General features: G+C 41.6%; 7 protein-coding genes and 1 long non-coding RNA gene across 9 annotated transcripts; 5 read left to right on the plus strand and 3 right to left on the minus strand.

The window, feature by feature from the left end:
* The first annotated feature begins 606 nt into the window (after nt 1-606).
* On the plus strand, nt 607-1,302 carry LOC134223148 (uncharacterized). Its single transcript, XM_062702288.1, has one exon. It carries the CDS (start codon nt 607-609, stop codon nt 1,300-1,302), a length of 696 nt encoding a protein of 231 aa, XP_062558272.1.
* Nucleotides 1,303-3,973: 2,671 nt separating this feature from the next.
* On the plus strand, nt 3,974-6,530 carry LOC134227486 (uncharacterized). Its single transcript, XR_009983686.1, has 4 exons — nt 3,974-4,183; nt 5,303-5,334; nt 6,207-6,366; nt 6,436-6,530. It is a non-coding gene; the product is annotated as an uncharacterized LOC134227486 (long non-coding RNA).
* A 7,149-nt stretch (nt 6,531-13,679) lies between these two features.
* Nucleotides 13,680-15,692, plus strand: LOC134227487 (histone acetyltransferase KAT8). The gene is made up of 2 exons (XM_062709018.1): nt 13,680-13,963; nt 14,230-15,692. The coding sequence occupies exons 1-2, from the start codon at nt 13,820-13,822 to the stop codon at nt 15,568-15,570; spliced, it is 1,485 nt and encodes a 494-aa protein (XP_062565002.1). The 5' UTR covers nt 13,680-13,819; the 3' UTR covers nt 15,571-15,692.
* LOC134227488 (haloacid dehalogenase-like hydrolase domain-containing protein 2) lies at nt 15,600-16,888 on the minus strand. The gene is made up of 3 exons (XM_062709019.1): nt 16,683-16,888; nt 16,099-16,618; nt 15,600-15,904 (listed from the first exon to the last, which is right to left on the minus strand). Exons 1-3 carry the CDS (start codon nt 16,841-16,843, stop codon nt 15,734-15,736), a joined length of 852 nt encoding a protein of 283 aa, XP_062565003.1. The 5' UTR covers nt 16,844-16,888; the 3' UTR covers nt 15,600-15,733.
* Nucleotides 16,889-19,240: 2,352 nt separating this feature from the next.
* Nucleotides 19,241-20,185, minus strand: LOC134223150 (uncharacterized). The gene has a single exon (XM_062702289.1). The coding sequence runs from the start codon at nt 20,183-20,185 to the stop codon at nt 19,241-19,243; it is 945 nt and encodes a 314-aa protein (XP_062558273.1).
* A 4,920-nt stretch (nt 20,186-25,105) lies between these two features.
* LOC134227490 (uncharacterized) lies at nt 25,106-29,319 on the plus strand. 2 transcript variants are annotated; one of them, XM_062709021.1, is made up of 5 exons: nt 25,106-25,744; nt 25,834-26,073; nt 26,136-26,307; nt 28,210-28,964; nt 29,034-29,319. In XM_062709021.1, the coding sequence occupies exons 1-5, from the start codon at nt 25,366-25,368 to the stop codon at nt 29,201-29,203; spliced, it is 1,716 nt and encodes a 571-aa protein (XP_062565005.1). In that variant the 5' UTR covers nt 25,106-25,365; the 3' UTR covers nt 29,204-29,319. The 2 variants fall into 2 exon arrangements, with proteins under 2 accessions (XP_062565005.1, XP_062565006.1); XM_062709022.1 differs by having other exon boundaries at nt 28,210-28,969; nt 29,034-29,163.
* LOC134227489 (N-acetylglucosamine-1-phosphotransferase subunits alpha/beta) lies at nt 29,243-32,147 on the minus strand. Its single transcript, XM_062709020.1, has 4 exons — nt 31,793-32,147; nt 30,201-31,345; nt 29,934-30,135; nt 29,243-29,873 (listed from the first exon to the last, which is right to left on the minus strand). Exons 1-4 carry the CDS (start codon nt 31,907-31,909, stop codon nt 29,358-29,360), a joined length of 1,980 nt encoding a protein of 659 aa, XP_062565004.1. The 5' UTR covers nt 31,910-32,147; the 3' UTR covers nt 29,243-29,357.
* Nucleotides 32,148-39,229: 7,082 nt separating this feature from the next.
* Nucleotides 39,230-45,907, plus strand: LOC134227492 (mediator of RNA polymerase II transcription subunit 1). Its single transcript, XM_062709025.1, has 6 exons — nt 39,230-39,420; nt 39,955-40,253; nt 40,318-40,451; nt 40,753-41,611; nt 41,672-44,075; nt 44,225-45,907. Exons 2-6 carry the CDS (start codon nt 39,978-39,980, stop codon nt 45,799-45,801), a joined length of 5,250 nt encoding a protein of 1,749 aa, XP_062565009.1. The 5' UTR covers nt 39,230-39,420; nt 39,955-39,977; the 3' UTR covers nt 45,802-45,907.
* Nucleotides 45,908-66,240: the final 20,333 nt, after the last annotated feature.

A 66,240-nucleotide genomic window follows, 5' to 3' on the forward strand; every position in this document is an offset into this window, starting at 1 on the left:
TGAGACGTATTATCAAGATATTCTAGTATTCGGTAACTGGTGGCTATGGCAGCTTAGCTAGGCTTGCGGATCCATCATATGGATGTAGTCACCGCCTTTTTGCAGGGAATTTTTTATGGAACAACCTGAGGGGTTTGTACAGAGTGATCCGGAGAAAGTTTGTCGACTGAGAAAGGCGCTGTATGGCTTAAAGCAAGCCAGTCGTGTATGGAACGTCAAATTGGACACGCAACTGAAACGGATCGGGATGAAGCGATCTAGTTATGATCCTTGTGTTTATTTCAAAACGGACGGGAAACGAATCATCATAATTGCAGTTTACGTGGACGACATGCTGTTGTTCTCAAACGATCTGGATTGCCTCGAAAATGTGAAATATGAACTTTCAACGAAGTTCCGTATGAAGGATTTGGGTGAAGCTCGGCAAGTTCTTGGAATGAGGATCACTAGAAAGGGTGGCGCTATCGGATTGGATCAACAGCGGTATACTGAGGAGCTACTTCAGAGGTTCAATATGGTGGACTGCAACCCAACATCGACGCCTGCCGAAGTGAACCTACGGCTTACGAAAGCAATGAGTCCAAAACAGAACAGGAGAAGGAAAGGATGCAAAATGTTCCTTACCGAGAGCTAGTAGGGGGATTGCAGTTCTTAGCTCAGTGTACTCGTCCGGACATCGCATACTCAGTGAACGCAGTGAGCAGTTTGTGCAGTAATCCGGGTGAAACGCACTGGACAGCAGCCAAGCGTATTCTAAGATATCTTCAAGGTACTAAATCAAAAGGATTGGTGTTTCGGAAGAAGGACAATGCATCGTTCGAAGGATTCAGTGATGCGGACTGGGGGAATGATCAAGATTCGAGACGCTCGGTCACAGGATATCTATTTCAGTTCGGGGATGGATCGGTTTCGTGGAGTAGCCGAAAGCAGCCGACTGTTGCGCTCTCTACTATGGAGGCCGAGTACATGGCTTTGTCAGCAGCATCACAGGAGGCACTATGGTGGCGCGGTTTTCGTTCGGAGTTGCTTGGCAGAAAGGAACCGATAACTATCCACTGTGATAACCGTAGTGCGATATGTCTTGCAGAAAAGGAGATTGGTTATTCACCGAGAAGTAAACACATTGATGTGCGTCATCATTTCGTCAGAGAACAGTTGGAGAACCGCACCATAGAGGTGAAGTACATTATGTCGGGTGACCAGAAGGCAGATGCGCTAACCAAGCCGGTCGCTGGACAACTAATGCCAGTTTTGGGATTTCTTAAATTCTCAGTTAAGGGGAGTGTTGTTCAGTGTAACTGATGAATTCAAATTAACTTGTAGTTGCCTAAATATAAATAAACGTGTATTTTCATTCGTATCAAACAAACCACAACAAACGGACGCGTTTTATTTCTGCTCTGCGAATTCCTATAGTGTGGATATAAGAAACATGTTTACCATATCATAGTTGAGAATTATTAACTCTCACATATAACTCTCAGGTTTGTGCCAGGTTTGAGCAAGTGCATGCAGAGAAGCAAAATGGCGTCTACACAAGAATTTTCATCGCAGATTGATCTTCCAGCTGAACTGCTCCAAATCTTTGAAGGTAAGATTAACAAAGTTTTTTTTATAATTCATATTTGTATATATATTTATATGGATTTCAGCAAACAATATCACTGTGGAAACGTTAGTGCACATTTCCCGAGACGAGCTCATTGGAGCACTTCAATCAAACGAAGCTGAATGGAATGTTGACGAAATCTTCCGCCGGATAACGGAGTGGCGAAGAACAAACGTGAGTATAACTTTGGAGATTGGTTCTTTTTTTTATCATTTCATCATATCTTGATATGTCTAAGTATTTCATAAATATAGGTACGGGGAATTTGTAACGACCTCAGTACAACGCTTTTCTGATAAGTCCTGCACGCAATGGAACGGATCGGCCGAATTTGGCAGTCACCATTCCGTTTTGTTGCGTTCGAGACTTTACTATGCAAAAAATTGGCTTAAAGCCTTTCAAATACATTTCACTGAAAAGCTTCTTTATTAGCTTATTTATTAATAATTTTGTTTTTTTGCTTCATTATACATATCATACAGGGATACGATCTTCTTACGTTCTCTGAAGTATACATAGAGGAATGGAACGGCTCATTGGAAGGCGAGGAAATATATACTGAACCATCAACTGAAACTGTAAAAAACATTGCGACTACGCCATATCCAGGCAGTGAAATTATCACAGAAGAATGCACTACAACTGATAGTTTTGCAGCTGGCCATATCAAAGCTGAGCGTGAATCAATTCTTCAAGATGGTAGTTTGGGACATGAAACCGTCGGTATCGAAAATCAGCCTGCACTCTGTAACACACCAGCACCTATAGCAGCATTGAGCTGTCCGGTAGCATCCGAAATAATCGACATCAAAGCGAATTTTCACAATCACCCCGAATACAAAGCAACCGATATTAGTAGCGAAGCGAATTTCATTCATCGGAATACATCCGTGCTTGTAGGAGATCTCAGCCACTCACAGTCATCCGAAAATCACAAGGCTCAATACGTTCCACGACAAATACTAGCGCCGGTAGGAAAACCCAGCTGTTCGCGATCAACCGATAAAATCCCACTAGTAGATCCCAACAATACTGGTTTCCAAAATCAATCCGTTTTACGCATCATACCAGTACCTGTAACACAATCAAGCTGTTCCACTGGAGCGGTAGACACCAATTTGCAAAATTACCAGGAAACCGAATCCATCGATATCGTTAACGTACTGCAATCGGTACCACCCAACACTTTAGCGCCTGAAGAAGAACCGAGCTGTTCACGACAAACCACAAAACTACAGAACAGGCCTGACTTTCAAAATCAATTAAACCTGAAAACATGTGGTAACGATATCCAAGCGCAAATCGTACCACGCAGCAAACCAGCACTTGTAGGAAGTTTGAGTAGCGTACGACCAACGGTATTAACTGAAATCGGTACTAATATCCAGGCGCATCCGAGACTCAGGACCGTCGAAATTGTTAGCGAAGTTCGATCCGCACCACGCAGCACAGTAGCATCTGTAGAAGAAATTGATCATCCACGATCAACCGAAACAATTGAAAACACACCTGGTTTCCAAAGTAAGCTGATAGTTGAAGACAGCGGTATCGCAAATTCAAATCGAATCACAGGAGGCCTTGTCCCATCACGAAGCACACCAGAGCCTACGGAAGAACCGAACGCTTTTAAATCAACCGAACAAGTATGTCAAACAAATAAGATCAAAGCTGTCCAACGATTCAGTGTGGATATACTGGTTCAAATACTAAACAAAACGGTCACGGGAAAGGATATTTTAAAACGAGGTGACCGAGGCCCTCTGTCTAACGAAAGTCAACGTGAGCTCGTTGCGATCATTGCCGATTACCATAACACCTTGGGCATTGCGATAAAGGAGGAAATTCTTCGTGACTATGGTGAAGCCATTGTAGCTAGATTCAGACAAGAAACATTGGTTTGTAATATTTATTGTTTCATCTATAGACTATTCCGACTAAGTGCTTCAGTACTTGATAAAGTATATACAGTATATATTGATGTTGAATTTTATTGATTCAAGTTTCATTTTATCAAGATACAGAATTCATAAAGCTGGTAGTCTGAAAAGGTTATTACTAGCATGGTCAACTAATGAAATTGGATTTTCCCTGTAATCCGTATGCTTACCTAAATTCTAATAAACCTACTACAGGGAACTAATTGTGAGATAAACCAATTTCACTAGTTAACCAATACGCTGTTCTACTGAATTGTGTATACGTATTCTAAAACCAACAAAACTTTATTTGTTTCAGGACACTTATTTTATACCACGAAGTGGAAGGCGTAAAAACCACGGTGGTAAACTCTACAGGAGAATAACGTACCTAAAACAAAGAATAAGTACGCGAGCCACCAGAGAAGAAGAACATTTACAAGGGAAAAAGCCGAAAGTTGACGAAACTGTTGTCAGAAACGCGGCTGTTGAAGCAGCAAAACTGTGGTTGGAAAGGAATTCTCGTCCATGGAGTACAGTATTGGACAAGTGGATTGAGTCTTTCGAAGACAGAAAACCCAGACTCTTGAATTCTAACAACGTTGATGAAATTCTCGCGAAACAGCGTCATTACTCAGACGAGCATGGATATCAGATCGTAAGTAAATATTTTTGTTCCGTATCAATATTTTCTTTATAATATCTAGGTACCTAAACACAATCAATTCGAATGATCAGCTCAGTTCAACTCATTTTTTGGTATACCCTTTATTTGAAATTTGAAAACAATGGATGAATAAATTATTTGTCTTATTTAAGCAAACCGCTTGATTTAAACAAGTACTGAATATTAGGGTGGTTCAAAAAAATGATTTTGCTCCACAGTGCTCATCTGATTCTTTATCATGTTCTGAGTGTCCTCTGAAAATTTGAGCTCATTTGTATTAAAACTGATTTAGCACAAGCGATTTCAAGTTTGCATGCAAATTAGTATAGGGAAATTTATTTTTTCAGTATACTGTAAATGACGCACAAGTTAAAAGAAAACCTACATAGCTTAAAGGAATAATCAACAGCATTCACCCAACGAAAACCGCATGTTGATTAATCACCCCAATAATTAGTAATCGATTTTAATACTGGTTGCGAATCTTTAGTCATGATCGTTAAACTTCTTTGAGGGCATCACTGAAATGTGCAGTGCAACATAGTAGCCTGAATTTGTGTGTGCTATCTTTCGCGCCACGAGCAGCAATGTTGCCTGTTGAGGAGTTATGCAATTAGCTCCAGAAAACCACGGTATAGATTAAATTCGATTACTAATTATTGGAACGACTAATTAAGATGCGGTTTTCACTGAGTGAAAGCTGTTGAGTATTTCTTTTAGCTATGTAGGTTTTCTTTTAACCTGCGCTTAATGGGAAAGTTTCATTAGCAGTATACTAGCATTCCTCTTTATAATATGCACCTCTTTTCGCCGAGCAGTCGAATCCATAATAAATATAACTCTGGGGCCACTGTGTCATCTTGATAAATAGCTGCAGTCTCATTGTTCCTGAAATGATAATCCAAAATTTAAACACTAAAAATTAGTTTATATATCTATTATTAAAGTTTAATATTTATATATCGTATTCCTCAATTTGATTTAAAACTTAAAACCCGCACAATCTGTATGCCATGGAGGAAAACATATTTTTCGTCAGCTGTGGTTGTATGATACAAATTCAGTCAGTATATTTTCAATTGTAAAATCGGATTTACTTACCTTTTCCAGCGACTCGGAAGTACACCTTGGTTTCCAATAAAGTAAGTTTTTAATTAGGATTAGGGTCTACGTTTTGGATATGATTGAGTTATTCACTAGTTTCGTTGAATTTGTCCTGATGTTTTATGTTTTGTTATGTTTTTATGTTCTGTGGTTGACTGGGACATGGAATGGACACAGAAAGTATACACTCAAAAAGAAATGCACGTGATTTCCAAGTAAACCAAACGTGAAAACCCGTCATGTAAAATAGAGTAAATATAAATTTATACTCTAAAATATAATATTTTATACTTTATACATTTGCGTAGCGTTTAACAGTTTTTATATAGAAGCATATTTAGTCTACCAGCTTTATCACTTGATAAAGTATCTTAGCAATAAAGTTTATGTCCTTCCATATCAAGTTACTCTCTTTCAAGTGATTAAACTCGTAGACTGAATTGGCGCTTTGATGTTGCATGAAAAAGAAGAAGCCGAAAGATGATAATCGAAAAAATCTCCACGGGAAAGCATACGAAGAAGTTTTTAGTACTCCTCTAAAAAAATCGAAATTCAATTTAATTAAAAACGATAAGCAGTTCGGGAGATTTTGGTCAATTTAATATTTTGTAGGTGGTCAATCGGCCATCGATGGCGCTTCCATCGATTTTGCTTGTGTTCGACATTTTTGGTTGCCGCACACCGTGATTTTAGCATTGGGTGACAATGTCTTCGTGGCGATGTTTTGATTGTATTTTGTTCTAAATGAGACGTCTGTTTCTTTGTGGTGTGAGTATCGTAACAGCGTCTTAAAGCTCTAAACAGTTAACAACTCGTTATCGAAGGTTTTAAAAAAAAAATAATGGAAGCATGAATAATTGGTTAAGAACAAACATTTGAAACATAATTAAATATTTTATTTTTGAAATAGGTTGAAATTGATTTCAAATTGCTGAAATTAGGCGAAGACAATTGTATTAACAAATGGAACCACTTGTTGCCAAAGATTATCCGGTATCTCGACCAACCCTTCAAAGACGACGTATCAGTGACGCTACTGAATTTAATAAAATCGCCAGATACGAACAAAGGTATATAATAAGTGATATTCTGCAACTTTATAAGATATTTACGAAACTTTTTTTTAATACATTTTTCAGATTCTACAATATCGGCTGTGCTCATCCTACTGAATAACGTTTTAAAACCAACTAAAGTAACTAAAACCTACAAGCCGTCGATATTATCAGCGCAGGAAGACATCATCTTTTTGCGGAAAGTGATCATCAAGTGGTGCAGAAAATCAACGATTTCAATGCAACGTATGAGTCACTAGGATTTCAATCGGTCCCAAAGTTGGTGTTCAGAGGCAAAGACGTTACATCGTTGAGTGGCAGATATGAGGTGCATTACAAATCTATTGTATACACACTTGACACTGCAGAAAGAGCAATCGATGTTTTGGTGAAACTAAGCTCAGTTTTTGGCCTAGAATATTCAAGAATTTGTCGACTAGTATGGTATTTTATTTGTTCGTTCATATATAATATTGCCGTACCAGAACAATATGAATGCATCAACAAGCTCAAACGGTTCTTATCGCAGCAGTAATATGTTCTCCTGCATGATAGAAAATTGCTCAGTCAATTGTATGCCAGTTTACACTTACTTAGATCATCTTACCTTAGTCCATAAGGTCCCAAGGAATTATAGATATGTATGTACATTTCCAAGATGTGTCCAAATACTGTCAAATTGGTACGTGTTCAAAAGACATGTATTGGGACACGTCGGTGACAATTTAGGTTTGCATCAAATGCTGAGTTTTCTGTCATTTAATGCCAACTATTACTGCCGCTTTTGTCGAAGGTCACGCGAAGAATGCCAGGTTGATGTCGAAGAGCATTGTATGTTTCTTAGAACTGTACAAAATTATGACAAAGATTTGAATCTGCAAAGACCATCGGAAACAGGCATCAGGAGTGACACAGCGTTCAACGAACTTCCTTCTTTTCATGCAGTAACAAATATCAGCGTTGACCCTATGCACGACTTTTTTTGTAATGGGGTTTGTAGTTTTGGCTTAACTGCTGTGATGAATTATTGTATTTACCAAAAAGGATTCATTTCGTTGAGCAAGTTTAATGCACAGAGAACAGTGTTTAGCAAAAATGCATTAGATTCATCACTTAGAAGAATGGGTGACATAACGGAAACATATTTATCCAGTCAGAAGTGTAAGAGTGTAGTTATTAGAGCTACTGCTAGTGAAATGAAGGCATTTGTTCACTATTTTCCATTGATAATGGGACCGTTTGTTCCTAAGAACGATGCAGTTTGGGAATTTTGCAAAATTCTTATAAAGTTGTCTGAGAAAATTCTCTCTCCAAGTTTCAGCGAAAAGGACATAATTGAACTAAACGAGCTTTGTAAAATGCACCACACACAATATCAAAATTTGTTCAATGAGTCACTCAAGCCAAAACAGCATTTTATTTGTCACTATGGATCGGTCATTAAAAGTAGTGGTAGTGTGAGTAAAATGATGAATTTTCGTTACGAGGCAAAGCACAAGGGTTTTAAGGATTATGCGCGACTAGTAACATCTCGTCAAAATATTTGTTTTACACTATGTATTAAAGCAGCGCTTCAATTTAGTAATGATTTATACAAGGAAACATTTTTCGATAATTCGTCTGAAACAAAAATATTACCATTCAATTTTGAAACCAAAGAATATTTTAGTTATGTTTCGCCACCATATCCAATTAAAATTAATGAAATTCAATGTACTGACGCTATAAAGTTCAAAGGAACTGAATTCAAAGTTGGCTCGTATGTTACTGTTACAGAGATACAAAGAGTTTCATTATTTGAAATTATTGATATTCTGGTAACTAAGGAAAATAATCCTTACATAGTAGGGCGGTTATGGCAGATAGGTGAATTCGATGATCATTTTCTAGCATACGAAGTAATTGACAAAACGAAACAATGTAATATTTTTAGTATTGTTGACGCTGATGGGCCACCATTAAATGTTCATAATGTTATAGATAAAATGCTGTTCCGTAAGAAGAAAGATTTTCTTTCGATGAATTTGTAATAAGAATAACTGTAATAAAATATTGTAAAATTTAGAGATTTCTTGTAAATTGTAAAATAAATACTAACAACGAATAAAGATTCAAAATAAACTAAACATTACAACAGAGAACTGCTTTTATAAGCAAGATTTTTACGTCGATGTGAAGCTTGTCGCTCCTTATTTATTTGGATAGTGTTGGCGAACCGTACAAGCGTTGCAGCGACGTAAGGAATTTTGTTTTAAAATTCTCACATTTTTTCAAAATTGAGCCTAGAAACGAAAAAAAACATATGAATATTAATTAGAAAAGCATTTAAATAGTATAGGCCTTCGGGTAATGATTGTTATAAATCCTAGACATAAAGTTTATTTGCGTCATCATAAATAGTTATAAGTTTATGCACATAGATTTGATTTGTTGTGGGTGTATTGTTGTTTATGTGGAGAGGTGCAATGCACACCTTGTCACTAGCAACATTGGTCGCCGCACCCATATGTGACCTTTGTCTGTATGTTGCCAATCCCCAGTAGCGCAACTGACAGACACCGACTCGACGCCATCGTCATTCTCGAAGAGCGAACCGTAGAGCAACAAAGTGTTTATTAATTACCTCTGTAATTCTTCTATAAATAAAAGTTCACGTTAAAGTAATCGCGAGTGCTTTCTTATTACTTTTACTCCCGAATCCCTTCGCTGGTTTTTCCACTGTGCTACCGTGATTGTCCGTCAGGTTTTGGTCCCAGTTGGACCGGGAGAAAAGTTGTGAATAACATTCGGCTGTGTAGAGCCATTTTGTTTGGTGTTCCACCTAAAGGGTGAAGAAAAAGAAGTGCACAATCGCGATCGGCCGCGTGCGAGAACGTAAACAAAAGTTTGTTCGGGCGAAAAGTGAAAATGGTTGACCCGCGTTTCTCGATTACCAAGCTTAATGGTACAAACTGGCAGACGTGGAAAGTCCGCCTTGAGAATCTGCTTTCCCGCGAAGATGTGTGGTACACAATCGAAGAAGCTGTTCCGGCAGTGAAAAGTGAGAAGTGGAAGACGGCCGACCGTCGCGCAAAGGCCACGCTGATGTTAATGATTGAAGATAATCAGCTTCCACTTGTTAAGAAATGTGCTCATGCTCGCGATGCGTTTGAAGCTTTGAGTGATTATCATGAGAAGAAAACACGATCGGTTCGTGTGTCTCTCTTGAAGAAACTGTGCGCGATGAATATGGCAGAACGCGGTGATCTTGAGCAGCATCTGCTTGAAGTTGACGAACTTTTCGAGCGGCTTGACGCAGCCGGCACCGAACTGGACAGTGATACGAAGATTTGTCTGCTTCTTAGAAGCCTTCCTCCTTCTTTCGATAATCTGGTTACGGCTCTCGACAGCCGTTCAGATGATGACATTTCGATGGATGTTGTCAAGTCCCGGCTGATGGATGAGTATCATCGCCGGCTGGAACGGGAAAGTGTGAGTGTCACAAAAACAGAAAAAGCGATGCGATCCGCGGAAAGCGCAAATAGTGAAAAGCGTGTATGCCACTTCTGTAAGAAGGCTGGCCACATCCGACGCAACTGTAGAAAGTTTCTGGCGTCGAAGAGAGACAGTGAAAGTGCGTCGAAATTCCGTAGGGAAGACAGTGTGAAAGCGAAGGCAGCTCAAAGTGATAGCAAAGGTGTCGCATTTGTGGTTGGCTCTGAGACGGCTTGCTGGATCATCGACAGCGGCGCCAGCGCGCATATGACGAACGATCGTTCGTTCTTCTTGGCGCTGAAGGAATTCGCTGGCGGCTGGATAACTCTGGCCGACGGTAAGAAGACACAGATAAAAGGTGAAGGTAGCGGTGTTCTCTATGGTGTTGACGGCGAAGAAGATGTTATGAAAATCGACATTAGTGAGGTGAAGTTTGTTCCTGGTCTGTCGACCAATTTGATCTCTGTTGCAAAGCTTGCACAGAAACAATTTAAAGTGTGTTTTGACGAAGAATTGTGTCGGATTGTCGATCCGAAAGGTGTCGTTGTAGCGACTGGATGTCGTTACGGCGGCTTGTACCGTCTGAAGCTTGCGGAGACTTCACTCAAGGTAACCACCGGACAACACAAGGAAAACTGTCAGCATCAGTGGCATCGGCGCCTGGGCCACCGTGACTGGGCGGGTGCTGAACGCTTAGTGAAGGAGAACCTTGCGACAGGCATGCAGGTAAGCGATTGTGGTTTGCGTATTATATGTGAATGTTGTTTGGAAGGGAAATCGTCTCGACCCCCCTTCCCTGCTGTTACTGAACGGAAATCGACTGGAATTTTGAACATCGTGCACACCGACCTGTGTGGCCCGATGAAGACCGCCACCCCTAGCGGTAACCGTTACGTCATGAATATCATCGATGATTTCAGTCGATTCACGGTTACATACCTCCTTAAGAACAAATCGGAAGCAGCTGAATCCATCAAGGAGTATGTAGAAGGTAATCCGCTCCGACGGTGGAGGGGAATTCGACAATAAGGACCTACGAATTTTCTGCCGAGTGGAAGGTATCAAGCCACAATGTACCACCCCATACACACCACAACAAAACGGTGTGGCTGAGCGTAAAACAGGTCGCTCACTGAGATGGCTACCTGTATGCTTCTCGATTCTGGACTCGAAAAGCGATTTTGGGGTGAAGCGACGCTTACCGCAACATACCTGCAAAACCGATTACCATCAAGATCCGTACAGAAAACACCATATGAACTCTGGTGGGGCAGAAAGCCGGAACTAAGTCACTTGAAAGTGTTCGGCACCGAAGCCTACGTGCACATCCCGGATGTGAAGCGAGGGAAAATGGAAGGCAAGGCGCGCAAGCTTACTTTTGTAGGCTATTCTATGGAGCATAAAGGCTACCGTTTTGTGGACCGGGAAACAGATCAAGTAACTGTGAGTCGAGACGCTAGATTCATAGAACTCGGCAATGGGTCAAACTCAGTGGAGTATCCGGTTTCAACCGAAGAGGACGAAATCAAGCTGCTGCCGTTTATGGAGAAGAAAGAAGACAGTGACAGTGAATCAGTGGTAGAAGATTCTGGAAGCGACGAATACTACCAAGCATCGGATAACGAAGCGCACCCCAAAGGCAACCGTCGATCAGCACGGCTAAACTGTGGTGCTGTCCCGAAGCGTTTCCACGATTTTGTTTTGGATTATGCCGTGGGCATCGCGGCATGTGCCGCCGAAGAACCGTCAAATTTTAGGGAAGCCATCCAGAAACCGGAATGGAGAAGCGCAATGGAGGATGAACTGGCCTCGCATCAACGAAACGGGACCTGGGAGCTCGTTCCACCACCACCCAAAGCACGAAAAATCGTGGGATCGCGGTGGGTGTTCAAGGTCAAACGCAACGAGCAAGACGAAGTCGTGAAATATAAAGCCCGGATTGTAGCTCAGGGCTACAACCAACAACAAGGAGTCGATTACGACCAAGTGTTTGCGCCGGTTACACGTCAAACGACTTTCCGAACATTTCTCGCATTGGCTGCTAAGCACAATATAGTTGTTCGGCACCTCGATGTAAAGACCGCGTATCTAAATGGGACTTTAGATGAGGAAATCCTGATGCGACAGCCTCCTGGCTGCGCAGTACCGTCCAAGGAGGAGTATGTTTGCCGACTCAAGCGAAGTATTTATGGTTTAAAACAATCGGCACGCTGCTGGCACCGACGACTCTTCGAAGTGTTGGCGAAGTTAGAATTCAAGTCATCAGGAGCAGATCCATGCTTGTACGTCAAAAGTGTTGGTACAACTAAAGTGTTTCTACTTGTTTATGTTGACGACATGCTGATAGGGTCCACCGATGAACGGGAAGTGGAACACCTATTTGATTCTCTGAAGGAAGAGTTCGAGCTTACTTGTCTTGGCGAAGTTCGACACTTTCTCGGAATGGAAGTACAGCGAGAAGATGGAGTTTACAGGATCAGGCTACAGAAGTATATAGAGAAGCTCATCTTACTGAATGGGATGGGACAAGCAAAAATTGCTAAATCCCCCATGGACCCTGGGTTCCTGAAATTGGCCGAATCCAGCGAAGCCTTCGAAGATTCAACGAAGTACAGGAGTCTCGTGGGAGGATTGTTATACCTTGCGGTAACTGCTCGGCCCGACATTGCCGCGTCAACTGCAATCCTTGGAAGGAAATTCAACGCTCCCGAAGAAGCTGATTGGACAGCTGCGAAACGCATCCTGCGTTATTTAAAAGCAACGGCAGATTACAGTCTGCAACTCGGAGGAACTCCAGATCAAATGTTACTCGGATATTCAGATTCGGATTGGGCTGGAGATGTTGGCAGTCGAAAGTCAACTTCCGGCTCGGTGTTCATGTTTGCTGGAGGAGTCATATCCTGGATGAGTCGCCGTCAAACATCTGTCACCCTTTCGTCTATGGAGGCGGAATACGTGGCACTCAGCGAGGCCTGTCAAGAAGCTGTATGGCTGAGACAACTCTTACGTGATTTCGGCGAAGAACAGAAATCTCCAACAGTGATGTGTGAGGACAATCAAGGCTGCCTGGCATTTGTCAAAACGGAGCGATCTAGTCGACGGTCAAAGCATATCGACACGAGGGAGAAATACGTAAAGGATTTGTGTGAGAAGCAGGAGATCAAGCTGGTCTACTGCCCAACCGACCAAATGACAGCAGATGTGATGACTAAGCCCTTGGGCCGAAGAAACACCAACTGTTTTGCGAATTATTGGGTCTCGCGAAGCACTAGTGACCCGGTAGTTTATTGAGGAGGAGTGTGGAGAGGTGCAATGCACACCTTGTCACTAGCAACATTGGTCGCCGCACCCATATGTGACCTTTGTCTGTATGTTGCCAATCCCCCGAGTAGCGCAACTGACAGACACCGACTCGACGCCATCGTCATTCTCGAAGAGCGAACCGTAGAGCAACAAAGTGTTTATTAATTACCTCTGTAATTCTTCTATAAATAAAAGTTCACGTTAAAGTAATCGCGAGTGCTTTCTTATTACTTTTACTCCCGAATCCCTTCGCTGGTTTTTCCACTGTGCTACCGTGATTGTCCGTCAGTTTATGCTCCTCAAACATAATATGTATTAGCCAAAGTTAATTGCAAAAATATGTAGTTTCACACATAACAGGTATGCGGAAAATTTCCTCGGTTTGACAGATAAAACTTCGGAAGAAAGTTCGGTTCGGAAGTCCTGACTTCCGAATTGTAAGTTGGTGCTACGCCGACAATACCAGGGATTCTTTTACTCGGGGTGCTATCACGCATCCGACTTCTGTCATAATATTTATATGTAATATTTGATGGCAGCACTGCTGTCATCGCTGGAAAAAGAAAAAGAACACTAACCTCACAAACAAACGCGAATGCAAATCGTCCATTTTCCATTATATTTTTTCGATACCATAAAAAGCTAGTGAAAATTGTGTTTGGCCGTACCAGTCTGGTTAAATCTGTTGGAAATGGTTACAACTAAAACGAATAAACTAAGCGAACCACAGGAAAAGGACGGAGAAATCGATCAGGTGAAGCAAAATCTAAAAGCCGGATCAGCGTCTTCCTCTTTTACAAACACCACGAAGGAGGCGTCTTCGGGTTCTTTTGAGGTAAATGGATTTATGTTTTGATAACAAAATTAAGACGGAGAAAAATAAAATTTGAATATAGTACCTATTAAAATCGGTATCTCCAACTCAGACTTAAATATCAATAGAAACGAAACAACATTTAGCTACCGCCTAAGTTAATATTCAGAAGTTTAGGAGCCTTCTGGAATTATTCTGCCGTTTCGTTTATAAAAATACTTCCTTTTCTTCAAGCTGATAATTACCAACAAGATGATTGCATGTGATTTCGATTTGTATCTTTACAGAGTATCAAAGGCGAAGATGGCGAGGACAAATTGGTCATTGGAGTGGAATATTTGGTGCAGCGCCAAGACGGATCATGGCATCCGGCCCAGTTGATTCAAAGCCGACAGAATCCATGTGATCCAAAGCAGCTAGAGTACTACATTCATTATGAGGGACTGAACCGTCGATTGGACCAGTGGGTCAGCAGGGAGCGGATTTCTAGTGCTGTAGCCGGAGGCGACAAAAAATCTGTAGGACTTTGTGCTCCTGTGGCTCAGGATTATAATGGAAAGAGTCCTCTGGTCAGTAGCGCGGGAAATGTAAAAGATTCTCCGAAAGTGGGAAAGCCCGCTGGAGATATTGATATTGTGGATGGTGATCCGGACAGAAAGATTACTCGTAATCAGAAAAGACGTCATGATGAGATTAATCATGTGCAGAAAACCTATGCCGATATGGATCCTACGACAGCAGCGTTGGAAAAGGAACACGAAGCCATTACCAAAGTAAAATACATTGACAAATTGCGATTTGGGAAGTTTGAAATTGATACATGGTACTTTTCTCCCTATCCGGAGGAGTACGGAAAAGTGGGCACACTTTACGTTTGCGAGTACTGCTTGAGATATATGCGGTTGGCTAAAACTCTGATGCATCATAAGGCATCATGCAACAGACGACAACCGCCAGGTAACGAGATTTATCGCAAAGGAACGGTATCAATTTTTGAGATCGATGGCAAAGATCATCGGTTCTATTGCCAGACTCTGTGTCTGATGGCAAAACTGTTTTTGGATCACAAAACACTGTATTACGATGTTGATCCCTTTTTCTTCTATGTACTGTGCGAGATCGATAAGGATGGTCAACATATTGTAGGATACTTCTCTAAGGAAAAAGAATCTCCAGAAGGAAACAACGTCGCTTGCATTTTGATTCTACCTCCCTACCAGCGTAAAGGATATGGGAAGCTTCTAATTGCTTTCAGTTACGAACTGTCACGTCGCGAAGGTATCGTTGGTAGCCCGGAAAAACCACTCTCCGATTTGGGACGATTGAGTTATCGTAGTTTCTGGGCATATACGTTGTTGGAGCTTATGAAGGATTATCGCACGACGACTATCAAGGAACTCAGTGAATTGTCCGGAATTACACAAGACGACATCATTTACACCCTACAGTCCATGAAAATGGTTAAATACTGGAAAGGGCAACACGTGATTTGCGTCACCGGGAAAGCGGTTCAGGAGCACTTGCAGTTGCCACAGTTTAAAAGGCCGAAGCTGATGATCGATTCCGCCTATCTAAAGTGGACTCCGCAGAAAAGAGCCATTCCTGTAAAGCAAGTAAAAAAGACGTAATTGTTTGGATGAAGAAAGTTTTGCATAAGTAAGTATGTTCCATGTTCTATTTTATCTGTATTTACTGCTCAACTATGTGTAGGTTGAAGTGCTGTAGAATATATCTTTGACCGCGGACAAAAGTCTCGATTTACTTTGAAAGAACAACCTTTTACATATTGCATTAAATTAACGTGTCACTTAAATGATCAACAACGGCACCGAAGTTTTTGAAGATACCACTGACTTTTGGAAGGGTATCCATTCCGTGTAGATCCGGTTGGTATTTTCCCGTTTCAACCAAAAATCCTTTCATTCCTATTGCCATAGCTCCGAGGCAGTCGTCATTTGTGTCCTGTCAAAAAATACAATTATAATGAAAAATTAAATAATAAAATTCGTATGCTATTGGTGGTTTATTGGTCGTCTCTTTTTACCCGGTGCCGAATATGGTTGAAGATTTAATACAAACTTTGCTAATAGAGAAACATCGACCATGAAGATAAGCTTCAATAGCCACAATAGATTTACAGATTATTTACTACTTACATCTCCTATCATAACGCATTCCTCTGGCTTCAAACCATCAGGCATAGCCGACCGGAAGAAGTACTCGTTCGGCTTTCCAATGCAAATACTTTTCAACCCGGTGCTATATTCCAAACCTTTCACGAAGCACCCGGGCCCTAGGGAAATGCCCTGCTTGGTTTTGTAGTATTTCCCCTCGTGAATCGCCACCAACCGGGCTGTTCCCCTGCTATTGTGCAGGATTCTGAATGCCTCGTTAATGTACTCGTATGAAAATCGCTCCGGCGCCAGGCCCACAACAACGGAGTCGTACTCTTTGGCGGGGTCGTTCAATGGGAAGTCTTTGCGGGCGTCGTCCGTCAGGATGTAATACGGATTGAGACCATTGCTCCGGACAAAATTGGATGCCGCTGTTAACGAGCTGTAGATTTCATTTTGCTCCAGCTGGAATCCAATTTTTACTAATCGAGCGTACAGCGATGATACGCTTTCTTTTGTTGTATTCGTAACAAATTTGACTGAAACTCCTCGTTCACGCAATCTTGAATAAAATTGAGGTTTAATTCTAGATTCAATTGATGCTTTAATGTATGTACGGTATGTACCTTTTAAGTGCGTCCACAGCGCCATCCGTAGGTTGATCATCTACGTGGAGTGTTCCACTTAAATCTATTAGGGCAGCCTTTACAGGAACCATGTGAGTTTTTGTAACAAAATTTCGAAGTTTTAGACCGGTTTTAATAGACAAGAAATAAAAGCGACTCATATGTAACTACTGTTTTGATCTTGTGTACAGACCAAATTTTTTTTCTTTGTATTGTAGGTGTTTATACATAAAACACATTTTATATACCATACTTTGATAGGTGAGGTTTGCTTCATACCTATACAAACAAAATTTCATTACGTACGTTTGTTTTGAATACAATGCCGGCTCTATTCGTAAGGGAGAGTGGCTTCAAAATTAGAATAATGTTAGAGTAGTGTTATGTTGGTAAAAAGTAATGTTGATAAAAAAAAACCTAAATAATCCACCTAGTGGTGATGATGCCTTTCACGCTCGTTCAAAAAGGTTGAGAAACATATAAGAAAAGTCTAAATATTAGTGTTCTGGATGGATAGGACTTATTTTTCACATTTGGACTTATTTTTTATATTCGTTTGAGAGTTTTTGAGTGAGTGAGTTTTTTTTATCACGGTATTTGTCTATAAAAATAAATAATTTGGCCATAACTTATGAGCCCACAGTGCGATCGGGACGATTTTTTATAGGAATATATGAGACAGAATTCTTCTTCGAATGTAACTTGTTGCAAGAAAATTGGTTAAAGTTAAATGAATGAGACTTTTTTGCCCACACACATACACACAGACATTACCTTAATCGAGCTGAATCAATTGGTATATATAACACAATAGGTCTGTTTTTGGAGCGAATATATAGCCTTCACGTATACTTTGCGAAGAATGAACCACGAGCTTTCCCAGCTCTGCGGCGAACCTAGTATCCAGAAGGTAGCTAAAGCCGGAAGGGTACGATGGGCAGGGCATGTTGCAAGAATGCCGGACAGCAACCCTGCAAAGATGGTGTTCGCTTCCGATCCGGCAGGTACGAGACGGCGTGGAGCACAGCGAGCGAGGTGGGCAAACCAGGTGCAAAACGACTTGGCGAGCGTGGGACGCATTCGAGGATGGAGAGATGCGGCCTCGAACCGTGTATTGTGGCGTCAAATTTTTGATTCAGTGTTATCTGTTTAGATGCAAACTAAATAAATTAATATTATTATGATTGGTCCTGACAAATTTTCCTCAGGATATCCTTAAAATTTGAAAACGAATATATATATATTTATATATATTAAATTCGACTCTTTTTTTAAATTTATGTTACACAAATAAAATTATGTTCATGAGTTTGATCATCAGTCATTTAGATTGTGCCTTTTTATTCAGATTTTAATAGCATTTATTTGTCTATTTAATTTTGATAGGACTAAAAAAAGGTAACACTCGTCGTATTTTTAGAGCCTCCAGATCCAATTAATACATCAGATGCTCTGACGACAGTAGTCTTGGAAATGAATTCAAATTGTTGCTCCCATATGCGTATCTATGTCATAATTGCGCACAGGTTATATTTTGATACTCGAAGATTATTTTTAGAGACATCGCATCTCACGATATGCTGTACAGGGGAATAAAGAACAAGAAAGGCGAAGCCACGTTTTTTTATTTAATCCTATTATAAAATTAAAATCACAACATTTGATGCTGATTATTTCTACCCTTGATAATCAATGATTTGATTAATTAAAGCCTAATAAGCGGTCATAATCTTTATACTATTTTCTACTACCATGGGTTCCCAAACTGTGGGTCACGACCCCTAATGTTTTCCTCATGTCTGTGAATTGTGAAGACACCTGTCCAACGATAGCTCAAAACGCGTTTGGAATGGAGTTTATTTCTCGGATTGAAAATTAAACGTGACCGTCGTGTACAATGATTATTTATTAATCTCCTCTTTTTCGATACAGTGATGCCAGAACTCCAATATTATTTTAATTACACCGAGAAAGTTTTCAATTTAAAATTTATGTGTCTATTTTGCAGTTAATCCTCGGGTGTGCAAACAAGTCAAACTCGTTCATTCACCCCCCGTTGAGTCGGCAGACTCAACCGAAGGCAACACAGCGATCTTTGTCACCGATCGCTTGAACTCCCCGGATCCAGTCTTGACGGTGACCACTCTAACTGCTCCATCTCGTCCTGGATGAGTCGCAATGATGCGACCGCGACGCCAATGTTGAGGTGGTAGATTTTCGTCTAGAAGCAACACCAAAGCACCGATTCTGTAGTTTTGACGTTCCCGGTGTGCCATTTCTGTCTTGTCTGGAGATGGTGAAGGTACTCGGATGACCATCTTCCCCACAAGTGTTGCATCATCTGCTGAAGGTGTTCGTATCTGCTGAGTCTTCCTTCGTTTTCGTTGGTATAAGAGGGCTGAGGAAGTGCTATCGCTGACCGGCCGATGAGAAAATGGGATGGCGTTAAAATTGCAGTATCATTCGGGTCGTCCGAGAGCGGGCACAATGGACGAGAATTTAATATTGCCTCAGTTTGTGCCAAGAACGTAATCATTTCCTCGAACGTTAGTCGTGTTTCACCGATAACTCGTTTGAAGTGAAACTTCATAGATTTTACACCGGCTTCCCACACTCCCCAAAGGGTGGACTTCGTGGGGAATGAAATGCCAACGTATACCCTTCACTGAGCAAAATTTGGCCAGCTTCCGCTGATGTAATTCGTCTTCGAAAAGTTGTCGTAGAGCTGCTAATTCGTGGTTCGCTCCCACGAACGATGTACCGTTGTCCGAAAACACATCACAGGGCAATCCACGGCGGCTGGAAAAACGATATAGGATTGCGATAAAGTGTTCAGTTGTCACGCTTGATACAAACTCCATGTGAATTGCCTTAACTGCCAAACAGATAAAAATCAGTACGTATGCCTTGTATGTCTTCGGACTTCTTGGGCTTAGTCTCAGCAAAAAGGGTCCCGCATAGTCAACACCCACCTTAGAAAATACAGGCGCCGGATTGACGCGTGATTCGGGTAGATTTCCCATGAGTTGACTGCCCAGGACAGGACGATGTTTGGCGCAAAGTTGACACGATGCTATGATCTTCTTAATTTGCGTTTTGACACGCAGCGGCCAATAACGTTCACGTACGATAGCTAACAATCCGTTAGGGCCAACATGCGAATGCTCTTCGTGGAGTCTTCTTAGCAGAATTACCGTTATATGGTGCTTCTCAGGTAATAGCACCTGATGTTTCCCATCGTATGGTATGGCAGAATACTTGAGCCGGCCTCCGACTCGAATCAGTCCATCCTCTGCCACAAACGGTGCAAGGTTGCTGAGATTGTGGCGTTTGAGAGGCGTGTGTTGAAGGATGCGCAGAAGATCGCCAAATACCTCCTCCTGCAGGATACGTAGAATTGTTCTCTCGGCAACAAACATTTCATCTGCTGTTATCGGTGTGCTCAATAGTTGACTGCGTCTTGGAGTTATAAATCGCCGGACATATACCCAAGCTCTTATCATTTTGCGGTAGTGGCTTACCCTATTAAGTTGCACTTTGGATCGGGCACTAGTAGCTGTTAAAACCCTTACTTGCTTTAGCTCCGGTATAGCTGATTCATCCAGTGGGTCAGGAACGATTGTGTCTACAAGCGGTTGTGACAGCCATGGTGATCCGGTCCACCAAAGACTGTTTTCAACAAACCCTCCGGATACTCCCCTCTGGATATAATATCGGCTGGGTTGCATTCCGACCGCACATAATGCCATTGGTTGACATTCGTCATTTCTAAAATCGCTGCCACACGGTTGGCAACAAATACGTTCAATGCTGTCGGAGGTTTTTTAAGCCAACATAAAACAATCTGGGAATCACACCAATATTTCACCTCATCGAACTGAACATTCATCGATGATACTATTTTGTCTGCCAGTTCCACAAGTAGCCGTGCACCGCAGAGCTCTAATCTCGGGATCGTTAACGATTTCAAGGGCGCTACCCGTGATTTACTTGCGACTAGGCCAACGGTGACCGTTCCATCCTTGGCGATAGTCCTAATATACAGCACCGCTCCATACGCACGCAATGATGCATCTAAGAAGCCGTGTAATTCGACTCTTGCTGAACCTGCTGATACCACTAGACGCCGCTTACGAATCTGGTTGACATACGATAGCTGTTCCTGGAATCTTCTCCAATTCTGCAACAACTCTTCAGGCAGTATTTCATCCCAGTCTAAACCCAGACGCCATATATCTTGCATGAGCAACTTGGCCGCAGTGATGGTGGGACCAATAAACCCAAGTGGGTCGAACAATCGTCCAATGTCCGACAAAACAGCTCGCTTCGTTATCGACATCCTATATTCTGATTGGTTAAAGTGAAATCCGAAATAATCATCCGTTGGATTCAGATGAGCCCCAATGCCTTAATGTTTACACCAGTTTCTTGGAAGTTAACTTGTTTCTCATGTAGGTGTTCCGGTATCGCGTCAAGTACTTCAGCGCTATTAGAACAGAACTTATGGACTCCGAACCCACCCTTCGATAGTAATGCTGAAAACTGATGATAAATCTTGACAACATCTTCGATGGACTCTCCACCTTTAGGAAGTCATCGATATAACTGTTTTTCTCTATAACGTCCGCAGCTATAGGGAATGCTTTTCATGCGTCCTTCGTCAACTGCAGGAGTACTCGCGTGGCATGATGAGGTAAACTTGCGACCCCATACGTCACCGTTTGAAGCTCAAAAGTTATTTTCTCTCCATTGATTCCACCATAAAATCCTTTGAAAGCGACATTCTTCTGGACACATTCGAATCTAGCGGTACATCTTGGGGATGTCCGCCGTCAGAACCACCTTGTGTTTACAGAAACGCAAGATTATCGTCAGCAGGTCACTCTGTACAGTAGGACCCACTGAAACTGCATCGTTGAGCGAAATACCTGATGTGGTTTTCGCTGATGCGTCAAAGACAACGCGGGTTTTCGTAGTCGAACTGGTCGCCTTGTAGACTGCGTGATGTGGAATGTAGTATCCACTCAAATATGCGCCTTGCACTTCCTTCATGTGTCCTAGTTGTTCATATTCGGCCATGAATTGTTCATATTGCTCACTCCTTTCCGGATTCCTATCCAACGCAGCCTTCAATCGATCGAAGCGTTTCTTAGCAACTTTGTAGGATTCACCAAGCTTATCCTTGAGTTCGTTGAAAGGTAGTGGTATTTGATAACGACCCTGCTCATCCCAGTATGGGTTTGGTTGAAATGTTCTTCCACATCAGCCTCCGTTTTAGTGAACAGATCCTTTGTTGGAACGGATTCGACTTCCCAAAACCTTGTTAGTGTTTGGTTAAGTTCATCAAAACGATTGAATTGACAGACACGAAAGAGTTGTTGCAACCTTTGTGTATGAACTGAACCCCCTACAACCCAGCCCAGCTGAGTCTCCACCAATACTGCAGAACTATTTCCAAGTTTTACTCGACCGCCCTTTAAGAGGTCAAAGAATATTTCATTTCCAAGAATCAGGGCGATTTCGCCTGGAGTGTAGAACGAGTGGTCAGCTAGCGGTAAAGTGGATGGCAGAGACAAAGGTGGTAACATTTATTTCAACAGCTGGTATGTTGGACGTGACTCGAGGTACAACCAAAAAGTCTAAATCGTATTGCAGATAGGTACCGAAACGAGGATGGATCGTAGTTGACACCAGATATTTGACGTTGGTTTGAATATCATTTAGACCATTGATCAGGAGATCAATTCGTTCCATTTTAATTTAAGCTGTCTGGCCAACCTTTCCGTAATAATGTGGCTATCAGAGCCGGAATCTAGCAAGGCTCGAGATTTGATGATACTTCCTCCGTTGCCTATCACCAAAACTTCCGCTGTAGATAGCAGCACATGCCTCTTGACTGTTGTGGTGTGACCGCACAACGTACTAGCACTCTGTGGATCTGGAACGTTCGCGTCTTTGAGCTGAGACCGATCCGGTGCAGGCTGCCGCAGAGTGTTCTGATCTGCATCCTTCGTCGTATTCGTAGTACTGGAACCAACCGCGTTGCTACTAGAGTGTAATAAACTATGGTGTTTACGGCGACAACCGTGAGCCTTGTAGACTTGGTGCTAATGAAAATCAATGACACAGTGAGTGCCCTTCGGGCAGTTGTAGCACAGATTGGATTTCACAACTATCGCCTTCCGCTCCGATATGGACTGGTTTTGAAACTTGGAACATCGATAGATTGAATGGTCAGCCTTGCAACAGGGACAACTTTCCCTGGTAGTTTGGACAAAAGACTTTGAGACATTTTGCGAAGTAGGGCGCTGACTAAACGTTTGCCGTTGCTTAGATTGAACCGCTACCTGCTGAGGTCCTTGGTGTTGTGAGTGACTAGTCCGCACCAGAACACGTCCCCGTTCCCGAAGAAATTCAATAAACTTACTAAAAACGGGTAAGTCTCCTGACTCTAACTGCAATTCCCATTGCTTTTGAGATTCTCTATCCAACTTTTTGTACAATTGACAAGGAACAGCTCCGCCAGTCCCTCGACCTTGAATCCATGGCCGCTCAGAGCTTCCGTGTGTTTGGTGGAAATATCAACAAGTTTAGTAATAGACTTACCTCGGTTGTCTTTGGTTACCATAGGGATGTCGAGGATAGCATCAATATGCGTATCCATAATCAAACGCTTATCTTCGTATGCGTTCTCCAGTATGTTCCAGGCAAGGTTATAGTCATTACTGTTGATGACTTCCTGATCAATTTTATCTTTTGCATCTCCATCTAGTGAATTCCTCAGATGCAGAATTTTCATTGCAGGAGTTTCCTGTGGATATTTACTCATTATGCTTTGGAATAGGCTTTTAAAGCTGTACCAATTCACAGGATCTCCATTGAATCGAGGAACGGGCGTGTAGTTGTGGCGCTGGAGCTTGAACATACATCGGTTGCGGTGCGGCTAGTGCCACTGCACTGGGTGGTTTCAATTCTGATTCATTCTTCTTCGCTATTTTCGTCTGCAAGATAACATACAGCTGGTCATGCATTCTTTCAAATTTCATGTACTCCTGTCGATGTTCGTCGCGAGTCTCTTTCGGAACGATCATAGATATTTCGGAATGTATTTTCTCATATTCATCCGAGCATCTTCGCAGTGTATCCAAATGCAGCCGTAGAAGGTGAATGTTGACATCTTCCGGCTTCACACTTTCATTGATACGGATCAGCTTCTCGATCAGCAAATTGCGCCGATCAATTAACGATTCCATTTTGTACTCCATTATTCTTCGCTGCTCGGCAGCTTGCTTTGCAATTTTTTGCTGAGAAACTGACGGAACTTGATTCCAATCGTCATTACCCGGCAAGGCACTCAAAATGTTTCTTCGTGGTATTTGAACCACCACACGCGGCGTTTCAGGGTCCGACATTCAATCACACTTCAATTTATGTTTGCTGCTTACACGGTAAGCTTCTCAATTTCTCACTAATCTGTGTGTCTCTTTTGCTCTTTGTGGCGTGACCACTTTTTTATGCTGCTGGAGCTTAATTACACGCACACTGTTGTGCGAGTCACTCAGTGCGAAGACCGACGATCATAATTCCCACGCAGCTCGTATGGCGAGACTGCATTCCTACACGTGGTTTTCGATTCGCCCACTTTTTTATGCTGCTGGAGCTCAATTCACGCACACTGTTGTACCCCACACCACACTCACTTGGTGAAAACTGGGTGCTCACTCTATCAGCCGCTCGGGCATGTACTTTTCGTAGTTGCTGTAGGCTTCGCACGGCGAAGAACAGCTTTCACAAACACTCTTTGGAACACGGTTCCGAATCTCTTGCCCCGATGACAATCACTAACACATGTGTCTCGGATAGGTTTCTTTTGAACTGTTGTAGTGAATTAGCAGCACAGTGCTGAAATTCAAGATGGCGGCGAACTTGTTGTGCCAAGGACACATCAACAAAATCGTGGCGTAATCCAACTTCCGGTTCGGAACTACACCAGACACTAGCACATCACTTCCCATTCACCAAAATGGCGAATTTTCAGTTTTCCTTCGCACATGCTAACACCTCATGGAAGCGCAATTTTTCCACGAAACGACGCCAAAACGCACAATTTGTCACGGAAACGATCTCGACCGAAACTCTCAATACGGCGCGATTAAACTCCAAACTCCTGAAAATCCGGTCGAAACGGACCAAAATTAATGTCCAACGATAGCTCAAAACGCGTTTGGAATGGAGTTTATTTCTCAGATTGAAAATTAAACGTGACCGTCGTGTACAATGATTATTTATTAATCTCCTCTTTTCCGATACAGTGATGCCAGAACTCCAATATTATTTTAATTACACCGAGAAAGTTTTCAATTTAAAATTTATGTGTCTATTTTGCAGTTAATCCTCGGGTGTGCAAACAAGTCAAACTCGTTCAACACCTTTCAATACTTTCTTCAGACAAGACATAATTAGTAACACTAAATTTAAAAACAAACATTTCAAAAGATTCCTTGAGTTATCTATATTTTGTCCGGCACTGTATCCACCTATCACGCGTGTGTTAACCGAATGCATCAGAACCGCAGTATTTTGAATTGAATCATTCGGTTGTTCGGTCTCGACCGCTCTGCACCAAAGGCGTTTACTATTCTCCATCCAGATTTTAAATTGGCGCGCGCACTTCTTCAAAATCATGCCACGCGTGGGCGTTTCGATTATCTCTTCCTTATTGTGTCTATCATCGCTTGCACTCGTTCGGAGTGCTTCGATTTTTCCCACGAATAGTTTATCTATTTTGGAAGGTGCTGGCTTTCTAGCGTACCTTATCCCGGACCAGGCTGGCGATCCGGTGCAGTGGATGCACTGTTCAGTGAGTGTCGGTGGCAATAGTTACAGTCTAGATAGCGATCAAATCCACGTGGTTGAGGGACAGACCAAGGTGCAACGTTTCAATGTAACTCTTTGCGGTATTCGAGTGCAAAATATACACAAATCGCTCAGTTCATGGACATTGACGGCTTTGGATTCAGAATCAAAAAGTGTAGAAAGCAGACTGAATGTGGATGTGACCAGTAAGTGCACCTGTGTTAGGAATAATTCGAGGATTAGCGTGATGCTTTGATTGCTTTGTGATTTATCGCTTTATCGCGTTTTTCCATAGCTCCCAATCAGATTACTGTGCTGAACGTTACCGTCAGCGACACAGTTCGATGGTACATGGTCACTTGTCCCGAAGGCAGTTCGCGACGATATTGTCGTATATTAGACGAATCTGACCAAATCTACGATGGATGCTCAAAGTCGTTTGAAATTACTTGGACCTCTGCTCAGTTCCGTTGCCGTTTGCTCTATTGGGGCGATATGGATGAAACAGAGACTGTGATCAACGTGAGGGTGGAGAGTATGTAACATAATTCCATTCGACGTTCCTACGAGATAAGAATCCACTTTATTCATTTATAGAAAGCTTGCGCGATGTTATATGGTCAGTAGAAGAGGATGAATCACATGTCGTTATGAGCTGCCACTATCGGTCTTCGGTGAATCCTTGTCGAGCGGTATCGGTGGATAGTCGTAGACAGATGATGTTATTGGATGGTCATTTGGTGGATCGATACTCGTCGTACAACACGAGGTAAATGTACATCTACATTGGGATCGATAACATAAAATTAAGAAATGTTCTGCCTTTTTCGCATACTAGTGGTTGTGTGACAATGCGACCCGCGAATAAGAATAATTGGATAAATGAACTAGATTTTTTAGAGCTGTTCCTGGAACTAATTTGTACTGCATAATCCTTGGTGGGCGCGCGTTTATGTGTGTGTGTGTGTGTGTGTGTGTGTGTGTGTGTGTCTGTGTGTGTGTGTGTGTGTGTGTTTTTTCTTCCTAAGCAATGGAGGGGGAATCTGCTTAACAGACATCCTGGACATAAGACACGCCGGTCACATCGAACCCCCATGGGGTGCTTGCTGTTCACAGCTTTGCTGGAACAAATCAAACAAATGGGAGGTTCGTGCAGCATTGTGCCTTATGTCCCTCCAATCCGCAGCGTCGGCAGAGTTTGCTTCTGTCAAGGCCTTTGCAGTCCCATTGCTTGTGCCCCGGTTCCAGACATTTGAAGCAAACTTCGGGTCCCTCGTATATGCCCACCTTGACGCTCCCCAACTTGACTACCTTGGAGGCGTCCGCTGCAGATAGCCGAATCAATGCTACCTGCATCCCTGCCGGACCTTTCCGTAGCCTAACGGCTGCGGTGGGCGTCTCCACTTCACACTATCGCCGTAGTGATAGCTCTTCGACTTCGGTGATCTCGTCCAGGTCTTTAACCCTTAGATTCACCCCCTCACCTTGACCGTCTCGCCTAGGACTTCCTCCGCCAACTTCTTGTAGGCGGCGCCCTTTTGCGAGACGCCCGCTTCAGCTCGAGGATCATCTCGCCCATCCGGGTACGTCTTATTCGACGTACGTCGGCGCCGAGTTCACCGAGCTTGACGTCACTCCTCATCGCCTTCAAAACGTCCGAGTACTTAGCCTCGTCCGCCGTGATGACTAGGGCATCGCCCCTGGAGCGATTGGCGCCTACCCTAGACTTCTTGCTACCCTCATTCGCCTGGGCCTTCTTTTCGGCCCTTGACGTCTTCGGTTTCCTCTTGTTCTTGACCAGGGTCCAGAAGGCGTCATCCCCCTCTATTTCCCTGGTCTGGTGCAGTTGAGAACTTTCAGTCTGCCGTAACCCCTTACCACCGTCTTGCCTGAGTAGACGGACCTTTCCAGGTCCTTCCTCCCCAGTTTTGGAGGTACCTGGCCGGGGCTCAGCTTCAGCCCCACTATCCTTGTTCGGGTTAGTAACCCTCCGCGTTTTGAAGCGGCCCCCAGAGAGCTCATCCCCTGGAGACTGTCTCCCCCGTTTTTGTGTCTGCTCCGTTGGAGCAGTCACTCCCGACATACCCGCAAATACTTGAGCCTCAGTCTGGGTAGACTTTGGCACCACCGTCTTCGCTGGCACGCCTTCGGTCGATTCGACCTTGCCCGAGTCCGCGAATCCTTGGGCCTCACTCCACCGATTTCGAAGTTTCTGCAAGCTCCTCTTGAGGTCCTTGCTGATATTATGCTTCGATGACGCAAAGTCGATTATGGCGTCCAGCTGTTCCGTCGCCACTTCGAAGGCCGAAAGCCCATCGCGTTTACGGTTCATCGCCTCCACAAGCCATGGGCCGTCAATAACCCCTACCGACGTTTTTCTAGCCGAGAGGAAGGTTGAGTGACCCACGCTGGCGCTGCGCACTGAGCTGCCGACTATTGCCTCTGGCCTCCTAGGCGGAGACCTGAACAACCTCTTGCGAATGGGTTGTCGCCTACACTACTACCACTAATTGAAGAATTGACTTGGTTTTCCATTTTGGTCCCACGAGTTGCTCAGGAAAAAAGGTGTGTGTGTGTGTGTGTGTGTGTGTGTGTGTGTGTGTGTCTGTGTGTGTGTGCTTTGCACGAACAACACATACAATGCAATGGTGTATAACTACAATACTTACAGAATTTCACAAGGAATTTGCGCGCTGGAAATCCGCAAACCATTACTGAAAGAGGACTTCGGCATATGGCGTATCTATCTGGAGATTTCAGTGAGCGACTTCAGTGGCTGCGTGTTCGATCTGAGCGCCAAGCATGCGGATGTTGACGACGAAGAAGCTTCAACCCTGCCGTCGAAGTTGGTAGAAGTATTCCACGATCCACTCTCGTCAACAACGACAACGACCGAACTGAGCTGCGAAGCACCTTATGCGATCGATTATTGTTATCTGACGGGGCCCCAAAGTGGAAACTATGTGCCAGATAGATTCGACCGCTTGAAAACATTAGGGATATGTAACTTCAGGGTGACCAACATTACCAGCGGGATGTGGTCCTGTGGGTTTAATGATGCCGATGGAGCTGAGGATCATTTAAACTATTTCAATGTAAAAGTTTATGCGCAGCCTGGGAAGGCAATAACACCCGAAATAAAAGCCAGCAGAGGAGATGGAGCGAAAAAAATGCTTTGTAAGACAATTTTGGACCTATCAATTGAAGTATGCCGTTTTGTGAGTCCAACAGGAGAAGTGCATGCTCTATCTGACAGCTTTGTACCAAGCGATGAAGCAAGATTCAGATATTATGGAGACGGTCTACGAAAGGGAGAATGTGGTGTAGAAATAGCAAGAGTTGAACGAGAGGATTTTGGTCGATGGCAATGTGCGATAAAAGTAGAAGGAAATGATTACTCCATCAAGATGGATTTGATTGAAGAAGGTGAGGTGAGGGTGCCTTACGTTTCACCGGACTGGATTACAACAGTTTGATATACGTTTTTCGTTACAGTTATGAGCAAGACTGCAGTAGTGGCCATCTCGATCACCGTTTCAATTTTGGCTTGCGCAGTTGGAGGCTTTTTCGCCTATAAAAAGCTTAGCGCTAGACACCGCTTGCAATACCAGGTAAGATTGGGTAGTTCGACGGGAGCGTTGCCTACCACATCCACTGGAGCCTAGAAAGCATGCTTTTTCTCTTCGATGTATAAAAGAAATGTATTCATTTGATTGAAGTTTATTTCAGTGTTACACTTTCTTTTTTCATGTTCTAGTAAATAAATAAAAGCAAATATTATTCTACCTAAAATTATTCCTACAATTAATAGTGCAATCGTCATATGGTGCTGTAATCAGTTCGACTACTAAGGAACACCAAAGTTCGGGCAAATTTACCTTTGTGCCGGAAGCATAATAATTTGACACATAGCAAGAATGCAACCATGCAAATAGCATACACTCCATTGCGAAACAATGTTTTCCGGGCGAACCAAGCCCGATAGTCGTCGTAGTACTGAAATCTGTTACGATAGTTGTTCTCCAACTCAAATTGACTACGGACGGGGAAGAGCGAGAGATAGAAATCCTCCAGAAGTGCTGAGATCAATTGATTTTCATCTGGGTTATTCTCGGACAGGTTGTCATTGATGCAGTTGAATTTTTTGGGATTCTTCCTTAGTTCATCCAGAGCATCGACGACTTGTGTGATGTTCGAAGTCAGCATTTTAAAGTTGCTATAAATGCCTGTCTTTTGATTCACGTGGTATTTATACAGCGGGGTTTGCGCAAAGTTCATCTTCATCATTTCCGTTAGCTCGTGACATGCCAAAACTAGGTTTTTCGTGACTGTGGGCTAAAATTATAGTTTAGATTAAACGCAATCACTTTACATATATCCCTCTGATATACTCACAATGGTAGAATCTTCATATCGTTCATAAACTAAAGTAGAGTAGACTAGTTTCTGTTCAACCTGGTGCTCTAGAGGAATAAAGTTATTCTGTTGTAGTGAGCAGTTTGTCACAACTTCTTCAAAGTACCTCACAGCCGACCAGTCTAGAGGAAGATTGTAAATTTTGGTCAGCAGCGTCCGAATCTCTCTGTCTGACCAAGTGCTAAAAACCATAAAAACTCAAGATATTAGTTTTTAATTTTCTAAATGATTGCGTACAAAACCTACCCGGATCCATCTGTGTCGAAATCATCGAAAATCTCCGAAAGGCTTTTGTTCCGACTCTCGCTCATCAAGAAGTGGTAGTACGTGAATGCATATTGCAAATCGTTCTTCTCTCGAAATCGATGACTTTTGGTAACCGAGAATTCCTTCCGGAACCGTTGCAACATGGCCTCTATTATATTCACATTCAGTAGAAATCCAACGTGAGCAAGTACTTTGCGATTTTTATAACCATATGCGTGATTGAAAACTTTATTCGTATGGATCAACGAATGCGCAAAAATATCCTGCGAGTTTGATAGTTTCTCTTCATTGTTGTCATTTCTATCGTGATCAGAACTGGAGCTTTTCTTTGTGTTTGATTTACTGCTTTTCAGTTTTTCCTTGTTAAACTTTTCAACCAGTAGTTTGGTGGAAGAACCATTGGTTCGTTTGAACATCTCATAAATATCCCTTATATTATCTGCTTTTCTCGCAGTTCTAGGAAACGTTTTCGGTACATCGATGAATGTATCCTCTCCCTCGGTGGACACGTTGTAATCCTCTAATTCATGCATATGATTCTGATAGTCCGGATGATCACAATCGCCTCCGTCAAATTGGCACTCTTCCACATAGCAATGGCTATCGCACGATCCATCACCGACGAACATCCACGGACAATCTGTCGCACAATCTGGCACTTGCCAAGCCGTGAAAACTTTTACGCCTTCCGATAGCGTTATCAGATCATCTGGAAAGAGTGGTGCTCCCAAGAAGATGTCATCATTCAAATATAGAAAGTTCTTCGAAAGGCCCGGTATCTTGTGAATGAACGTCTCTATTGCGGCACTGGAGAATGTGGGCAATGCAGTATCCTCATCTGCTATGTCTGTGTGTTGAACGATTTGCACTCTGGAATTATCCAGATTGAGCCAGAACGGAATTTGTCCGTTGGTTACGATGTAGACTCTTCTGATCCAGGGCGCAAACTTCTCGAGAGACCTCAACGAGTACTTCAGTTCATTCTTGTCGTCATATCTTGCTTTATCTCTAACTAGTGCGTAAAGTTTAAGCCGATCCAGGAATCTTTGGTCGCTACCGTTTACCCACGTGTAAACCACGTCAATGGTTTCGTAGCATTTTGTACATTTGTTTATAGATGTATGCTGTGAAGAAAATCCGTACAATGATAAGTGATTCAACGTAACAGGTGAAACAGCAGGAAGAATAATATGATAGAATTTTCGTCAAGTCACATAGCCGATAAACTGCTTAACAATTAATGACTACTACTATATATTAGCATCTATTAGCCAACAATCTTGAATGCTGTCACAAATCAATGATCATATGAACAATGTATGAAACATCAAATTTGAAGCAATATGGACTTTAACTGGACCAGCACTAGGGCGATTTGGTGAAACTTTGGTTAATGGAGTAAAAATACAGGATGTTCTGTTTATCAGAATCAGTTAATAAGCACTGCATGAACATTTAAAAAAACGGCATTAATTCACTTAGGTACTTAGTAGTAAGCTGATCAGATGAAGAAATTAAAATTATGAGTAACTGTACCATAGAACTATAAAAATAGAAAATGTAATGCTTACCGTTATTAACAAATTAACTATTAGATACAATAAAGTGATTGATGCCAGAATTGTTACTAAGCAGCAACATCGAATCCGGAATTTACCGGTAAGTCGCGGCAGGAAGCAGAGTCTCATAGCAACGAACGCTATCTATCAATCCTAAATTGTAAATTTACTTAATGGTGAAGAAGAGCTCATCGATAGGTTGCACTTTCTTGTAGCCATTATGTCCATAAGTAATCTACGCCACAGGATTTGGTTTTATGTACACATTTTATATGAATATTAGAAAAAAAAATCCTATAGTTCAGTGCGAAAATCCAATTTTTGGCTGAAGTGAAAATTGATATGTAAACAAAGATGGACAAATGTCAAAATGCATGCACTTCAATACTAAATTTTCAAAACGACTTATCTGCTTTTGTAAACAAAGATTCAAACGTCGATTTGTCGAATCTGAGAGCACTCCCACGCAAACCACGTTAGCCGAAGGCTTCACCTATGTGTTGATGGTGTTGGTTTGCGTGGGAGTGTTCTCAGATTCGACAAATCGACGTTTGAATCTTTGTTTAAGCAGATAAGTCGTTTTGAAAAATTTGGTATTGACTTCAAGTGCATTATATATAAAGTAAAATTAACGAAGAGACACGCGTTGAAACACGGAGGAATAGGCCTTTTCGTGTGACACGGATGCCGAGGGCTGCCTTTTCATGTGACACTGCCGAGACTGATGCACTTAATTACAACCGCTGTACAGGCCCACAAACCCAAAGCTGTCACTTTCATAGAAGAATAATTATTGTCAATTGACGATAAAACAAGCTGATTTTAACAATGGGATGACACAAGACAATTCGGCACCAACATTTCAAAAGGGCGAAACTGCTTTTGTAAACAAGAGCTTCTCACGTCGCTGTTGGCCTAATTTGAGCCCACCCACGCAATCCAACACCACTGATGGAAACAGTAGACCCTCTTCTTTCATTGCATGGCGCTGGATTGCGTGGGTGGGGCACAAACAGGAGACTGAAGAGAAGGCTAATACGCCTACCCACCATTCATTCAATATGGCGTACAGTGGTGCAATTTATCAACAATGCCTGCTGAGTTCGATTCTTTTGTTTTGTATTTTTCTCTGCTCCTCTTTGCCTATGACGGTGCCTTTCAGTCAGAACGACAAAGCAGGAGTAGCTTAGCAAACTCGGTTTGCCAACAACGGGCTGAAGCTGATGATCATTCGGCACAAATTTCCTTTCATTGTCTTTCAAGTGATAGTATTCACCCATGCATTTATTGCCTGATTTTCTCAAAATTGCACGCGGCGAACCCTTCGTGAAAGGTACCACCGCGCTTTCTGCACCCCGTTTACTTGATTCTTATGGGTGAATAGCATTGCGGTGTATCGTTCGGCGCGGCCGTACCTTTCGACAGTCATTCGCCGCGTGAAGTTTTGTGCAAGTACCCATTTGGGAACATTACAAACGCCGCGCAGTGTATCACATCCAGAAAATCTGACAATATATAGGGCCGTCGCATTCACACAGCAGCGAGTGAACTGAATAGACTGTCAGTACGGGCTGCGTGTGCAATGAGAAGAGAGGCCTTTGTTTACTTTATCTTTGATTGTTGCTGCTAACCATTTTCAGTTTTCACTACTAGGAAGTGAGTGTGAAGAGGCAATGGTATCAATATCCAACAAATTTCAGTCACTGAGATTGAGAATTCGCACCACTGATGGCGTACAATGTTTTTGTTTTAATTTTGTTTAATTCATGTTAACAAAACTTCGGAAGTATCGACGAGTTATTTTTCGACATAAAGAAGCCATACAAACACAAAAGACTCGATGTACCTCAACTAATTGCAAGTTTTCGCCAGGAGAAATTAATTGCCGATAATTGGCACTAACTGCGTACGAACCAATCACCCAAAATGAGCGCTGCATTCGTGTATCCAGCTTTCCACGCTCGGTAATGTCGGCTTGTCGGTGTGTAAAAATCAATCGGTCACTGTACTTTTTGACACTAGCTGGAGGAAAGCTCACTGGCGTTCCTGGATGAGGGGAAGGGAAAAAAGGCCTTTTCGCCGGTGTGTTTTCCTCCAGCTAGTGTCAAAAAGTACAGTGACCGATTGATTTTTACACACCGACAAGCCGCCATTACCGAGCGTGGAAAGCTGGATACTACCCAGAAACAGGGTACCAAAAACAGAAGTACCAAAAACGATGTTGGGTAGAGTGCCATTGTACCGCGGATGACAGGCGTTTCACCCTCCTGGGCACAAATCAGCCCACCAGCGACGTGAAAAGATCTTGTTTACAAAATCAGTTTCGCCCTTTTGAAATGTTGGTGCCGAATTATCAAAAAAATACCCACGCTTTTAATCAGCCCACGAACCAGTTAATCAGCAGACCACACATACTCGTCTTCCGGATTGCGTCGAGAGATCCCTGAGCTTACCCAAGTAACCACCAAGTTACGAATGCAGCGATGCATTACTTATGTTTTATTTAAACATGTCAAAGTAATGAAGCATTATTTCGGTCGTAAAAAGGCCTTTTTCCACTTTAAGTCAACTTTAATGGCTGTATTATTTGCAATCATATATAGCTCCATGGTTACTTGGGTAGTAGACTGGTTGCTTAGTGGTTGGCCATTCTGTCAACATTTTTCGCTGCATGCCCTCCTCTGCCACCCGATTGCACCCGCCTCGGCTTGAACCTCATTTTTCTCGGTTCTGCATTGTTGGCTTTTCGACCGTAATCATATGTTGCTCTATCCAGCGTTCCACTCTCGGTAATGGCGGCTTATCGGTGGTAAAAACCAATTGGTCACTGTACTGTTTGACACTAGCTGGAGGAAAGCCCACTGGCGTTCCTGGGTGAGAGGAAGGGAAAAAAGGCCTTTTCGACAGCGAGTTTTCCTCCAGCTAGTGTCAAACAGTACAGCGACCGATTGATTTTTACACACCGACAAGCCGCCATTACCGAGCGTGGAAAGCTGGATAGAAATAAAGAATCGATTGAGCGAATAATTTTTTTAACGTGATAGGTCAATTGACCCGAGGCTCCAAAAGATCTGTTGGTCGGCGAATGGTGCGCTGGTGCAAATCTCAGTGAAGATTCACAGAAGGGGTATCCAGCTTTTTACGCTAGCCATAAATTAACAAGGGGTGAATCGAATTTGACATATGCTGTGAACTTAATTTTAAATAATATCTTGGTAGCCATGGATTAGAGTTATAATCTTTCCTGTTACCAACGGAGATATTAAGGTTGTTTATTTTTAAATAACAAGGAAATTCATACATCAATCACGCATATAAATTTTGCTTGGTTGAATCAACAATATCGTTTGTTGAACTCAACCAATTTTGTTTGTAAAAATTACAATGTTGTTTTGTCGTAACAACAATTATATTTTGTCGGTGCCACAAAGATGATTTCTTTTTCAACAAAAAAGTTTGTTGATTTTGGATATATTTTTTTAAACGTGTACATTAGATTTAGTTTGTAAATATTTACAAATTCTTCGTTTTTATTATAATATATGTTACTTGTGGAAGAAATGTTGTTGAGGATTTTTGTTTAATTTTCAATTTAAATTTCAGTTTAATTTCAAGAATTAATCATTCAATGTCGTAAGTAAATACATATACTTTAAGAAAAGAGCATGTTTCTTATAGATTTTTTGTTCTTACAGAAAGCTAAGTGGCATAACGGATACGCTCACGAAGGTCATGTCAACAAGTTTATATTTAAGATGATGTCTGCATGTATTTATAAAAAATGTATATGTACTAAATAAATATGCAATAAATATTCAAAACTTTTTTCAAATCAATAGAAAATGCCATAAGTGAGAAAAAAAATCATCCCACAAACCTAACCTAAAAAATATTCAACAAAACCGATAGTTGATTTGACGAAACTGGTTTGTTAATTCAACTATAATGATTATTGATTGAACAAAACTGTCAAATTACGAGCGCCACAATCATGTTTGTTGGTGCAACACACTTTTTGGGTTGAATTCAACAAAAATGTTTGTAAGCCCTGAGATAACAATTTATTTTGTTGAATTTGACCTAAAATTTTGTCGAATTTACAAAATATTTTTCTGCGTGAATACATATTTTCGTTATTACTAACCATTCTTCCATTTTAGACACTTCAAGGGATGCATAAAAAATGCTTTATAGCCACGCAGAACGTCGCCAATAGCAGTTTTGATACGTTCATTTGTATCAAAATTGAGTTTTTACGAGATCGTCAGATGCAACATTGAACGATTCCGCGCCTGTAATTTTGGATCGTCCTTGGTTCTACGAACAATTCGAGGCTCCGTGGTTTGTCTCTGCGACGTAACCCTTTACAGCTATTTTCCACGATTTAATCCTATAGCAAGTATTATAATACCACACTGCTGAGTGTGTCCTTCATTTTTGAAATAATGCATGAAAGCTCGTTAACCATTAATCCATACGCTAGCCAAGCTCACATTTTCATAGACACCTAAAAGAAGTACAAATGGTCGGGTTTCAGCCAAAACGCACCAAGCGACAACGAAAAATTATCGATTTTTCTGCTCAAACTTTCGTTTAGCAGATTTAATTGACCGTACATCGTATCGGATATCCCTCAACCCCATAACTGAGGATGTCCTATAGGATAGGATAGGACTCTGATTCATCCAAAGTTCATCCATTCCATAAGGTTACCTTATGATTTTCAAACCATTATCTTGTGGCTAAATTTCATAAGGTAAACTAATGAACTTTGAAAAGTTTTTTACGGCAGTGTACTGCAAATGTACGTTTAAACTGATATGAAAATATGTCCGTTGTCCTTTTACGAACAAAATATCACAAGCAGTCGAAAAGCCGCTTGGTGCGGTTTGGCTGAACCCGACCAAATAAATGATATGTTTCAAAGCAGATGGAATATTAAACCAAGCTAAAAAACCATGCTCGAGTTCCAGGTAAAATTATGACAGTTTAATGTTGTAAACAAAAAAATCTTGTATGAATCACCGATTGCTAAGGGTCTGTCTCATTTGGAAAATTAAACTTAAAAGTGACAGTTCGAGAATTAGAAAATCACCCGGCCATAAGAATGGCTGGTGCTACTGGTGAAAAGGCCTATTCACTCAAGCGTAACCAGCTTTCCACGCTCGGTAATGGCGGCTTGCCACTGTGTAAAAATCAATCAGTCACTGTACTGTTTGACACTATCTGGAGGAAAGCTCACTGGCGTTCCTGGGTGGAGGGAAGGGAAAAAAGGCTGTTATGAAAGCAATATTTGCCAGCTGATTATTTACAGCTGATTTTTCTCGTTCGGAGTGATCTAGTACGTTGACCTGTAGAAGGATCAACCCAAAACAAACTTGCGAAACCCGAATAAGACAGCAAGCCATATGGGAAAACCATTGTAAAGATCATTGACCGCAGCCAGGCAATGCTTCTAGTGCTATAGACGAATCCAAGTAAAAATAAGAAGAAGACACACGACGGTGTTAACTTTGACAGATCCTACAGCTCAGCATAGGGAGATCATTTTAAAATGGTTATAATAAATTCTAGACAAAATGTAATTAAAATCTGATTGATGTACGATACGGAAAAAGTTCTGAATTACATATCTGAAAGCTTATCTCAATTTTTTGAATATTTTCCAAAAATGTATCTATCATACAGTTCGGAACTTTTTCCGTATCTTACATCAATCAGATTTTAATAACGTTTGGTCTAGAATTTATTATAACCATTTTAAAATGATCTCCCTATGCTGAGCTGTAGGATCTGTCAAAGTTAACACCGTCGTGTGTCTTCTTCTTATTTTTACTTGGATTCGTCTATCACGAAGGAAAAATACCAAAAAAGATCACCCGAACCAACTACCGAAGGCAAGGCACGCACGGCCCTTTGACAATGGGAAAAGTTGATGATAACTAATAAACAAGAAAAGTCTATTTCCTATCGCTTGCTCAGCCAGATGCGCCTTGTCACCGTGACCCAAGCGCCGATAGCTCAATATTGCACCCGAAAAAAGGAGCCAAAGACATACACCACAGATCACGGTGCGGGATGATCGTCGGCATGAGGAAAAATAAAAAGGAAAAAAAAAGTCGTAAAATCCTCACCAGTACGGGCACCAAGCGTGGGTTCCCCAGGCGGCAATGTCAAGTACCGATAATAGCGCTGTTGGACTGTATCTATAGGAGAGATTCCGGAACGGTCCCGCGCATGGATTATTTTGGTAGAAAATGTAATGCACCAAGGGTATTCGCGAAGTCGAAGCAAAATTCTTCACACAAACAATGACAGTTCTTTATGGGTTTTTACAGTAGAGCAACAGAGAGGAGGAGATGGCGGCCATGTTTCACTCAAACTCTGACAGATAGCAATGGGATTTCCCATAGGAGGGAAGAGCAGAATTTGCTTCGACTTCGCGAATTGATAGCCGCGGGAACCAACGCTTGGAAAAGGTGATAAAACGCGCTTGATAGAATGCATGGCTGAAGCGACAGATAGGGCGTAGGTTTTAGAAGGGAGAAAAGTAGTGAATCAGACCAATGCAAGAAAGTAATAAAATTTGGGCCGTACTTGCTCTTTTTGTCTTTAGGACCAAATGGGAAGCCAGACCCGATCTAGCTCTATAAAAGCGGCATGTCGCCGCTGGAATAAATGTATTTCGATGTGGGACTTGAGATCAGTAAGAGTATTTTTTCTCGACGAAAATCCGTAGTCCGCCCTTATTCCAAACCCCATTGTCTTTCTTGAAATCCTTGACTTTGGGCGTAAGTTCTTTTGCCTCCTCTAACCGAACCAAAGAGGTGTCAGCCCTTGCGCAGTTCTGGAATAAAGAAGAGTCAATTCCCTTTCCTACCCTTTGGACGACTTCAAAGCCCTATTGAGAGGCCAGTTCTGCAAATCAAGCATAAAATTCCTTCGCGTAAAAAATCAAACGGTTTGTCAGGACACGGTCCTCAACAAAGGCCTTTTCGCCAGTGAGTTTTCCTCCAGCTAGTGTCAAAAAGTACAGTGACTGATTGATTTTTACACACCGACAAGCCGCCATTACCGAGCGTGGAAAGCTGGATAGGTTGCTGCGTATCTAATTATGGAAATGTTTCACACTCAATCACAAGGGACATATTCCAAATCGCTTATGAAACATTTCCATAAACAGATACGCAGCAACCTACGCTGGTAAGTGAATACCCCTAGAGATTTGCACCAACGTGCCGAGAGGTCTGAGTAAAGAATATTCACTCAGTTTTATTCATATGGGCAAATGTTTGACAAACAGGCTTGACCGTGTGTAATAGGGGTAAGGTTTAAAGCATTATTTACGATCTAGTACTTCTTTATTACCAACTTAAAAACGTTGAATAGTTTATTTCTCTCCATCAAACGAAGTGATCGGCTGGCAACACTTCACAAAAGAGAGAGAAAGAGAATCATTCAACCATCATGTCATGAATGAACGGTGGATAGGAAAAGTTGCTTCGAGTTTGCTGCCCGATTCGAAAGTGGAAAATTACCTCCAAAGTGCAGAAAATGTGTCTCTAAATATCGGAAATCACTACCTCGGAGGTTTTGGCGTCCAGTTGAGGTATTCGCGGAGTGAGTAGTGCAACTGAAAGGTAAGTTTCGATCGACCTTCTGCAGACAACGAAAAATGCCAACTTCGTCAGAAAGAAAAATTTTCCCCCTCGGTTGCTCTGCCTGGTCCGCGACAGAGTCAAAGACTGGCCTCTCGTTCTCATCAGCCTCGTCGCTTTGACTTGACCTGCTGCTGCTGGTGGTCGTGGGCTCTTCTTGTTTGTTTGCTTGTTCTTTCCGCAACATCTCATGCTCTCGATTTTGATTCCTCTATGCAGCATATAGGAGTAATAGCAAAGAAATATTGGTTTTAACTGAATGGCAGTTCAGAAAAATTATGAGAGTAGTTTTGAAATAATTCAGTTTTTTTACGGAAAGTTTGAAGGAAATCAGCTTGTTATATCATTTGTATCTATTTTTGTACCGTAGTAAATGAGAGATTGTTCTTAATAACTTGATTCATTCTGCGTTGCTGCAAATGCCGGTAGAAAAGATACTCAAAGCGGAATAAAACATTATTTAATACCTACATAGATCGAATCGAATGATTATTCAAGATTTCTGTTTCCGAACAGGTGATAATTTTTAAGGACGCAAGATGTCCTCGACTGGCCCTCCGGGCAGTTTGGGATCATCGTTTCCAGCAAAAATGATAGCCAATGGGGGTGGAAAGCAACCCAAAGTGGAAATGAAACCGACCATTGTGGGTGGAGCGGCAGTTGGGAAAGGCCATGGTGGGCTGTTACCCGGGTCTGGTGACAAACATGAATCATGGCAAATGGAACTGCTCATGGAGCGACTTCGGAACAAAGCAAAATCGTCACAGTACAAATCGTTTCAGGAAATGTCGAAAGCTGTTCGGATGTCCTTACTGGTAAGTGTGTTACCAGATATTCAGAAAAGTCGAAAATATTTTCAATGTATTTGTTTCTTTTAAGGAAAAACGATATGCCTTAGATGCGGTAGAGAAATCTAATCTGCAGAAAACATTAGATAGCATGCAGTATTGTATAAAGGTAACATCCCGACAAGGCCTTGTGGAAAGGCTGGATTGTCTTACTCGACAACTTGGGTAGGTTGTTTACTATTGATTTACTTTCTGTAATCGCGTATCAGTCTCATATTTGCTGAATTCCCTTTTTTGTGGGCAGATATGCGATTATAGGCAATTTTGCACGCACAATGTTTCTTCCTTCTAAATAACCTTTCAAAAATAAATACTTGATTGTTTAAAACACAAAAAATAAGAAAAATATTTGACATTCTTTGAATTCATTCCTAATTTGAGCACAATTTATCATAGAGGGTGTTTGTATTTTTCGCGTATAGTTAACGGTCGGGAAATGAATTATAATTTTTATTTTATTTTTCAGTCTAAAGCTCAGCGAGGACACTTCAGGTTTGTTCATTTCGTCCGATATGTTCTATCTGGAGATCATCCTGGATCCAAACGGAACCGTACAAGATGTGAAAGTGCACCACGAATGTAAAATGAAACAGCAGAGCTGTAGTGAACTCGTTTCCTGTTTGCAAAGAGGGGATTTTGTAGATTTTACCACTCAATTAGAAGGACTTGCCTCGATCTATCAGTTGAATGCCGAAAAGAAAATTAAAGTGAATGCCTTCGTTGCCCTACAAGCACTCGAAACTGATCTGTACAACCTCTACACGTTATCGACTCAACATTTCAGCGATATTCATTCACTGCTGCTGAAATCTCCCCTCGGAGTGGTACAGAAACGTCGAGGAGGACATGCCATGAAGTTAACTTACTACATCGCTCCGTACGATTTGCTCGATTTAGAAGCGAGAAAAATGAAACCGTTCAATGCGGAAATTATATCAGCAGAGAAGATTGGGTATAGTGTGGCAGTCAATCTGGAAGCGTCGACCGCAAATAAGTTACAGATTCAACCACTGTTGATCCAGCAAGGTAATTCTCCCGTGTACAGTCCGATTGAGAAGCACAATTCCACTTCGCTACCGGCGACCTTTGTGCTCCGATTAAACAAACCAATGGCCTTGAATTTGGCGATGCTGAAACAAATCAAACACATCACTGGAGACAGTTCCGGGACCTCATTCGATCCGGCGACTGTCAGCTCCTGTCTGATAAGTTTGATTGTGCAACATGCGTCCAATGGCGTTGTTGAAAACATCGCGAAAGGGCTATTCGTGAAACTGCCCGATCAGTATCATTGCTATTATATGACCGAGAATAAGAATCTACAGGCAAGTTCCGACCAGTAAAACTAAAATGCTCTAGTTCTAATAAATCATTCACAATTGCAGGGTACCATCATCAGCAGCATTCCATTCACTGAACCGCAACACGTGTCTAAAATTTTGGTATTCCTGCGGCAGCAAGCTCTCTTCAATCAACTACTCACCAGCTGTATTCGCAACAACGGGTCAAGCAGCACTCGGTCCACCGATTTCGAGCATCTGGTGGTGTTCGAGGTGGCCGCTCTCTCGTGTCAGTATATTACGGTTTCACTCGAGCATCCCTTTGAGGAGTCGCTGGCGATGGTTGAGTTTGATCTGCGGAATATCCTTTCGATTCAGGTTCGGATATTTTGCAATGGTTACGAAAGCGACGAACGAATATCGCAGCGAGTTTCGATGATTGTTCAGCGTACGATGTCGATCCCGGTGACGTTATGGAGGCTGATGAAGATTTGGCAAGAGGAGTACGAGGTCAAATTCAAGGGCCAAGGAAACGGTGGCGGAAATGGCACTGTGGATGAGGGAAATTTTAGCTTGTCTATGGGTCCCGATGAAGGAGGAGGGAACGGTCCGGCAGGTCCCGGAGGAGGAGGTGGCATCGGAAATAACGGAGTTGTAGGAACCGCTTTGAATGGACAACATAATGGAAATTTGAATGGAACTGGCTTGGTGCATCCGGAGTTTTGCGATGTGAAGAAAGTGAAGCTAGAACCGATGGACGCATCGAAGAAACGTCGAGGAATGGAGGATTTTTGTAGAAGCCCAAAGAGTAGTAAGGTAGAATCGGAGGGAGGTAATGAAATGATGGACGAGGAAGGCGATGATGATTATGATGAGTCGACAAATTTGAGCAGTGGCGACTCAAACTCTTTGGGTGGAAATCAACAGACGAATGTGGGACAGTCATCATCGTCGACGGCAACAATAGTAACAATGGGAGCACCAGCTCCGGTAAGTACCGTGGGACCAACAAACATAAGCACTGGAAATGCAAGTGAGAGCTCTGGAAACAGTTCTATCCTTGGTAATTTGGACTTTTCCTCTCTGGACCCCGATCTGATGAGATCGTCTAATAGTTCGGATATGGACGATACTACCGAGGTTAGTGAATCTGAAGTTAAAGCAAAAATAGAAGAGAAGCAGCCATCCTACGCATCATCGGTCAGCATCACTCCAATCGGTGTAGGAAAGTCTACGAGCTCGATGACTAGTTCCGTCCTGAACAATATTGGTCTGGAGAAAAGGCCCGGAATCGAAATTATTCCGTTGGCCAATTCAGCAGCCAATGTACCCTCCTCGATAACGATTACTCCAATTCCTTTAACTACCTCTGGAGGTTCTATGAAAAGCAGTGGCGACAACGGCAGTTCCGGAAACATATTAGATAAAAAGCTTAGTGGAAGCAGTAGCTCTAGCAGCAGCCTGCATCGGAAGTGCGGAAGTAGCAGCAGCAGTAGCACTAGTAGCAGCGAATCTGACCGAGCAAAACTCGAGAAGAAAAAGAAACGAAGGCATGAAGAACAAATGGCTCAATTGCAGCAGATGGGACCACCCCATAAAATACTTTCCAAAAGCTCAGATGGTCCCACCTCGCCATCGAACAGCAGTCGAAAGTTTTCCGTATCTCCCGTCCCGTTGAAAAGTGGGAATGTTGGTTCGACTACCCAGATGTTTCTTTCCTGTGGAAGCCCTGGTTCTGGTAGCAAATCTAGCCCGAAGCACTCGCCTGTGCATCACAGCAGTCCTAAGCATCAGAGCAGCTATGGAACCTCATCACCGAAGCATATTTCTGGTGGAGGTTCAGGCGGCGGGAAACCGAGCATGTCGGCTCTTAAATCGGCAGCCAGTAGTGGTTCTCCCAGTTCAAAAACTGGTTCGTCTAATAATGCTGGAGCCGGAAAAGAGCCAAGCTCATCAGGAAGTGGGAGCAAAAGTGGGAGCAGTGCGTCGTCTTCTTCTAGAGACCGCGAAAGAGACCGTGATCGAGATCGAAGCGAGAAGAAATCAGGATACTCGTCGTCTTCTAGTTCGTCTAGTCCGAAACTGAAAACTCCTGCCGTTAAATTGCAGCAGCTTGATTTATCGAACTGTGTCACTCCACTGAGTGCGGGCGTGCAGCTGGAGCTGATGAATAGCAATAGTAGTGGAGGGAGCAGTTCCGGAAGTGGCAGTATTGACCTCACCGACAGTGGATTGTTTGGTCTAGGTGTAACGGATCTTTCTAAAAACGCTTCTGCCGCAATGAATTCAATGTTATTATACCAGCAGGCATTGAAACGAAAATGTTCTCTTAGTGCTGTGATCGACAAACTCAAATCTGCCCAAAGTGGCGATGAAAGCTCGCTGATGCTACTTCCAGAGTTGGATTCACAAGCTGGGTTTCATTTAAAAGATCCCTCAACTTCCGGTAAAACTGTCCCCTCTTCGATATCATCGTCAACCAGCTCGACATCATCGACGTCGGTTCCAAGTGAGTTTCAAACCAAAATCATTTAGTAACTTCACTAACCTCTCCTCATATCATCCGCATAAAAAAAACAAAAATCAGTAGAATTAAGGCTCACTAACATCCAGTCACAACATATCTAAAGTAATACCCTACCTTGTGTGCTTCCACAGACATTGCCGGCGCTTCCATTGGTTCAGCATCAACAGCTGCTGGTTTAGCTGCACATTTGTCCTCGGCAGTGGCCGCAATGCAGGGAAAGAACTCGGAATACATGGTAAAACCGAGCTCAGACGGAATCAAACTTACCATTCAGAACAAAAAGGGTTCCAAAAGCGGAAGTAGTGGCTCTTCATCGTCGAGCGGTTCCAAAAGCAGTTCAAAATCTGGAGTCAAGTCAAGTTCCTCAAGTGGATCCCAGCCACCTAAGAAGCTTCCAAGCTCACAAAGTTTTAGTGGAGCGTATCCCCCGTCTTCTGGAAGCAGCAGCAGTGGAAAATATTCCTCTAGTTCCGGTACCTCTTCCAAAATGCCTTTCCAGAAATCTAATTCCTCTGGATCGTTATCAAGTTCTGGCAGTGCGATAAGGTCATCATCTAAATCGGGTTCGTCGTCTTCGAGCGGAGGCAGCAGCAGTAAGGATAAACCTCGTAGCAGTTCAAAATCCTCGTCATCATCGGCTGCTGCTGCTGCAGCCGCAGCAGCCTCTTCATTGATGGTCACAAATGCTGCAGCAATGGCAGCTGCGACTCAAGCTGCTGTGAATGCCAATGCCTTAAATGTGATGAAGATTCTCAGCCTCACATCTTCAATCCATAATATGGAAGGTTTCGCCAAGACATTGGACACCAAATTTCAAATTCCAAAATTTTCTGCTAGGACTGGCACCTCTTCAGGTAGTGGCAGTGATGTGGAAAAGTTGAAGCAAGAATCTCGCCCATCGTCTTCTTCAGCGCCAAATACGCCCCTTCCCAGTATTGCTCAATCGCCGACTGGCGGCAATGATTTTCCACTTCCGTTTAACAAACTGCCCGGGGATGTTTCGCCATTGCATTCGGCAATGCTTCCTAACGTGATGCAGAAAATGTTCACCGGTCACGATAGTTCAATGCTTATGAGACGGTCTCCAAGCCTGGACCATCAATCGTCTAATAACAGCCGAGATGGGTTTGCTTCCATGTACGGAAAAGCATCAACCACACCCACAACTCCGACCGGGTCCGTTCCGCCTCCCTTCCCATCGCCAGGTAATATGCAAAGCCATGCAATGGATTTTTCAAACAGCAGTGATTCCGCCGACGCCTGCCTGATGCGACCCCCGTCACGTCCCAGCAGTACCATGTCAAACCACAGCTCATCGGACAAACTCATCGATGCAACCACCAACAGTAACTCGATGGACGGCCTTCGTAGCACATCCCCTGCCCAAGCATTGGCGGCAGCCGCCGTGGCCGCCCAGCTAATGAACAAGCTCGACAACACTCAACAGCTTGTTGCTGCACTGAAGAACCACCATCATCATCTCAGTGCCATCGGTTTCAGCAATGCGGCCGCTGTGGCTGCGGCAGCTGCTGCTGCTGCATCGGCTTCAGCAGGTTCCGCCGGTCCGGGACCCGTCACGTCGCCGACATCCGTCTCGGTTCACATCATGAAATCGCCCGTCCCGAGCCCTCTCCCATTGCACGGCGGTCCCAGTAGTGCCGGTGGACCCGATGAGGACGAAACGCTCGTCGGGATTAGCGGTAAATGACAATATCGTGCCGTCGCCTTGCGTTGTACATAGATTGTAATAGTCTTCAACAATCAAAACGTATGCAAGTTTCTTACGTGAAACAAACTGTTCAATATAAATTAAACCGAGAACGAACGGAGAAGATTAATACAGAGTCGATTCGTTTAGCGAAAAAAAGTTAACCCCTATGATTTAGTTACGCAGATTGTGTCGCGTTCAATCTAGCATTTCCCTACGTTCAGTATAATTATTATCAATGAGAAAAAATAATCATAGTCTTTATGAGATTGTAGCAACGGTTTACCACTAAAAGGGAAATACATTTAGGCAAAACAAATTTACGATAGATGAGGTTGGATATCACTTCTTTTCGGAGGAAAGGATTGTTAGGACTAAAAATTGAAAGGAATGTTTTTGGACAGCACTGTCGTTGCGAAAACAGAACAAGTAAGAGTTTATTATTTAGTGAGTATTGATGAGAATAAAAAAATCTATGAAAAAAAGTTTGAATCTTGATTTTTGCCATTGCCGGGCGAACTTAACTCCATGGACGACGTTCTTCTTATTCTTCTTCTTCAATGGCTCTACATTTCAACTGGTCCTACAAAAGCCTGAAACACATAAGGCTGAATACTCATAGGCTGTAAAGTATCAGAAGGCTGAAATGGAGTACAAGTTGAGTGGTTGAATAGTGAATATTGAATAAAGAATAAAGAAGAACAAAAAAATGAATAAAGAATAAATAAAGAAGTAGAACGAAAAAAAGGAATAAGAAAGAGAAAATGAAGAACAAGGAACGAGGAAGAAAAAAGAAGAAAGATGATAGCAAAAGGAAGAAAGAAAGAAAACGGGAGAACAAAGAAGGAAGAAAAAAGTGGGATAAAAGGGTTAATTAAGGAATTAACAAGGAATAAGCTTTTAAGGATGAAAGAAGAGGAAACAATGAAGAAGAACGTAGAATGAGAAAAGAAGAAAGAACAAGGCAGAAGGAAGAAAAAAAGGAATAAGATGGAAGGAAGAAGGAAAAAGTAAGAATGAAGAAGGAAGAAAAAAATAAAAAAGCAGAAAAAAGAACGAAATAGAACGAAGGAAAATGGAAAAAAAAAGATAGATGGAAGACAGAAGGTGGAAGAAAGAAAGAAAAAGATAAAAAAGGAAGAAAGAAGATGCAGAAGCAAGAAAAAAGATGAAAGAAAAAAAGGAAGAAAGAAGATGGGAGAAAGAAGGAAAAGAAAGAAGAAAAAAGGAAGAAAAAATACAGAAAAGGAAGAAGGAAGAATGGTGGAAGAAGAAAGGCGGAATTAGAAGAGATAGGAACAAAGGAAGAAGGGAGAAAAAAGAATAAGAATAATAGAAGAGCAAGGAGAATGGAACGACGAAGGAAGAAAAAAGAAGGAAGAAGGACTAACAAACACGGAAGAATAAAAAATATAGAAGTAATCTTGGCAAGAATCAAAAACCAAATTCAAGAATCAAGAACAATAAATAAAGTCTTGTTCCTTTCTATGCTTCTTCCAAATTTCTTGTGCTGTACGGACAAAAAAAAAAGAAAAAAATGTATCAAAATCGAAAGACAACAAGGAGTCGCAAGAAGAGCAGAACTCTTTATTCCTGTTTGAGCCCCCATTCACGTCAAATGTGTTTTTTTTTCATTAAAATCTGTTACTCGTGATTTTTTTGCCATTCGTGTTTCAGCCTTTTGTTATTTCAGCCTTATGTAAGTGATCACGATACTCGCGTGCCGTCACTCGAAGGACTTCCTTCGCTAATTTTAATTAGCCCCGAAAAGTGCACCGCAATGCGAAATCTTCACTAAACGAGCCACTAATTGCATGTATCGTCTGGGACTTTTGCGACTGAATAAGGGCCTGTTCAAATATTACGTAACGCGAAAAACGTTGTTTTTAAGAACCCCCACCCGCGTAACAAATGCAATTTTTTGAAAAAGATCTTAATTTCAGTAGAATATAAAGGGCAGTGCAATAAATAATGATCTATTGTATATTTCATGCTATTTCAAAGATAATGAAATTTTTTTGAATTTTTCAAAATATTTTCTCGCTATGCAAACGATTTGTTACGCGTAACAATATTTCTAATGACCCCCTATATTTTTCGTAACAAATCGTAAGAAAAATCAAACAACCCCCCACCCCCTATTGCGTTACGTAATATTTGAACAGACACTAATGCTGTCCAATAAGCAGCTCGAAGTTGGTTCCGTCCTGCTCGTTCTTTTTTGTCAACAAATGGACAAGAGAGGGATGGGAAGAACTTCGAGCTGCTCATTGGACAACATTAGTGCTGTCCAATGAGAGCTCGAAGTAGCTCGAAGTTTCTCCCTGTCCTGCTCATGCCCATTTGTTGACAAAAAAAGAACGAGCAGGACGGGAACAACTTCGAGCTGCTCATTGAACAGTGTGGCGTACTAAATAAGGAACTAGTGCTGTCCAATGAGCAGCTCGAAGTAGCTCGAAGTTGTTCCCGTCCTGCTCGTTCTTTTTTGTCAACAAACGGGCATGAGCGTGACAGGAACCAGAGTCTATTATATATAGAGTTACGCAAAGAGTGAAGCCAAATCTACCTATTGAACTGTCAAACCGTCTACCTATCGAGCAAAGTAAACAAATGATTGTTGGTAAGGCGGAAGTATTGTTATCGCCTGATGATTATTATGGCGAATTAAAACTCATGAATTGAAATGTATTAGATTTGTTCTAGAAACAGCTTCAAAAAACTTCAATACACCCCTCAATAAAGTTGCAACAAGAAACTCACGTGTTTGCACTCTGTACACTACTAAAAATCCACACATATTTATTGGCAAAAATCCATAGATTTAACTTATGATGTATATCAGCGCACACATAATCATTCTCCACACGAACTACTAATAAAATATATGCCCAAATAAACTTTATGTGTGGTCTCGAATTAGCAATTATTTATTTTATGTGTGGTTCTATATCGATTATATTAGGGTGGAGCTATTGCAAAAATTTATAACGGCGACACATATATCTTATATAGATATTTTTGGCAGTGTAGGTGACTTTGGTTATCGAATTAAAAAGCTTTAGAAGTGATCACTCCCGTGAAGTCACTTGAAGGGTTGAACAAAAATGAAAGTTTTCAACATAATAACAAGAGCATCATTCAGAATAAGAGTAAGAAGATCCTCTTTGCGCAACTCTATATAATGTATATAATAGACTCTGACAGGAACTACTTCGAGCTGCTCATTGGATAGCACTACTAACTTAATTTGCTTCCAGTTTATTTAGCGGTTTCTTAATAACTAACATTTATAATCAGCTGTCTCTAACCAACACCTACTATGATCAATGTTTTATTCCGCAGCAACCGTTGTCAGGTAGATACCGATGGCGCAACTTGAATTACAGTGGTGCTTCAATACACCACAACTACTGCCCCTCCAAGTAGCGCGGCGGGCGGACTATTCGATTCGACCTGGTCATGTATGTTCCATCCGCCTGTCATTGACCTGTTCTGGGTAGTTCATTGGCGTAACTAAGGAAAAACTCTAGGGGCTAACTTTTTCTATTCTTACAGTCAAACACAAAAAGTTGTTATTTTTGTTCAATAGTCCGCAAGTTGACAAACAGCTATTTCAATACATCCAGTGACAACTTGAACAGCTCTGACATAAAAATCTGGAAATGTCGTCGGATTCTCAATAACTTTGATACGTAAAAAACTTGGGAGCTTTATATACATAAGATTTTCGAGTTTTACATATCCATTAGAAATAATTTCAAGTTTTTGTGGGCTTCATGGCCGTGCGATTAGTGACACCAATCGTCTAGACGCATGTGCTAGGAAGTACGGGTTCGATTCGACCCGTTAAGGAGGAAACATTTCGTGATCGAAAATTCTCCATTTGTCCTGTCCGTTGCCTCATGCTAAGTGCTCAGTCTGTATGACCTCTGGTCGAAGAAGGTGTTCCTGTCTTTTTACATTTTAGTTACCTCTCCTTGAAATTTCAGCGATTACCGAGCTTTTTCGGATTTCAAGGACTATGGATTTTTTTTCGGATTATCAAGATAATTGGAAATTCAATTTTTTTTAATTTTTTTAACTAATTTTATTTGCTAATTATCTAATACATGCATTCATCTCTTAGACTAGGCGTTCCGTGTTTTCTTAACACTATCATCCTTATTTGCTATGTTATATTTGTAGTTATTATTAATACATTTCAATTGCCTCTGGCAGTTTTTCCTCTGGTTGAATTGAACTATGTAGGAATTACAATGTTTTCAACTTAAACTAAACTTAACCTAATTTATACTAAGGGTACAGCTAATCGTTGCAATAGAAGATTGCAACGATTTTTGTCTGAAATTGGAAATTATTTTGTTGGACATTTGTTGCAATGTCTCAATATTAGAAATTCTATGAAGTTCATTGGTACTATACCACGGAGGCAACTTCAGAATCATTTTCAGAATTTTATTTTGAATCCTCTGAAGTGCCTTCTTTCTGGTATTGCAGCAACTAGTCCATATTGGCACAGCATACAACATGGCAGGTCTAAAAATTTGTTTGTAAATCAAAAGTTTGTTCTTAAGACAAAGTTTTGATTTTCTGTTTATAAGTGGATATAGACACTTACTATATTTGTTACATTTGACTTGAAGGCCTTCAATGTGATTTTAAAAGTTAATTTTGATCTAGCAGAAGTCCTAAATATTTAGCTTCGCTAGACCAATTAATTGGAACCCCATTCATAGTGACAATATGTCTGCTAGAAGGTTTCAAATAAGAAGCTCTCGGCTTATGTGGGAAAATTATAAGCTGAGTTTTGGAAGCATTCGGGGAAATTTTCCATTTTTGCAAGTAAGTGGAGAAAATATCCAAACTTTTTTGCAATCTACTACAAATGACACGAAGGCTACGCCCTTTGGCTGAAAGGCCCGTGTCATCTGCAAACAAAGATTTTTGGCACCCTGGTGGTAAATCAGGTAAGTCAGAAGTAAAAATGTTATACAAAATGGGCCCCAGTATGCTGCCTTGGGGGACACCAGCCCTTACAGGTAATCTATCAGATTTAGAATTCTGATAGTTTACCTGCAGTGAGCGATCTGATAAATAATTTTGGATCAGTTTAATAATGTACAGAGGAACATTAAAATTCATCAATTTTACAATCAAACCTTCATGCCAAACACTGTCAAATGCTTTCTCTATATCAAGAAGAGCAACTCCAGTCGAACATCCTTCAGATTTGTTGAGCCGAACTAAATTCGTAACTCTTAATAACTGATGAGTGGTTGAATGCCCATGGCGAAAACCAAATTGCTCATCAGCAAAAATAGAATTGTCATTAATATGAACCATCATTCTATTTAGAATAATCTTTTCAAACAGTTTGCTTATTGAAGAAAGCAAACTGATTGAGCGATAACTAGAAGCCTCAGCTGGATTTTGTCCGGCTTCAAAACTGGATCAACTTTGGCGTTTTTCCATTTATCTGGAAAGTATGCCAATTGAAAACATTTGTTAAATAAATTAACCAAAAGGATAAAGAGCTCTCAGGAAGTTTTTTGATAAGTATGTAGAAAATACCATCATCACCCCTTTCATATTTTTAAATTTTCTAGTAATAGATCTCACTTCATCCAAATTAGTTTCCAACGAAGGGTCAAAACATTCTCTTGATAGAGAATGTCTTCAAAGCTCCGTGCAGCATGATCCTCAATTGGACTAGTGGACTAGACTAAAATTATGGGCACTCTCGAACTGCTGAGCAAGTTTTTGAGCCTTTTCGCTATTTGTTAATAAAATTTTATTTCCCTCTTTGAGCGCTGGAATTGGCTTTTGAGGTTTTTAAGAATTTTTCGTTAATTTCCAAAAGGGTTTCGAACTGGAATCCAACTTGAGACATTATTCTCAAAGTTGGTATTTCTCAGAATAGCGAAACGTTTTTTAATTTCATTTTGCAAATCTCGCCAAATAACTTTCAACGCGGGATCGCGAGTTCTTTGGTATTGCCTTCGCCTCACATTTTTAAGATGGATCAGTAGCTGAAGATCGTCGTCAATAATAATGGAGTTGAATTTAATTTCACATTTGAGAATTGCAATGCCTCTGGCTTCGACAATTAAATTTGTGAAAGATGCGAGAGCATTATCAATATCAGTCTTGGTATCCAGAGGAATATCAACATCAAAATTCCTATCGATATACGTTTTATATAAATCCCAATCAGCCCTATGATAATTGAAAGTAGAGCTGATTGGATTATGAATGGCTTCTTGTGAGATATCAAATGTCACAGGAAGGTGATCAGAGTCAAAGTCAGCATGAGTTACCAATTGGCCACACAGCTGACTTGAATCCGTTAAAACCAAATCAATTGTCGAAGGATTTCGAGTGGATGAAAAACAAGTTGGGCCATTGGGATATTGAATAGTATAATATCCCGCAGAATAATCTTCAAATAAAATATAGCCGTTGGAATTGCTTTGAGCATTATTCCATGAACGGTGTTGGGCATTGAAGTCACCAATTACGAAGAATTTTGATCTGTAGCGAGTTAGGATTTGAAGATCAGCTTTCAACGAATTCTTTTTGCTGCCCATTGCATTGAAAAGGCAAATAGGCTGCAATGAAGGAAAATTGACCAAAATTTGTTTCAACAGAAACTCCCAAGGTTTCAAAACTTTGGTTTCAAACGAAGAAAATAATTTATGTTTGATACGTCTATTAATGACAATGGCGACCCCACCACAGGCGCTGTCAAGACGATCATTTCTGTAGATAAAATAATTTGGATCTCTTTTAATGGAGAGTCCGGGCTTTAAATAAGTTTTTGTTACAATGGTAATATGCACATTATGAACTGTTAGGAAGTTGAATAATTCATCTTCCTTACCCTTTAGAGAGCGGGCATTCCAATTTAGAACTTTCACACAATTATTTAGATCCATTGAAACGGAGTCCGATAACAATTTTTGTGTGTACTTAAAACCAACCTGACCAGCTTCTGGTATGGTAGTTGCTTAGAACCTAGCATCACTCATCTGATGCAAGCGTTCAGTTAAAAAAACACAATCGGAAGCAGTCATGCTACCTGAATCCGCAACATGACCGTTATTTTCCGTTGGGACATGGGTATAAACCTCATTTTGAGAAGAGAAATTTTGTCTACCAGCAGCGATGTTTGCATACGTAGGTACATTTGAAAAATTGAATTTACTGAAGTGCTTGCTACCCGTTGACGAGCGGCAAAATTTGTTTGTGAATTGTGGTGGGTATGAATTGCTCGACCGGTAACTGGTTTCGAAATTTGAGCGTTTGAAAATTTCTACCCGTCGAATCTGGGATCCGATTGAATTTCCTGTCATCAATTTTGCACGGGAATTCAAAACTTTTGCGTGAAGTGCACTCCCAGAACTTGGATTTATGTTTGCGCCCACAATTAGTGCTCCTAAGTTTATTGGAATCCTCTCTGACAGGCCACGAGGCGTTGGCGTTAGAGGTTCCACCTTAAATCATGCATTTAGCATCCATGTGACAATGTGTGGCTCCATGACCCCACTTTTGGCACTTACGGCACTGGGTGGGGTTTTGAATTTCCCCCAGGCCTGCGGAAATGTTCCTATGTAACGCGGATATGGGACATAATACAGGCCTTTTCCAATTTCTTCATATTACTTAGTTAATTTTTGTTAAAGTGAACTAAATAAAATTCTTAAGAAAGTACTGGGAAGTACCAGAGTGGGATTTCTTTTTCATCTTAATTACTTGGACTGGTGAAAATCCAAGTAATTGAGAAATTTCAATTTTAATCTCATCCAGTGATTTATCATCACTGGGGAGACCTTTCAAGACGACTTTGAACAATCGCTCAGTTTTGTCGTTGTATGTGAAGAATTTATGGCGCTTCTCAGTTAAATACTGAAGAAGACGTTTGCGATCGTCAAAGGATCCCGGCAAAACGCGGCAGTCACCCTTCCTAGCAATCTGAAATGAAACCTTGATCCCCTGAAGGTTACTCAAAATCTCATTCCGGAAGCCAGAAAACTCGGCAACAGATACCACAATTGGGGAATCCTTTGCTTTTTCGCATGAATCGAATCACCTGGACTAGAAGTAGATTCGATTTGCTCAATTTCATCATTAATCAAATCGAACTGATTGCTCAGTTCGATTGGAGAAGAATTATTTCCGATATTAGAGTTAGAAGGAATATCTGAATTCACCAGCTTCTTTCTATTTTTCCGCGCTTTGGCAGGACGGTCTTGAAACCTTGTTTCTTTGAAGGAAGTGGAGAATTCAGAGACTCCCCCTTCCTCTTGTTTTTATAAATGCTCATTGCTGAGCGTGGAGACGTGACCTTCTAAGAGGTTTTTTCCCAGAACGGTGTCCCTGCAGGATTAGCACCGCTTGTCGGAATTTTACTTCCGCAAACGGGTCCAACGTAAAACGAAGGCACGGGTCCTTGCAAAGATCGTAACGGGATCAGTGGGTACAAATAGCGCTAAGAAGCACCGTTGAAATTAAAATAGCTTCGGGAGTATTACAAAATCAGAAGGGTTATGTACAAGACACAACCGCCCAACGTAAACTACGTAAGGCAGTTTTGTTCATTGAGGATTGTAGTGTCATCATGCATGAATATTTTTAGAAAATTCATTTGATTACTTATGTCACTGGTTTCGAACAAAACTAGCGTATCTTAAGATATGAAAATTGTTGGATACAATTGTTTAAAAAATTTACTATGAAAACCCAAATTTAGTCCTCAGAGGTAATGATGCCTTTCTTGGATCCGAATTGCCTACATTTGGGTTAATTGCATATTATTCGGCAACTCGGCCGTACGAAAACCATTTTTGTTAAATATCTTGGCTGTGCATATGCACAGCATATGTTTCGAAATGGACAAATTGATATGAAATTTGCGAAAAAGAATCCACGTGTCTTGGAGGGACTCGAACCCTCAACCTCCTACTCTCTAGATAGGCGTGATAACCCCTACACAACAAGACCACTTAAAGGTCACGTTTGCGGAAAAGCCATCAGAATCCGAGTACCAACCTCCACCGCGGTTAGCTCTCTTTTTGCAAATTGAATATCTTTCGGATGCTTGATTTGCCCAATCTCCACATTTGCTTTACTGTTGTATATCCACAGCCAAGCGAGTGCACATTGTTTATTAAACGAGAGGATCGCACTCCATGCCCCCCAGCAACGGACTGGGCGGGACGGTATAGAATGCGAATTCAATCGCACTCTGCTGTGCCAAAGGCTTGCTTGGCTAAAGCATTTGATGAGTTTGATTGCCTTTACGTAAACGGTCGCGTGTACTCAGACGACTAATGACGGTGAAAGACCGACACTTGATTACAATTAATTGCATATTATTCGGCAACTCGGCCGTACGAAAACCAGAGAGTAGGAGGTTGAGGGTTCGAGTCCCTCCAAGACACGTGGATTCTTTTTCGCAAATTTCATATCAATTTGTCCATTTCGAAACATATGCTGTGCATATGCACAGCCAAGATATTTAACAAAAAAAATACATTTGGGTTTTGAAGCATTTGATGAAATATTTCAATAGAAGAAGCCCTAGGGGAGCATCCTCTTTTCCGTTTGCAACATTTATTATTCAGAAACATTCCAATCATAGGCATATCTTGTTTTTCGTGCATCACTAGAAATCATAAAATGTCAATCATGTACCAAAACCCAATTAATTTGGTTGTGATGCGCGCGAGTAGTAAACGTTGCGGACGGGAAAAGAGGGTGTGTGTTATTACAATCTAACTCCCACTGTCTGGCAGTGTCACCAGTGTTGGTAAAATCTCAAAATCTCAAATCTCATCGGCGATTCAAACCATGCGTGAGTCAAATCCCATCAGAATTATGGCCGACAGATTTGCTCATGATTTGAATCGCAATTTGCATCATTGCATGATATTTACGTGTTCTTCATTGAATTAACTATTTTTCGTCTAAAACAATGGCTAATAATTATATATAAACAAAACATACGTCTCGATTGCGTTTTGACGCTTTTTAGAACGACACCATTTTTCGGTGAGTGAGCGAAGCGATGCGATTCTGGCTGAGAAAGTCAAGCGCGATGCTTCTCCTACAGAATCGCAGGCGAGTTAGCTCGTGCATGAAACCTCGATGATTCAGATTCGAGTATGATTCTACCAACACTGAGTGTCATTATGGGTAAAATATTCGTGCAAACATTTTATTAATATCATTGCAAGACTTTTGAATCAGGGAGCAAGAAGGTGATAGCTCTATTGTATCTCATATAGCCCGTTTCAAGAACGTATGCGTTCCGAAGCTTTTGTCGTGTACAATAAGTACCGCATTATTGCACCCACGTATTATAAAAATATCTTAAGTGCATTCACACTTCCTGAATCAAAGTTAAATCCTTCTGATTCAGGCGCGCATTTAATTGGACAAAATATTATTAAGCCGATATAAATATTTTTTTAAATATGTCTCACCCACACCCCCCCTTCGAATTGTTTTGCTCAAAAATAACAACTTGAGGGGCATCAAAAAAAATTTCCGGTAAATTTTGAGAACTTTCAAAACATTCTTTAACAAATCCGAGGAGTTTTTTATTTTTTTTTTCCATTTTAATATTTATTTTTTACTAGCAGACCCGTCGAACTTTGCTTCGCCTAAAATTGATTTATTCTCTGATTAATTCTCGAGTTATGCAGAAATTTTTGGTTCATTTGTATGGGAGCCCCCCTTTCCAGAAGGGGGAGGCGTTGCAAACCACCACAGAAACATATCTTCTCTTCCAAAACCTCCACACGCCAGATTTGTTTCCATTTGCTTGATCTCGAGTTATGATGAAATTGGTGTTTCATTTGTATAGGAGCCAGGTTTCAAAGAGAAGAGAGGTCTCTAACCATCTTAAGAACCTTCCCCGGCACCAAAAACCTCTGAGTAGAAGAAGAAGAAGATTACCTCCTCCCCTTGACTTTGCGGAGACCATAATTTTCATGTGTAACGGCCTTATTAGTTTTCAGTTTGCAAAAATGCATTTTCCAAAGTCGTTTTTAATATAAATTGATTGCATTACTAGCAAGGGCATTGGCATTGATAACGATTGATCGTCTCATGCCTGCACAAAGATGCCCCTATCTGGATCACTTTTTATACACCATGCACTACATTTCGCATGTTTGTTACATTTCTTTCGACCGCGGTCACTAGTCCGGCTCCATTGTTCTACTTTTTGTGCGAAACACCGCACAAAAAGGAGAGTCCAAAAGCCAACCGCACTGAACGGCGACGGCCGAAACGAGACTCTTGCGGACAAGAAAAGAGGGTGCTGCCAAAATGCTCCGATACCCTATTTTACCATTCATAACCCAAAGTTTCAATATAATTGACAAATTGGTAGAGAATTTCCGAATCGATTGATATATAAATCTCAAAAATCCATCGGAAGATAAAGGCGCTATTAAAGTTCAAAATCTTACATGATTTCGTGACGGTCTCGAATTTGGAAATTTTCATTTGTCACCCTGTATCTGAGTCTTCCCCTTAGACGTAGTTCTACGTCAAAACTTCCTTCCGCAAAGAGAGAAAGAACCGCACAGCACGAAAGCACGATGCGGTCTGGTTTGAAATTCAATGTTTTCGGGAAATAGCAGCAACATCGCTTGAATACTTCACCAGAGAAATCAGAGAAAGGCCTTCAAAATGTCTGCTATTACAGGCATACGATACGTTGTACTTGGCTATCACAATATCGAAAGGTTTCTCTTAACAATCCTTTTAAAATGCCATGCATCTTTAAGGTGATTATACAATCAAGGGTTTCTACTCCTATTATCAAAAGCTCAAATCTAGCGTAATAATTGTCGTACAATGCTGAAATTAAAGTCGATTGTTTAGCAGGAGTAAGCAAATAATCTACGGATGTTTCATCCCCATGGGGGTTATGGTTCTCTCAATTCGTGCTCTTGAAAAATCACTAGAAAAAGCACGTGGTTTCCAAGATGGCCGATTTGTGGCTTTGTTGTATAACCACCTTAAGGGTTATGTTGGAAAGCTAGAGGTCATAGGCACACTTTAAAAAAATACTCTCAATGCAATGCAACGCAATGTAACCATAAAAATCTTAAGGAGTTGATGATTTGCTGATAAATAGAAGTCAAGATTTGTTAGAAATTCTTCGGTAACCTAAGCATCCTGTGTCTCCTGCTCAAGTTAAACAATAGTCTTTTTCATGTTGTCTAAATATTACAGGCAGTTTATTATTTCACTTGAACTTTCTTTATTCAATCAAAATCTCAGCTATTGTATTTGTTCCGTTTATCTGTTACTTCTATTATTTATTCAATCAGCATTGAATCAGCATGAAATATTGTTCCAGCTCCTACATTTATCTCGACAGAGTCCCAAAATGACTGTAACCATGCCCGTCCTATCTACCTTGGCTCATTTCTCATTTTGGCAGCACCAATGTCAATGCATAGGTGATAAGCACATCTAAAATACATTTGTGCGTACTGAAAACGGGTGTGTACTCTTCGGGTGCTGCTTGCTCTTGCTTCGAGGAAGAAAATGACACTTAAGCATTTCGACATAAAAACGGCCTACTTATACGGAGAGCTCGATCAAGTTTTGTTTATGCGGCAACCACCTGGATACGAGGAAAAAGGCAAGGAGCACTTGGTTTGCCTTTTGAAAAGAAGTATATACGGACTCAAACAGTCAGCACGTTGTTGGAACCAGAAGTTACACAGTGTTCTTTTGAAGATGGGTTTCAAGCAAAGTGGTGCTGATCAGTGCTTATACACGAAGGTCGAGAACGGAAAGATGGTGTACCTTTTAGTGTATGTGGACGATATTATGGTTGGATGCGTAGATGAGAAGAAAATTGACTCTGTGTACCAATCATTGAAGAAACATTTTGAGATCACCAATCTCGGAGATACAAGTTATTTTTTAGGACTAGAAATTAAGCGAGAAAATGGTGATTACAGTGTGAGCCTGGAAGGCTATATTGATAAACTAATTGATAAGTTTGGCTTAAGTGATGCAAAAGTGGCTAAAACACCGATGGACGAAGGTTTTTTGAAAGTTGAAGACACAAGTTCAGTATTGAGTGACGAGACGAAGTACAGAAGTCTTGTTGGTACTCTTTTGTACATATCGGTGTGTGCAAGGCCGGATATTGCTGTGAGCACGGCCATTCTTGGTCGAAAAGTGAGTGCCCCTACAGAGTCATGTTGGGTAGCAGCGAAGCACGTTTTGCGCTATTTGAAATCGACTAAGCACTGGAAGCTGACGTATAACGGTTCTGGTGATGGTTTGATCGGTATCGCTGACGCCGATTGGGCCGGCGACGCAAGCTCGAGGAAGTCTACTACCGGATATGTATTTTGCTATGCAAACGGTGCTGTTTCATGGGCCAGTCGTAAACAAGCGTGCGTTACATTGTCTTCCATGGAGGTAGAATATGTGGCTCTTAGCGAGGCTACTCAGGAGTTAATCTGGCTTCGCAAACTGATGGTGGAGATGGGCGAACATGACGATAGGCCTGTAAAGTTGATGGAAGATAATCAAAGCTGTATTAGTTTTGTAAATTCTGAACGAATTAATCGTTGTTCTAAACATATTGAGACCAAGGAATACTTCGTAAGACAAAAGTGTGAGCTGGCTTTTGGAACTGGAATACTGTCCTACAGAGCACATGGCTGCCGACGTTCTTACTAAACCCCTGGGAACTATGAAGCAAAGAAAGTTTTCAGGAATGCTGGGACTGACGACCGACAGTGGCACTGTACGTTGAGGAGGAGTGTTATGAGTGCAACTACCATGCCACCCTATTTGTCACTACATTGTTTTTTTTAGTGTATCTTTGTCTTCAGTATGTAGTGGCAACACTGTACAGAGCGGATGCAGTAAGCGCCGAAGACGCCATTATTCATAAGTGTGCTATTCGTTGCAGCGTCAACATCGTTTTTCAATTAAAATAAATCTCTTTCGTTTGTGAACTAAATTCGTCTTTTAATTTCGCTGGTTATCTCTGCCCAAGACCATACCGCTGGGTCCTGATTCTATAAATGTGGGATAATATACAAACTTTTCCACTTATAACTGAAAACTTGCACTTCGAAAATATACTGTGCACTGACTTTGGTTGTTTCCTTAGCTCCGTGTGGCTTGGTAGCTGAAGTGGAAAAGACCGCAATTTCTTCTCAGAGCTGGCAGCCAACCTCATAGTACCCCATGTATTCTAAATATCCCCATTCTCGGGCAACTCAATAATTTTCCGTTCTCCCATTTCTGATCCCGCGCAGTGATTTTTTGATAGAGTGTAAGTGAAAGATATTTTAGTTACTAGATAAAGATTCTCGCTTCGGTTCCCTTTGTTCTGCTGTCCGGAACATGTTGGGTACCAAGCTGTCAAATCGTATGGATTTTCCTTCTTTGACATTTAGCTCCCCTATCCTCGCCAGCAAAAGATGTTCCGGGCAGCGACGACAGCGACAATCTTTATCTGGTAACTAAAATATCTTTTGTGTAAGGTCATCTTTAATAATGTTACAGTTATAGTTATATTCATTTCCCGAGTTTTACATTTTATAACTGTCATAGATATAGAACAAGAAATGCATCTTCAATAGCAGTTATAAGCTGCAAATGTTTTATACTGGAAAACGAAAAAATAATCATCCGAGGCCAATTCAAATGTCAAACTGTTATGATGTCGATGAAATAGTTTTTTTTTGGAGCTGATGACGTCATCTTCCATTGTTTTGAACGAAATAAAACTCGAGTAAATTCTGTTGCAAATTCGAACAAAAATACAACTGAGCAGTATTCCAGTTATAAAGTTCCCGACGAAACTGTTCGAATTTTTAAAACTATAACGTCTGTTGAAGATGGCATTTTTACAGTTTCAATTACATTTTCTAACTCCCATACGATTTATAACTCTAATAAAGATGCCCTAAGGCCGGTCCCAATGCTGAAGTTGCAGTTTCAGTTTGGTACTGCTTGATGTTATAAAATTTATAACTGTCAAAATAGAACTACAACTTGGTGCCCGCAACGCAGAGTTGTAAACGAAATGCAACTTGGTTTTATTTTTTCATAAAACAAAAAATAAAACAAACTAACATTTTTCGCGGTAGTTTTTACCTCGCATACGAACAACAATGAGTTTGTCCATCATCTCAAACAAACAAACACAATTAAATAAATTTGAAACTCAGTTTCATTCAAGTTTCAAATCAGGTTTTATTTGCAACAAACCAGTCGAGCAGTTGCAAATCAGTTTCAAAAAGTGCTCGAAAAATAAAACTGCAACTCTGCGTTGCGAACTGCTAGTTTTAGTTCTAGTTTGATTTCCAAACACGCCATACAAAAACCCAACAGCATTGCGACCGACCTAAAAGTGTGTATGTCAGTTACAAATATAAACTTTTCAATTCGACCGTTATCTGGAGTATATAATCATCTAATTATTTTATATAAACTTAGATTCTGAATGATGTTGGTTTACATTTTAATAATTCATAGAATTTTTTATTCAATTTATAATTCGCTTTAGTGGGGTTTGTGATAGGATTACTTCTAGATTTAGAATATGATATCCGATATGGTTTGTATCCTATTACTATTACTTTAAGCTTTTTTATAGCATCTCTATCTCGAATCTCGTACCCGAATTGTAACAAGCGTACACAACTTCGTTAATCTTGAAACTTACCGACTTTGTTCGACTTTGAACTGGATTCATACTCTCCTGACGTCTGGTAAGACTTTTCTTCAGCGCATCGAATCTAATCCGCATCTCTCCCGAACATAAGCTTCAAAGGGCTTTCACTTCACTTCACTTCACTTCAAGAAAAGACCACAAACGCGATGCTACTGTCTTTGTTTGGTATTCTGGGTCGGAAGAAAGCTTCGTCAATGCCGCCTTGACAGTTTTCACTGCATTCTCAGCTGCTCCGTTGGAACAGGGGCTATATGGTGCAGTCCGCAAATGTTTGATTCCCATGTCCAAGCAGAAATTCTTGAATTCCTCCGAAGCGAATGCCGTACCATTGTCGGAGACTAAAGTGGAAATGGAACCAAAACGTGATTTATACTCACATAACTTCTCAATTGTCTCCTTTGACGTTAGAGTGCGAACCAGAAAAACCTCTATCCACTTGCTGTAGCTGTCTACCATGACGAGAAATTCGCCACCTCGGAATTGAAAATGGTCAATGTGTACTCGATCACCTGGTGCGCTTGTAAGTCTCCACGGCGATATTTGATCAGTTCGTTCGGGCCGTAATTGGATACACATTTCGCATAATTTTCCCATATCTTCGATCTGCTTATCCATAGATGGCCACCAAAAATATGACCGAGCAAGGCTTTTCATTTTTACGATGCCCAAATGAACCGAATGCAGTTCTAACAAGTTCGAGTAGAGACGTTCCATGGTGGAATAAAACTCTTGAGAAGCTTAGGAAAACTGCGCGTAGGGAGTTCAACCGTGCTAAGCGAACCGGCGATTGGAGCCTATACAGAAAGGCCCTGACGAACTACAACAAAGAAATAAGGTCAGCCAAACGGAAATCGTGGATTCTAATGTGTGAAAGCATAGAGAATACACCCGTAGTGGCCAGACTCCAAAAAACTCTTTCAAAAGACCACTCCAATGGTGTGGGTAGCCTCCGAAAGACGGATGGTTCGCTCACTGTAGAGCCTAGCGATACACTGAGCGAACTGTTAAAGATCCACTTCCCTGATTCAATCCCTGAGTCGAGCATCGGCGACCAAGGCACTGGAATTGCTGTCTCAGATCCACAAGAGATCCAATCATGGGTTTCTGGATCTAAAAAGACGCAATAAAGGTTGCGAGGGAAGCTTTCACTCAGGCCAGGGTTGAGAGGGCTGTGAGATCTTTCGAGCCATTTAAGTCTCCTGGCATGGTTGGAATATTCCCAGCGTTGATCCAAAAGAGGAGAAAACACTGGTTCCACCCTTGGTTGAGATTTTTAAGGCGAGTCTGATTTTGGGGCACATACCTAACGATTGGCGTCAAATCCGGGCTGTCTTCATTCCGAAGGCAGGCAAGAGAGATAAAACCAACCCCAAAGCATTCAGGCCGATAAGTTTATCCTCTGTAATGCTCAAAATTATGGAAAAGGTACTATGCGAGTACATAAATCACAAATTTATGAAAGCAATGCCTTTGTCAAAAAACCAATTCGCTTATCAAAGTGGAAAATCTACGATCTCGGCACTACATACGGTAGTTCAAAAATCGAAAAACACTTAATGCAAAAGAAATTGCTCTTGTAGCATTTCTTGATATTGAGGGCGCATTCGATAACGCTTCTTATTCGTCTATAGGGTCAGCAATGTTGAGGAGAAAATTCGACCCATGCATTGTTACCTGGGTACATGCTATGCTAGCTAATCGGAAAATCTCCTCTGAGCTTAGCGGTTCATACATCACTGTTAAAGCAACAAGGGGGTGTCCGCAAGGCGGAGTGCTTTCTCCTTTGTTGTGGTCACTGGTGGTGGATGAGCTTCTAGACAGCTTAGAGAGAAGAGGCTTCGAAGTGGTTGGATATGCTGATGACGTTGTCATTATTGTACGAGGCAAATTCGAAAGTGTTATCGTGGAAAGAATGCAATCTGCCCTAAATCACACTCTTTTCCTGGGGTCAAAAGTATCAACTAGGCATAAATCCTACAAAACTTCCATTATCCCTTTCACCAAACGGAGAAAGGTACAACTGAAACCCCTTTTCTTGAATCAAACACAATTAGTTTATTCAAGTGAAGTAAAATATCTAGGTGTCATACTCGACGCAAAGCTTAATTGGAACTCTCATCTCCAATCAGTTGTGCAGAAAGGTCTCAATACACTTTGGGTTTGTTCAAAAACCCTTGGTAAAAGATGGGGCCTAAAACCAAGTATGATCATGTGGATATATAAAACCATTGTCCGTCCCAGGACAACTTACGCTTCCCTTGTCTGGTGGCCTAAAACTAATGAGGCTGCTGCAAGGGCTAAGCTCAACAAAATCCAACGCACCGCTTGCATTGCCATCACTGGTGCAGTTCGTAGTACACCCACTTTGGCCCTAGACGCAATGCTTCACCTGCCCCGTGTTATTATGCCTGAGGAGAAAGTATAGATTTGCAAAAATATGTATTTTCTCTGACAGCCAAGCGGCACTTAAGTCGCTTAATAACTACACTTGTAACTCAAAGCTAGTGTGGGTGAGTCTACCTATATTGGATCCCAGGACATACGGGTCTAGAGGGAAACGAGATTGCTGATGAGCTAGCCAGGAATGGATCTAATGAAAGGTTCATTGGCCCTGAGCCCTTCTGCGGGATCTCAGACTGCTCTGTAAAAATGGAACTGAACAAATATATGGTCAGTCAAATCACATCAAACTGGAATGCACTTCCCCATACGAGCCAATCCAAAAGGCTCGTAACGATTAACCCCAAGAAAACCCAACAACTATTAGGTCTCAACAACAGGGATCTCAACATCTACACCGGTCTAATAACTGGGCTCTTTTCCTGCAGATGCCATCTACATAAGATCGGAGCAATCCAAACCTCAAATTGCCGCTTCTGTGGCGAGGAGAGAAAACATCAGAACACATCCTCTGCTATTGCAGTGCACTCACCCAACGTAGGTTCAAAGTTCTCAGCAAGCCCTTTTAGGGCCTGCTGACATATGGATCTTATCCCCCAAGGACGTGGTTGGCTTCATAAAGCTAGTCTCGCCAGAATGGGGAGTCACATACTATAACTCAGGATCTCTATTCATCAATAATAGATGGTCTTGAGTTCAGTCGATACCAAGGTATCTCAGTGACAAACATGTTACTGAGATAACTTGCGTATTTCACAGCAAAAGGGTATATCACAATAGTCCTAAAATCTGGACGCAGTGATCTTCACCCGACAAACGAGGAAAAAAAAACAAGATACTTTTCCTCAATTTGGTTGGAACAACGATGCGATATCCCCAAAACAGTACATCTTCTTCAATATTAAGTTCATCTCGCTTAGAATGATATTTCTTAATTTCTTCTTCCAGATTTTCTGATGGCCAGCCAGTCTTTAAATATTGCACAACACCGGTTACTGCTTTCTCTCTACCAACGAACGAGTTTCCCGTTCCAAAAAATTCAAGAAAATTACCGTATCTTCAACAAAATCGTCATCTGTCTCTCCGTCATCTTCAAAAGTGGCAAAGGATACCGAGGAAGAAAATCTGCAGGAGCATTGTCCACGCCTTTTACATGGTGTATTTCATAATCAAAACTTAACAGAAAAATAGCGGCTTGTGGTCGGTCATTAGAATGAAGTGTCGACCAGCAAGGAAACTGTAGAACTTATTGACCCCATAATATATGGCCAGGGCCTCATAGAGGTCGCTCAAATTTATCTGGACAAACGTGTGTATTAACAGCACCGATTCTAGCTTTCGATGCATAGCAATATAGCTTCACAGGCAGCTCCCGATCGTAGTGGGCCAACACTGTATCGCTTGCAATGAGATTCTTCGTTTTTTCAAAAGCTTGTTGTCTCTTCTTGTTCCACGAAAAACTGACACCATCCTTCAAAAGTTCATACAACGGCTGCAAATTGTGTGCCAAATGGGGACAGAACTTGGCGTAATAATTGACAAGTCCCACAAATGAACGGACTTCCTTGATGTCTCCCGGTGGCTGCATATCCAAAATTGCCATCACTTTTCCACGATCTTTATGTAATCCTTCTTCATCTATGTAATGTCCCAAAAATGCAACCGCTTTTTTGAAAAATTCGCACTTATCTTTATTAAGTAGTAAACCGGCATCCTGTAGTCGCTGAAGAACATGGTCCAAGTTTTGTAAATGCTCCTCTATGGTAGATCCAGTAACCATAACGTCGTCTAAGTATATAACGGTACCGCGACAGCCCTGCAGCACTCTCTCTAACATGGCTTGAAAAATGGAGCAAGCAGTTTTCGTGCCGAACGGTAAACGGTTCATCAGAAACACGCCTCGGTGCGTACTCCACGCCACGAATGGGCCATTCAACAACTGTCTCACCGTCGCCTTGACGTGCTTCGAAAAATCTGGAACGCTCCCGAAAAACTACCACCGTTGGGGTAAACCGCTGGCCCATCAATTCGCAAAGTTGGGGAAAAGTTTTCTTCTCTGGTTTATCCGGAAAGCATAGATTTTTGACGCTCGCAGGACATAATTTTACCGGCTCCGGATCTCCAGGAAATCCAGGAGGAGATTGGCCGGCTGAAGAATAACAAAGCCCCTGGGGTTGACCAACTACCATGAGAGCTATTTAAACACGGTGGTGAGGCACTGGCTAGAGCGCTGCACTGGGTCATTACCAAGATTTGGGAGGAGGAAGTTTTGCCGCAGGAGTGGATGGAAGGTGTCGTGTCCCATC

The sequence above is a fragment of the Armigeres subalbatus genome, chromosome 3, assembly GCF_024139115.2.
Source record: "Armigeres subalbatus isolate Guangzhou_Male chromosome 3, GZ_Asu_2, whole genome shotgun sequence".
Taxonomy (NCBI): Eukaryota; Metazoa; Arthropoda; class Insecta; order Diptera; family Culicidae; genus Armigeres; species Armigeres subalbatus.

Coding starts and splice junctions, on each gene's coding strand:
- LOC134227488 (XM_062709019.1), bottom strand. CDS start 16,843: ATGAGTCGCTTTTATTTCTTGTCTATTAAAACCGGTCTAAAACTTCGA. Junction 16,619..16,682: donor GCTGTGGACGCACTTAAAAG/GTACATACCGTA, acceptor ATTTTATTCAAG/ATTGCGTGAACGAGGAGTTT. Junction 15,905..16,098: donor AATGCGTTATGATAGGAGAT/GTAAGTAGTAAA, acceptor ATTTTTTGACAG/GACACAAATGACGACTGCCT.
- LOC134227492 (XM_062709025.1), top strand. CDS start 39,978: ATGTCCTCGACTGGCCCTCCGGGCAGTTTGGGATCATCGTTTCCAGCA. Junction 40,452..40,752: donor TGTCTTACTCGACAACTTGG/GTAGGTTGTTTA, acceptor TTTATTTTTCAG/TCTAAAGCTCAGCGAGGACA. Junction 44,076..44,224: donor ATCATCGACGTCGGTTCCAA/GTGAGTTTCAAA, acceptor GTGCTTCCACAG/ACATTGCCGGCGCTTCCATT.
- LOC134223148 (XM_062702288.1), top strand. CDS start 607: ATGCAAAATGTTCCTTACCGAGAGCTAGTAGGGGGATTGCAGTTCTTA.
- LOC134227490 (XM_062709021.1), top strand. CDS start 25,366: ATGCCACGCGTGGGCGTTTCGATTATCTCTTCCTTATTGTGTCTATCA. Junction 25,745..25,833: donor ACTGAATGTGGATGTGACCA/GTAAGTGCACCT, acceptor GTTTTTCCATAG/CTCCCAATCAGATTACTGTG. Junction 26,308..28,209: donor TACTCGTCGTACAACACGAG/GTAAATGTACAT, acceptor CAATACTTACAG/AATTTCACAAGGAATTTGCG.
- LOC134227487 (XM_062709018.1), top strand. CDS start 13,820: ATGGTTACAACTAAAACGAATAAACTAAGCGAACCACAGGAAAAGGAC. Junction 13,964..14,229: donor CGTCTTCGGGTTCTTTTGAG/GTAAATGGATTT, acceptor GTATCTTTACAG/AGTATCAAAGGCGAAGATGG.
- LOC134227489 (XM_062709020.1), bottom strand. CDS start 31,909: ATGAGACTCTGCTTCCTGCCGCGACTTACCGGTAAATTCCGGATTCGA. Junction 31,346..31,792: donor TAGTTAATTTGTTAATAACG/GTAAGCATTACA, acceptor TTTTCTTCACAG/CATACATCTATAAACAAATG. Junction 29,874..29,933: donor GATATGAAGATTCTACCATT/GTGAGTATATCA, acceptor CTATAATTTTAG/CCCACAGTCACGAAAAACCT.
- LOC134223150 (XM_062702289.1), bottom strand. CDS start 20,185: ATGATAAGAGCTTGGGTATATGTCCGGCGATTTATAACTCCAAGACGC.